This window comes from Hyla sarda, chromosome 4 (genome assembly GCF_029499605.1).
Source record: "Hyla sarda isolate aHylSar1 chromosome 4, aHylSar1.hap1, whole genome shotgun sequence".
NCBI classification, from domain to species: domain Eukaryota; kingdom Metazoa; phylum Chordata; class Amphibia; order Anura; family Hylidae; genus Hyla; species Hyla sarda.
In genome coordinates this window covers 409596470-409668303 of record NC_079192.1, presented here as the reverse complement: position 1 = coordinate 409668303, position 71834 = coordinate 409596470, and the positions used below count along the sequence as shown (strand labels likewise).

The 71834-nt window shown below is 47.6% G+C and overlaps 2 protein-coding genes across 4 annotated transcripts; both read left to right on the top strand.

Annotated features, from left to right (window-relative positions):
• The first annotated feature begins 12517 nt into the window (after nt 1-12517).
• Nucleotides 12518-20563, top strand: LOC130267629 (estradiol 17 beta-dehydrogenase 5-like). Of its 3 annotated transcripts, XM_056517671.1 has the most exons (9): nt 12518-13442; nt 15712-15879; nt 15993-16109; nt 16300-16377; nt 16481-16603; nt 16837-16946; nt 18371-18536; nt 20048-20130; nt 20307-20563. In XM_056517671.1, exons 1-9 carry the CDS (start codon nt 13356-13358, stop codon nt 20347-20349), a joined length of 975 nt encoding a protein of 324 aa, XP_056373646.1. In that variant the 5' UTR covers nt 12518-13355; the 3' UTR covers nt 20350-20563. The 3 variants fall into 3 exon arrangements, with proteins under 3 accessions (XP_056373646.1, XP_056373647.1, XP_056373648.1); XM_056517672.1 differs by lacking the exon at nt 15993-16109; XM_056517673.1 differs by lacking the exon at nt 16481-16603.
• An 8236-nt stretch (nt 20564-28799) lies between these two features.
• On the top strand, nt 28800-71466 carry LOC130267640 (aldo-keto reductase family 1 member C1-like). The gene is made up of 9 exons (XM_056517694.1): nt 28800-28889; nt 31944-32111; nt 32225-32341; nt 33579-33656; nt 33776-33898; nt 34136-34245; nt 36414-36579; nt 62225-62307; nt 71208-71466. Exons 1-9 carry the CDS (start codon nt 28803-28805, stop codon nt 71248-71250), a joined length of 975 nt encoding a protein of 324 aa, XP_056373669.1. The 5' UTR covers nt 28800-28802; the 3' UTR covers nt 71251-71466.
• The last annotated feature ends 368 nt before the right edge of the window (nt 71467-71834 follow it).

Sequence of the window (71834 nt, the reverse complement as noted above, 5' to 3'; positions counted from 1 at the left end):
CCGCTCCCGGACAGTGTGAAACAGATAGCTAACTGTAGTACAAGAAAAAGACGATCATAGGATAAACCAAAACATAGAATAGAATAATTAGAAAAAATCTATGAAAAGAGATAAGTTAGAAAAAATATCTGAAAAGCGATGATATGAATAAAACATAAGAAACAAGAAATGTGTAAACACATAAGATACAGTAGATTTACATAAAGATATCACATTTGAATCAACATAACATAAGGGATACTCATCTGAACTCTGCCATGAGCAGAAAGAAAGAGGAAGAGGATGTTCAAGCAGTCCCTTATATAGGAGCTAGCATGCTGGGATAGGAGGAGGAGTTCACAGGGGACTGCTGGGAATTGTAGTTTTATGACATTTTTCTATTACAGATGTTTTAATTATAAGATATTTCTGCTATGAGCATTAAAAAGAAAGATTAATGCATAAGATATGAGCCTCCTGTCTGATATATAACTCCGGATCAGTACAGGATAAGTAATGTAATGTATGTACACAGTGACCTCACCAGCAGAATAGTCAGTACAGCTCTGGAGTATAATACAGGATATAACTCAGGATCAGTACAGGATAAGTAATGTAATGTATGTACACAGTGACCTCACCAGCAGAATAGTCAGTACAGCTCTGGAGTATAATACAGGATATAACTCAGGATCAGAACAGGATAAGTAATGTAATGTATGTACACAGTGACCTTACCAGCAGAATAGTGAGTACAGCTCTGGAGGGTGTGGTCGCTAGGTGTGTCTGTTGCTGAGCTCCTGAGACTCCAGACTTCCAGAGGAGAGAGGCTGATTTTTCCACCTGCTTTCCCAGGAAGGTGGCAGATTCCTGGGGGAGCCATCAGCATGAATCCCCTGACCTCCACTCCTCAGTCCAGGCTGGCAAGGGGTGTAGAGGGAAAGCTACCAGCCAGTGCCCCGGCTGGAGGGGTTAGAAGATCTGGCAGGGTCCGCAGCGATGTGGATTCTGTCCCTCCAGCAATGGTTGGAAGCCGCAAGGCTCTCAGCCAGGAAGAAAAGCCTGCAAGCAAGACAGGTTTAAAGAAGGTCTCTGCAGCACAGAAGAGCTCCTCCAAGAGCCAGGTTGTGGAGCAGTGGGGCCAGAGAAGACCCAAGGAGTCTATGGCGACATACAGCTCCAGACTTGCTGCCAAGATTGGTGAGTACGAACTCCTTGGGAAGAAGCTGAGGGAGCTGAGAGAGGAGCTAAAGTTTGCCAAGTATCAGGTGAGCACAACTACCAAGCGCAGGAAACCAGAGTACTCTGCAAGGGTTAAGTCCTTGAGGCTGGAGCTGGAGGAGACTGAGCTGAGGAGAATGGCTGTCCTGGAGGGGAGCGATTTATTTAGGGAGAAACTTCTTAATGAGGATCGCTCCTCCAGGATGAAATCCCCAGTAAAAGAAGAGGAGATTGGGGGTGATTGTTCAGCAGATGAGAGCAGTAGTGAGGATGAGGTCCAAGAAATGGAGGCTGAAGAGGCTAAGGTGCTGGCAAGTGGGGAAGCTGTGGAAGCCAAGCCGCAGCCAATGCAGGGTGTGAACATGTCCCAAGCAAGTCTACCTGCAGGACAAGTGGCATTACCACCTTCATCGGGCGAGAGTGCTGGCGAGGAGGAGGAGGGTTGTGGTGGCGCCCTGCTGGCACAAATTGTAAAGATGGAGTCCCCCATGCATTTGGATAATTTTAGTTTTGGCGACGACCTTGGAGAGGAACAAATAATAAAAAAGAAGAAGAAAAGGCAGAAAAAAACATCTGAGCAAGTAAGCTTGATTTATGTTCCTTTTGTGCACCCTGGTCCGGCTGCAAAGTCAGTTCAGGGTGCAGACCCTGGTAATCTGCCTGTCCCCCCTTCTGCAAATGTGGAGCGGGGCCAGAACACCTGGGATAATAAAGTAAAGATGGGGGAAAGCGCTGACCTCGCTTGTCATAGTAGCGGGGCCAGCACCTGCAAAGATACGGCCAAGGGGCCGGACAGTGTTGCGGACAAGGTAGCATGTCCCCAGTTAGGGGATATTGGCGTTGCGGGGCACTCCTCTGCAGGTGAGGGGGGGAGTGTCCAGGTGGCAGAGGTTGGTATGGAGCTCGGGCGGCCGGGCAATTATAAAGACAAGGGAGAGGGCAGCTCCCAGAACAGGTCTGGCACTGCAGGGCACTCCTCTGCAGGCAAAGGGGGGAGTGTCCAGGTGTCTGGAACCGGAGCGCCATTCTCGGCGGCCCAGTCAGCGGTGTCTGGCTCTTTTGAGTTGTGGCGCTGTGGTGGGGCTGCTGTGGGTGGAGCTGGCGGTGGAGGACTGGTACCACAGGAACATGGACATGATACAACCCATGCAATGTTAGTAGCAGTTAAAGAAATTGAAGCCGAGGTATTGGCGGAGGCCGAGGGCAAAGTATGCGACAAAGCAGCTTCTTCCGATATTTCTAAAGGGAAGACTGCTGCAAGGTTGAGTGTGCCCAATGAAGCCAATGATGCAAGTGTAAAGCCCGGCATCATAAAGCCAGCAAGATTATATCCCGGCCAGTCCAGTGCAGCTAGGCAGGAGGGGACAGGCACAAGTGTTATGTATAATGTTACTGCCTCTACTGTTGTTTCTGGGGGGAGTGGTGTCGGTCCGGCTGCCCCCCCGGTAGCGACTGCTCCAATAAGGAGTTATGCTAATGTCGCTGCTGGGGGTCCCAGGGGATCCTCATCTCTTAATCCAGGGGAAGGTAACTTGCAACAGCGCCTCCTGGAGGCTTTAAGGAGAGGGGATAGAACGCTCCAGGTAGAGGACCGGGAGGTCGACTTGTCTTTTTGGATAGAAAGACATGGACTTGGGGCATTCCGAGAGCATAATGGGGAGGTGGTCTGGTCCCTTCCAACAAGCGGGCAGGAGCGTGGCCGGAGGAATGTGGCCCGTCTGGTATGGAGAGGCGGTGATGCATGCCCTTCTAGGGCAAAAGTTGTGGAGCTTCTTTTCCAGATGGGATTCAGGGCTAATGACATCTTTGCTCTGATCCACCCCTTCGGTACCTCTGAGTTCGACATCAGTTTTGTGAAGCCAGAGGGGCTTGAGCTCTTTTGGTCTAATCACGCACTGGTGAAGGACGAGCCTGTCTGGCAGGATTTCGCTGTGAAGGCGGTATCCCGCCAGAGTTTTGTCAAGAAAGTGACCGTTCTGACACGTAACGAGTCTCTTTCTTGCTATGACATAATGACCTGGCTGAGCAGGTATGGGGAGGTGACGGACGTCCCCAAGAAAAATCTGGATGAACATGGCATTTGGTCTGGAGCCTGGACGTTTTCCGTCCGCCTCCGCCGTTCAGGTAACACTGTCGCACACATTCCATCAGCCGCCTTTCTCGGCCGCGATAGGATCCAAGTCTTTTACCAGGGACAGCCAAAGCTGTGCCACAAGTGTGGTGATCCCACACACTTTAGCGCAAACTGCACTAAGCAGATGTGCGCATTGTGCGGTGCGGAGGGTCATCTGGCTGCCACCTGTGGCCGGATTCGCTGTAACCTGTGTGGTGACCTTGGTCACCCATTTAGCCGGTGTCCCCGCTCATTCTCCAATGCTGTGACCACCCGGGATGGGGAGAGCAGTGAGGTTGCCTCATCTGGGGTGGGGACCAGCAGAGGAGAAGGGGCACTAGAGCCAATGAAGAAAGTTAAGAACAAGAGCCCCTCTAAGCTTAGGAGGGAGGAGAGGCGCAGAAGGAGCAGGGATCTTGAAAGTTCCCTGGTAGAAGGTGTAGTCCGGGATCCTGCTCCCGACGCTGGCTCAGAGAAGACAGCTGAGGCTCTTGGGGACGCCGAGTTAGGTGAAGAGATAAGGAAACTTCGTAAAGAGGAGGCAAATAGGGCCATTTCCTCAAGTTCCTCTCAATATGAAAGTTTGGATGAGGAAGATGGGAAAGGGCAAAAGGAAAAACAAAAGTGCGGCAGAAGGAGGCAGGGCCAGAGGGTACTCAGGGCATCATCTTCCTCCTCCGGTGTTGCAGGCCAAGTGCCTGGGAAAAGCCTGACCAACCCCCCTCTGATCGTTCTATCCAATAGGTATCGGGCCCTTGGCAAGGACTCTTCCCTTTCTTTGGAGGGGGAGGCTGAGAGTCTTTGTTCAGAGGCGGAGGAACCTCCGGGAGGTGCTGAGCCTGTTCCTTCTGAGGTAACTTCCTTGGGAGGGCAGGTGGCCCCTGGGTCAGGAGATGAGGATCGTGGGATGGATATGTCAGCATCCCTAAAGAGGTCTAAAAAGAAGGAAAGGGGGTCTTCTTCTGATGGGGAAGGGGGGAAGAAGAAGGGTAAGAGGTAAAGGGGATAGGCCATCCAACTCGATCACTCAGGATGGCGGCACTCACCCCATTGACGCTGGCATCCATTAACTGTGCCAGCATTAAGTCTGATATGGCTAGATTTGCAGCCTTTGATTTTCTCGGCCGAGTTGAAGCCGACATTTTGTATCTGCAAGAGACCAGGTTGTCAGATCTAGCCTCCCTGGTAAAAGCCAGGAGAGAGTGGAGGCGCGGCCCCTCCCACTGGTCTCTTGCGGCTGAGCCATATAGTGGGGTGGCGGTCCTTTTTACCGCTCCTGTTGAATGCAGACGGGTTATCGAGTTGGAAATGGGGAGGTGCCTGATCTTAGATGTCCTCATGAAGGGGCAAGAGCTCCGGCTCATTAACATCTACGCCCCACAAACAAAGTGGGACCGTAAAAGCCTCTTTATGAGGATCAAGCCCTTCCTTTTTACAAGTCGGCAAGTGATCTTTGGAGGGGACTTCAATACTGTCACGAGGTCCCAAGATAGGAGAGGTTCCAATGGTCCGCTGGCTTATGACAGTACAGCCCTCAATAGCATAGTTAGGGAAGCTCGCCTAGAGGACGCCCACATCCGGAGCCCCTCAGGCCACGCGGGTTTCACCTATCATCGAGGTAGCTGCAGGTCTAGGATAGACAGGTTTTATTTAAAGGAGGAAGCCGTCTCTTCCGCAGTGTCCGTGATTGAGGTGGAGTTCTCCGATCACTGTATGATTTTGTTTTCCTTGAATGTTTCAGAGACCCCCCGGATGGGTAAAGGTTATTGGAAGCTGAATTCGTCCCTCCTGGAGGAAGCGGAGATAAGACAGTCCTTTGAGGATTTTCTTCAGAGTCAGGTACCTTTACTGGGCCTTTGTAGTAGTAAGTCAGAGTGGTGGGAGATATTCAAGAAGCGGGTTGCGGGGTTCTTCCGCCAGCTCTCGAGCCTCAGGTCCCTGAACAGGTATCGCCTGTATCAGGGTCTGAGGAGGAAACTCGAGCTTCTCGTCTCGACTGGAGGTAGCCGAGAGGATATCTCCAGAGTGAAATCCTTGCTGATGAGGTGTCAGTATGATAGGCACGCATCTTTGGTTTTTGAGAGGGATTTCGGGAAGTACCGCTCGCCCGACCCTTACAGAAACTGTAAGATGTCAGTGAGTAGTAAAGTCATTTCAGGACTGATCGATAGTACGGGATCTCTGAATCGGTCCAGATCAGGGATCCTGGAGGTTGTCAGATCCTTCTACTCACACCTCTTGGGGAGGAAGGATCTAGATCGGGACAAGATGTCGGCTTTCCTGGCTGAAACCATTCCTGAGCCAGGGGTAGACCCCTCTCTTGATGTTTTGGCAGAAGAAATCAGGGAAGAGGAAGTGAGACTGGCGATCGAGGGGCTTGCCCCTAAGAAGTCTCCAGGTCCGGATGGCTTAACATCCGAGTGGTACAGGACCTTTAAGGAGTCTTTAGCTCCCCTCTTGACTGAGGTATTTAATGAGTGTCTCTCCTCGGGCACTCTGCCAAAGTCAATGAGGAGGTCGGCCCTGATTCTTCTCTCAAAGGGTAAAGATCCTAGCCGGATTGAGAATTGGAGACCCATAGCTCTTCTCAATACGGACAGGAAGCTTCTGGCCAAGATACTGTTTAATCGGTTGGTGAAGTTTGCACCCCGGCTCCTTTCGGGGGCCCAGCACTGCTCTGTTCCGGGCCGAAGCACCTTAAGTGCTGTCCTCAGTGTCAGGGAGGCAGTGGAGCGGAGTAGTGCGGGTCTCTGGAAGGGGTACTTGTTGTCCCTGGATCAGGCCAAAGCATTTGATCGGGTGAACCACGAGTACCTCTGGTCCGTCCTCCTGAGATATGGCTTACCGAGTACTTTTGTGAATTGGCTTGTCACCATATATGCAGGGGCAGAGAGTTTCCCACTGGTGAACGGTTGGTCTGGCCGCTCTTTTGAGGTGGGGTCCGGAGTCCGTCAGGGTTGTCCTTTGAGCCCGCTGTTATACGTGTTCGCAATCGATCCCTTCGTCCGGAGGGTAGATTGTGGGCCGTTAGCGGGAGTCGGGATGAGTCTGGCGGAGCTGGATGTCGCCCAGAGAGTGGTGGCGTACGCTGATGATGTCACCATTTTCGTCTCCTCGAGGGTGGAGGTCGAGGTGGTGATGTCGGAGGTGGATCGTTACTCGGAGGCATCCGGGTCCAAGATCAATCGGGATAAGTGTGAAAGTCTCTGGCTGGGAGGGGGGGATCCCACGTTTGATCTCCCGGACACCCTTCCAGGGCTCCAAGAGTCAGCAAAAGTTTTGGGCATCACATTCGGCCAGGATGATTATCCCACCAAAAACTGGGATGGTAAGCTCCAGGATGCCGCTCAGAAGGTGGACCAGTGGAAGGGTTGGTCTATGACCCTCAGGGAAAGGGTACACCTGATCAAATCGTACCTGCTCCCCTTGTTTATCTATCTGGGCAGTGTATGTATCTTACCAGAGGCTTACTATACTAGGGTCTACAGCCTGTTTTTCCAACTGTTATGGGGGAACAGGTTGAACCTAGTCAAGAGGGAGGTTACGTACCGCACGAGGAGACTAGGGGGTTTATCTATGGTAAACCCTGTGGTGTTCTTAACGAACACCTTCTTGAAAGCCAACATCGCAAACCTCTGGAAAGAGAGGGCTCCTCCGTGGGTACTCTCCTGCAGGGAGTGGTTTCGGCCTTTCTTCCAGGAATGGGAGACAGGAGGGCAAGTGAAGGACCTCCGTACACCACATGGATATCTTCCGGCTTACGCTACCCCGACTCTGAAGGCGTTACGTCGGTGGGGTCTGGGAGTGTGGGAGATCAGGACCCAGTCAAGGCGTTCCCTTGACAAACGGGTTCTGTTGACCCACTTCCAGAAGCCTCTGGCGCTCAGGGACTGCCCAGGTCGGGATCTGAGGGTTGGTTTAAGTCTTTTGAACTCGAAACGGATCCCCCAGAAGTTTTGGGACTTGGCCTGGCGCTGCTTTCAGGGGAAGCTATGTGTAAGGGACAACCTGAAGTGTAGGAGCTCTGATGACCGGGACTGTCCCCGAGAAGAGTGCGGGAACACGCTGGAAAGCATGGACCACTTCCTGCTTCATTGTCACTTTAATATAGGGGTCTACAACCGGGTGGGCGCTTCCATCGGCTGGAGTCAACTTGCCGGCCTTGCCTATCCGGAGTGGGCTTATGGAGCATTCAAGATCCTGGGTGGCCGAGATCGGTGCACATTATTTTTAGTTAGCTTAGTGGTTAGGTACCACACGTGGAATGCACGGTGTTTAGTATCTACACAGCGAAGAGTCCTCTCCGAGGTGGAGGTCTGTAGGAATATCACTGGTGATCTCGGGAAGATCAGGTCTTTAGAGTATGGCAGATTGGGTACAAGTAGGGCTTCTCTCCTATGGAGAGGGTTTTCATTTGATGTGCCCTAGATGCTGAACCCTTTGGGGGAGGCACCTTAATTCTGGTTAGGGATAGAGTGGTAGGGTCAGTGTTAGGGTCAGTGTGTAGGGACAGCTTAAACTTTAGGGGCAGCGATAGTGTGAGTCTAGGTAAAGTAGGTGAGGGATAGGTTTAAAAATGATTTGGTATCTGGTCTGCCATACTCTGATCCCGGTGGAGGGCTGGCGCATGTCACCTTTAGCTTTTTGTTTTGTTTTAGAGAAATGAGTGTATGAAGGGCTTGCAGGTAACTGAACTTGGGCCTTACAATTGTTATGTTATGTATATAGTAATGTAGTTATATGTATAGTTATGTATATAGTTATGTTTATGTTAATAAGTGTATAGTATGTGTTTAAGTAATTATGTTGTGTGGCAAACCTTTTGGTGGCATGGCTGAATAGGCCTTGCTTTTACTTTCTTGTATATATGTATATAGGGGGCTATAGAATAGGTTGGGTGGGGGAATGGGGGGTAAGAGTTGAGCTGGGTGGAGCCATTGATGAACAATATTGGACTCCATGATGCCCGGCTCCTGGTGTGGATTATGGACTGGACTGGACATTTATACCATCTCATGGCCAGAGGGGCTGGAGGGGCTTTGGGATTAGATAGTGAAAGAGTTGTTATTGTTATTTATTTACCTGTATTTCTGTATTACCGTATATTTATGCTTATTAATGTTTAGTTACCTTTCGTTTTAGTTAAGGCAGCCGGATCTATTTGTTTTTAATTTTTTTTTAATTTTTTTTTTTTTTTTTTTTTTTTAATATATATTAGGAGAGGATGGGTATGAGTGTGATATCCGCTAATGATGGTGGTGAGGATGGGTGTGAGTGAGTGTGGGATCGGAGGGAGGGAGGGAGGGAGGGAGAGAGAGAGAGAGAGGAAAAGGAAAAAAAAAAAAGTCTATGTATGTTTATATGTATGTTTATATGTATGTTTATATGTATGTTTATATGTATGTTTATATGTATGTTTATATGTATGTTTATGTTTATATGTATGTTTATATGTATGTTTTGTCTGTAATGTATCTGCTGCCTGTTAGTCAATATTTTCATTATGTCCAGGTTTGGACGGCTTTTATTTCCTATTGCCGGGTATGGCAGAGTTTTTGTTTGTGTATTTGGTGTGAGTTTGGTGTGATGTATGGTGTTGGGGTACGCATAATATTTCATTAGATTATATATACGTGTACGTAATTAGTTTTAGTTGAAACTGGACTGGCTGGTAAAAGTTTAGTTTTTGTTATAATTAGTGTTGCTCGCGAATATTCGCAATTCGAATATTATTCGCGAATATCGCATATTCGCGAATTCGCGAATTTCGCGAATATAGCGCTATATATTCGTAATTACGAATATTCGTTTTTTTTTCTTTTTTTTTTTTTCACATTACACATCACAGTGATCACCCCTCTCTGCTTCCAGCTTGTGTGGTGTAAAGAAGGCTGTAATACTACTGTGTGAGACTGGCGTGCGACAATTCGCATATGCGAAAATTCGCATATGTAAATTTTCGCATATGCGAATGTTCGCATATGCTAATTTTGTATATGCTAATATTCACATATGTTAATTTTCGCATACGCGAATATTCGCATATGCGAAAATAAAACGAGAATATAACGAATATGCGAATATTCGCGAATATATGACGAATATTCGTCCATATATTCGCGAATATTCGCGAATTCGAATATGGCCTATGCCGCTCAACACTAGTTATAATGACAATTTGTCTTATTTTGTTTCATATTTACGGCGCATGTAAGCTGAGTTTATGTTATGTATTATTGATTATGTCTGTTATGTTTTAGATTTTTATAATAAAAAGATTTACAGGATATAACTCTGGATCAGTACAGGATAAGTAATGTAATGTATGTACACAGTGACCTCACCAGCAGACTAGTGAGTACAGCTCTGGAGTATAATACAGGATATAACTCAGGATCAGTACAGGATAAGTAATGTAATGTATGTACACAGTGACCTCACCAGCAGAATAGTGAGTACAGCTCTGGAGTATAATACAGGATATAACTCAGGATCAGTACAGGATGAGTAATGTAATGTATGTACACAGTGACTCCACCAGCAGAATAGTCAGTACAGCTCTGGAGTATAATACAGGATATAACTCAGGATCAGTACAGGATAAGTAATGTAATGTATGTACACAGTGACCTCACCAGCAGAATAGTGAGTACAGCTCTGGAGTATAATACAGGATATAACTCAGGATCAGTACAGGATAAGTAATGTAATGTATGTACACAGTGACCTCACCAGCAGAATAGTGAGTACAGCTCTGGAGTATAATACAGGATATAACTCAGGATCAGTACAGGATAAGTCATGCAATGTATGTACACAGTGACCTCACCAGCAGAATAGTGATTGCTACTAGATAAATACGTATCGTTGAAAGAAATCTCTCGGTACTAATACCAACTGGGCCAGTGGCTTACAAAGTGTCAGCACAGCACTTTGTTTAGTTAAAGTATTAAATTGAATTATAAAATGACATCCAGCATCCACCACTAGGGGAGCTCACTGCACACATATTTATTCAAATGAAGCAGGGGGTTCTGGTCTGGGGCCTGTATTTTGGGGGTCTGGTTTCTATATTTATTTAGGGTGTCTGATTTAGGTTCTGTGTTTATTTAAAGTCTGGTCTGGAGCCTGTATCTATTCAGGGGGTCTGGTCTGGAGTCTGTATCTTTTCAAGGGTTCTGATCTGGGACCTTAATCTATTTAGGTTGTCTGGTCTGCAGCTGTCTGCTCTGGTTTCTGCATTTATTTAGGGTGTCTGGTCTGGAGCCTGTATCTATTAAAGGGTTCTGGGTTGGGGTCTGTATCTATTTAGGAAGTCTGGGGTCTGTATCTATTCAGGGGTTCTGGTTTGGGCCCTAATCCATTTAGGGTGTATGGTCTGGAGCCTGTATCTATTCAGGGGGTCTGGTCTGAGGTCTGAATCTATTTAGGGGGTCTGTATCTATTCAAGGGTTCTGTTCTGGGGTATAAATCTATTTAGGGTGTCTGGCCTGGAGCCTGTATCTATTCAGGGGGTCTGGTCTGAGGTCTGTACCTATTCAGGGGGTCTGGTCTGAGGTCTGTACCTATTTAGGGGGTCTGGTCTAGGTCTGTTTTTATTCAGGGGGTCTGGAGCCTGTATTTAGCTGTTCTGGTTTCTTTATTTATTTAGACTGTCTGGTCTGGTTTCTGAATTTATTTAGGCTAGTCTGGTTTCTGTATATCTATTTAAGGGGTCTGGTCTGGGGCCAGTATCTATTAAGGGGTTCTGGTCTAGGATCATAATCTATTTAGGGGGTCTGGGGTCTGTATCTGTTCAGGGTGTCTGGTCTGGGGTCTGCATCTGTTCAGGATTTCTGGTCTGGGCCCTAACTATTTAGAGAGTCTGATCTGGGGTCTGTGTATTTTTAGGAGATCTGGTTTAGAGTTTGTATCTATTCAGAGGATTTGTTCTGGGACCCGAACCTGTTTAGGACGTCTTGTCTGGGACCTGTATCTATTGAGGAAGTCTGTTTAGGAGCCTGTATTTATTTAGGGAATCTGAGGTCTGTATCTATTCAGGGGGTCTGGTCTGGGGTCTGTATCCATTTAGAGAGTCTTGGGTTTGTATCTATTTAGGCAGATTGGTCTGGGGTCTGTATCCCCATAGAAGGTATGGTCTTGTATAAATTTAGGGGGTTTGTTCTGGGGCCTGTATCTATTAAGGGGTCTGGTCTGGGGGCTATATATATTTAGGGGTCTGGTCCAGGGCCTGTATCCACTTAAGGGTCTGGAGCCTGTATCTATTTTGTGTGATCTGGTCTCTAAACTAATTTAAGGGGTCTCATGTGTCTGTTTTTTTTGTTTTTTTCTTTGCTTTAGATTACGAATCCTCAATCTTTTCCTATAAAGAAGGAAAATTGTGGGTGACTTGCAACAGTTGATCAACAGGGGATCCTACTATAAAAAGACTAAGCCCCATTATACTCACGTTCACTGATATGTACGACCGTATAATGTCATCTCACGTCTAGAGACCTCACAGAATGTTCTGTACATATGTATACCCTCCAGGTGTAAGGATCTGCAGCTTTTATCACTTCCTTTGTGAAGTATACAGGGCCAGCTGGGAGTGGTAGTCCTTCGTTCTGTCACATGGCAGGGTGGGGTCACTAACTTGGTGTTTCCTATAAACTCCACTGACCCTTTTATTGATTTCTTGTTCCAGTAGAGCAAAGTGCAGGAATGAGACCTCTGGACTTGAGGATTCTTTAAAACAACTTTAACACTTTATATACATTTCTTGTGTTTCTATTTTTATTTAGAGGATCTGAGGTTTGTATTTATTTAGGGATTTGTATTTATTAAAATGATCTGTTCTGTATTAAATGATCTGGCTTAAAGGGGTTCTCCGGTGCTAAGACATCTTATTCCTTATCCAAAGGATAGGAGATAAGATGCCTGATTGTGGGGGTCCCGCCGCTGGGGACCCCAGTGATCTTGCACGCAGCACTCCGTTACAATCAGTCCCCGGTGCGTGCGTGCTCGCTCCGGGTCTGATGACTGGTGATCACGGGGCCGGAGCATTGTGACGTCACAGCCACGCCCCCGTGTGACATCACGCTACAACTCCCAGCATTCCCGGACAGCCTTCGGCTGTCCGGGCATGCTGGGAGTTGTAGCGTGATGTCACACGGGGGCGTGGCTGTGACGTCACAATGCTCCGGCCCCGTGATCACCAGTCATCAGACCTGGAGTGAACATGCTCCGGGGACTGATTTTAACGGGGTGCTGCGTGCAAGATCACGGGGGTCCCCATCTTAAGATGTCTTAGCGCCGTAGTACCCCTTTAAGGTCTCTATTTATGGGCCTGGTCTGGGGTCTGTATTTATTTCGGGTCTGGGTTCAGAATTTAAGGGTGTAGACTGGGGCCTGTGTTCATTTTGAGGGTCTGGATTTATTCAGGAGTTTGGTTTCTGCATATTTTCGGTAGTGTAGTCTGGGGTATAAATTTAAGGGCTTTAGTCTGGAGTCTGTATTTATTTATAAGGTCTGGTTTAGGGTCTGTATTTTTTTTTTTTGTTTTTGTTTAAGAGGTCTGACTTGGGGCCTGTGTTTTTAGGAGTCTTAGTTCTGTATTTATTTGAAAAGGTCCGTATTCATTTTGGGAAATGATGTGGGGGGATCGTATGTGACACTCATGATTTAAGTGCCATAGTGGGTCCTATATAAATGAAGATGTTCCCTGAATGTATTGCTCCTCTAAGATTTTGTCAGGTTATGCTGCATAAGAAACCCCATAAGTTTTTCGCAGGACAATTCCACTCTACAGATCATATTATCCTGCAACAAAATAGTCACAGTTAGTAAAAGTGCAAGAATACGACTAATTCTTGACTTGAAGGATTCTTGCAGCCGCCCCCAACCTGCCGTTCATCTGCTATACCTAGAATGATGCTGCAGAATCTGGGCAGGCGAGCCCTATTAATTGATGGGAGGGGCCCTACTAGAAAGACTGGATAAATAAAGGCAGCGCAGTGTGGATAGCAGCTATACATTGCAGAACACTGGGATACAATACACCATGGCACTCAAGCCTGACTCCTACGTTGTGCTGAACGATGGGCATAAGATGCCGGTGATCGGATTTGGCACCTATGCCCCGGAAACGGTGAGTGACCATAGTATATAGTAAAGACAGTGAACTGGAGCATTGTAACAGGTTACATGAAAATCCCGGCAATACTGAATGTCCTGCAGAGCCTCCATGTTTTCCTTTGAAGGACGAAAATCAGGGGGAAATGTTGTTGTCCCCCCCCCCCCCCTCAAGGTAACCGTGACTTCGAAAAGAAAGTTTCATAAAACTTTTTCATAAAGTTTGTGTTTTATAACAAGGATACATTTTTAAAATGGAGAAGAAAGGAAAGACAAAGTATATAAGAAGACATTGACTTACTGTAGTGCCATGTGTAGAGTTTCTTTACTAATTGCGGCATGGTATCTGGAGGGGAGTATGCGAGAAGACTTTCCATGACGTGGCAGTCGCCCGCACTAACTCCAACCGTAGGCCACTGAAGAGATTAGTGTATTGCAGGGAGGTCCTTGTTCAGCCTTCTTCTCTCTGACGAAGATGAAAAAAAAAACGCCTTCTCGGAGATGAAGAACTTGAGCACTTTATTCTTGCAGTGTGGACAGGGACAGTGACTTAATTCTAGAACAAGATTTTACCCAGGGATCCCACATGTGACCTAGATGTAGATATGCCCAGCAAGTGCAGGACTAGGATACATGTTGCTCTGGCAAAAGTTAGGTCTAGACTACTGACTAACAGGTTTTTGGACCACCCCTTCTCCTGAAAGAGGAAGGCCTGGTTCTGCAAGGGGTTAAGTTTTCTGTTTAGATAAGCATCATGCATACCTGTGGCAATGCCCAGTCCTATCAGGGAGCCTATCACATCTGCTCCCTGCTTACACACCCTTCTCAGGTGCATATACTTTTCCAGCCAGCCTGCCATTCTTTGCTCTTGTGTGTCTCTATCAGTACTTGCTCTTGTCTTGCTCCTGCTTTGCTATTCTCTGTATATTTGTCCCTTGTCTTCTGACTATTCTCCTGTGTTCCGTATCTGTACTGCGTTGCTCTCTCTGGTAAGGACTCGGCCAGTTGACTTTGACTTAAGTTTTTGCCCTACCTAGTTTCCCTGACTTTTGTATAGTTTTGCCTTGTGACACCCCTGTACTTTATTTAAACGCTGGGACGGTCTACCAATTGTGAATTTGCTACTTACGTGGGCACTGTCATATACAAAAACTTTTGATATGTTGTAAAGCATGAATAACCAATAGGTTTTGTAATTGCTTTCATTAGAAATTTTTCAGTATTTCATACTGAAAAATCCAGTCAAGCATACTAGTCCTGCTGTGTCCATGCATCATCACCTATGTCATGGACACACTTCCTTGATTGACAGCTGTGAGTGCAGGGCTCAGAACTGGAGGAAAAATTCTCCCACTGTCAGCTTGTGTCCCGATACTGTCAGTGAGGACAAGCTGGGAGTTGTAGTTTTGCTAATGCTAGGGGAGATGTGAGCAGACAGCATACTGAGGGAGGGGGCGGAGACCTGCACAGTGAGGCCACGCCCCCTCCCTTTGAGAGGAATTCAGACTAGTGTGATAAAAAATAATAAAAAAATAAATAAAGGTGCTAGACACATAATAATTAGATGTACATGGTCAGGATTAGGTACTGAGTGATATATATATAAAAAAAATTGTTAGATCTGATGGGTACCTTTAAGGTGGATATCCAAGTAGGCAGAGAAAAGGGTTCTGGGTGATCTCAGGGATTCCTTTTCCTGCCCTATATGATGTGTTTTTTTTTTCCTGATCTGTTTCTATTTTATAGTTTTTCATTTTTTTAAAGTACACTATAATGGGGGCAGTCATCCTACCTTCCGCTTTACAGCAAGCCTCACTGACACAGACACAATGAACATCTTGAGACTCTATTCTTTGTATGGGAGAGGTTTCTAAGCATGCTCTGTAACCCGTACTAGGTAGAGGGAGGCTTAGCTCCCATTGTCTTCTTTATTTACTAGTATCACCTTACAGATCACTTCCCAGCAGCTTCCTCCTTGTCATCACAAGCAGAACAGGAACTAACAGCTTTGTTTTAAACCTAGTGGCCAGAATGGAAACTGCAAGATTTCAGTATTAATTTATAGCAGTAAAATAGAAAATTGGACAACATATCATCAAAAATTATTTTAGAAAAAACAGTTTGGCATAAAAATTTGATTTAAACAATCTTACAACCAAAACAATTGCTGCCATAAAATCATATGTGAACAGATTCCAATGGGAAGAGACACAGTTGGTTATATCAGCATAGGGCATAATAGCAAAATGGAACGATTCATCACCGATACATCTTATTCCGCACAGTACACCAAAGAACAGGCGGGGGAGAGCACCAAGGTGGCCATTGAGGTCGGATTTCGTCACATCGACTGCGCCTTCATCTATGGGAATGAGGTCCAGGTTGGCCAAGCCATCAGATCAAAGATCTCCGATGGGACGGTGAAGAGAGAAGACATTTTTTACACCGGAAAGGTAACCCCAAAATTATAACTTCTCATCATTTAAAATATTCACCTATTTTCTCATTAACATGGCCACCAGGTGGCATTGCCGATCTGTAAATGGGTTCTTAATTTATTCTGCAGCTTTGGAGTACTAACCAGAGTCCGGAGAGGGTCCGGCCGGCCCTGGAACACTCCCTGAAGGATCTCCAGCTGGATTACATGGACCTCTTCATTATACATTCACCCGTGGAGTTTCAGGTTTGTTCAGACATTGGATCTACCATATCAGATGTTCCTTTGTATAGGCTAATTTAGAATGTAACACAGGAGGAATGGTAACCGATATCTGCAGATCTGGATGTGACTAGAGTAGAAGATGTGATGTAACCCGGTTGAGTAAGTTTACAAATACTTTATGAGTTATTGGTGAATTCTGCTTCTTCCCCAGCCCGGAGATAATCCCATGCCGAAGGATGAAAATGGGAAGCTGATCTTTCATAACACAGATATCCGGGATACATGGAAGGTAAATTATAAGGATGGGATCCTCTGAATGTTGATGGGTGACACCATGTGGCGAACAATTCCTAGTCTTGGTGATCTCTGATTTTGCCACCACAATTTTTTAGGCTATGGAAGCGTGCAAAGACGCCGGGCTGGTCCGATCCATTGGCGTCTCCAATTTTAACCGCCGTCAATTGGAACTGATCCTCAACATGCCAGGACTGAAATACAAACCAGTCTGCAACCAGGTGACTATTACATAGCATTGAGGATAAATCGGGCATAGTATTTTGGTCCAGGATTAGAAAAATGTGGTCATTTTCTTAAAAAAATGTTTAAAAAAAAATAAAGATCCTGAACGATCACTTCAACCTGAGAGAAAAATAATACTATGTGTTTTTAGGGGGTGAATGCACTTTAAACAATTGCACAATGTACACACTATTATACCCTCAATAATGACCCTTATATCTCTATACAGGTAGAATGTCACATATTCCTCAACCAAAGTAAATTACTGGCGTTCTGTAAGTCTAATGATATTGTGCTGGTGGGATACAGTGTACTGGGGTCCAGCAGAGTAGAGGGCTGGTAAGTACAAGTTTGAAAAAAGATCATCAAATTTAATCTATATCCCCATAGTGTCCCTAGTCCTCCCATTCTCTCCAGCTCCACTATATCTTCCTTGTACACTGGAGCCCAGTACTGTACACAGTATTCCATGCGTGGTCTGACTAGTGATTTGTACAGCGGTAGAATTATTTCCTTGTCATGGGCAGCTATGCCTGTTTTGATGTCCCCCATGATTTTATGAGCCTTGGCAGCAGCTGCCTGGCACTGGTTGTTATAGTTACATTCACTATTAACTAAAACTCCTAAGTCCTTTTCCATGTTAGTAGTCCCCAGTGTTTTCTTATTTAAAGGGGTACTCGGCCCTTAGACATCTTATCCCTTATCCAAATAATAGGGGATAAGATGTTTGATCGTGGGGGTCCCACCGCTGGGAACCCCCGCAATCTCTTCTGCAGCACCTCGTGTCATCTGCTGCATGGAGCAAACTTCGCTCCGTGCCTGATGACGGGCGATACAGGGGCCAGAGTATTGTGAGGTCACGGCCCCACCCCATCATGATGTCACGCCCAGCCCCCCTCAATATAAGTCTAGGGGGGCATGATGGCCACCATGCCACCTCCCATAGTCTTGCATTGAGGGGGTGGGGGTCTGATGTCATGAGGGGGTGGTGCCGTGACTTCACTATACTCTGGCACCTGTGTTGGCCATCTTCAGGCACGGAGTGAAGTTTTCTCCGTGCAGCAGATGACACGGGGTGCTGCAGGAGAAGTCGCGGGGTCCCCAGCGGCGGGATCCCTGCGATCAGACATCTTATAGGATAGGAGATAAAATGTCTAGGGGCGGAGTACCCCAGCCTGGATTTTTCCTCCCCATGTGCATAACCTTACATTTATCAGTGTTACCTCATCTGCCTCTTCTCAGCCCAAGTCTCTAACCTATCCAGATCTATTTATAACAGTGCACTGTCCTCTATTGTGTTAACTATTATACACAGTGCACTGTCCTCTATTGTGCTATCTACTATATACAATGTACTGTACTGTCCTCTATTGTGTTATCTACTATATACAGTGCACTGCCATCTATTGTGTTATCTACTATATACAGTGCCATGTTCTCTATTGTGTAATCTACTATACACAGTGCTCTGTCCTTGATTGTGTTATCTGCTATACACAGTGCACAGTCCTCTATGGTGTTATCTACTTGACATCACATAGGGACCATTATCCTGGGGATTTTTGGAGCACCCTAGGCAGCTGCCTCTCCTGCCTACACCTTGTCCTGTTCTAAAGAACAATACAAAATACTGTATGTTGTATATATTGATAAAAGATTATGATGGGTCAATGTAAGAAAAAAAAACAGAGACATCTAAAATAAAACATAAAAAATGCTATTTTTTTTTTCATTTTTATAATCTTTTTTATTATGTCTGACAGGATTGACCAGAATTTCCCTAAAGTGCTTGACGATCCCATCTTAAATACAATTGCTAAGAAGGTGAACCGCTCCCCGGCCCAGGTGGCCATGCGATATCTGCTACAGAAGGGAGTTGTTGTTCTAGCAAAAAGCTTCACCCCCGAGAGGATCAAACAGAACTTCCAGGTAAATGGGGGAATTCCAATAATCAATAATAGCGCTAGGTTCAGGAATTGTTATCATAGCACTACCCTGTTACACTTTATATCAGAAGCTATTAAAGGGATAGTACACGGGTAATACATTTTTGACACATGCCTCGGGAGTTGTGTAACAATGATAAAGAAATACTTACCTATTCTGATCCCCTGCACCTGCTGCGCTGACGATCCAGGTCCCCACTCGCCAACGCTACTTCCTGGTTCCTGTTGACAAATCTTCCCCAAAAAAGCCTTCCTATTCAGCCAATCACTGACTGAGGCGTGACACAGCTATGGCCAGTAATTGGCTGACTGGAAAAGTTTTTGGGGGGACGATGCATCGCCAGAAACTAGGAAGTAGTGGTGGCTAGTGGAGACCTGGAGTGTCAGCGCAGTAGCTGCAGTAAATCAGGATAAGTATTACTTTATAACTTTTTCTAAACCCAATACACTGGGTTATAGTTTGGGTGAACAGGAGTCTCTAAAGGGTTCACTTACTTTGTAAAGTTTTGTTGCCATTGAGTTAGCATCCTCTAAAGTGTTGCACTTCACCTCCTGTGTTGCGCAATGCAGTCAGGTCCCGAGCTGGCAGTCTTTCTTTGGGTTCCAGATGAAGGCTTCCGAAGGCTGCCCCCTTGTTGCGTATTCATTTACTGCTACTCCATGTCCTAGTGACATGGTGTTATATGCCCCCTGAGCGCAGCCCTCTGTGTTCAGAGTGCATGTGCTGAACTTTTTACCCAGCTCTCACGTCCTGATGACGTGAGAGCTGTGCGTCGGGAGGGCCGCTCGCGACACACGGAAGTCGGGAGTAGTGAGGTACTGGTGCATGCGCAGTTACGCAGCCCAGAGCGGCTCTCCTGATGCACAGCTCTCACATCATCAAGACGTGAGAGCTGGGTAAAAAAATTCAGCGCATGCGCTCTGAACAGTGCTGCGCTCAGGGGGCGTATAACCACGACACTAGGACATGGAATAGCAGTAAATGATAATGCAACAAGGGGGGCAGTTTTCGACGCCTTCCTCCGGAACCCAAAGAAAGACTGCCAGCGGGGGACCTGCCTGCAGAGCGCAACACAGGAGGTGAATTACGTCACTTTAGAGGACGCTAATTGGCGGCAACAAAACTTTAAAAACTATAACCCAGTGTATTGGGTTTAGTGTAGGTGAACTGGCTGGCAGTTTTCCTTTAATAATTTTTTTCCTTTTTTAAATTTTAAATATATTTTAAAAAACTGTTTTTATTACCCTTTTTATAATCAATCATTAGATTTGAAATACTGATCATTGTCAGTCAGTCAGATTGGCGCTTAACTAGTAGTGTCTGCCTAAGGTAGGTTGTATTAGCAGATTGGCCCATGGCCTGAATGGAGGCCTGCAGAAGGCAGGGTAGTCAATCGGGCAGCTGACAGGTGCAACTCCCCAGAAATCACCACCAATTATATCACATCAGCTTAAAAAAAAATGTTATCTACATTTTTTCCCCACTTCTTCCAGATTTTCGACTTTGTATTAAGTGATGAGGATATTAAAACTCTTGATGGAGTCAATAAAAACATGCGATATCTGAACACCGATAGGTAAGAGATTTTCATAACTTTTACAGTTTTAGAAAGAAAAATATATAAATAAATATTGTTTATTATAATTTTTTAAGTATTTACTTTTATTCAATTTTTTAAAATCTTTTATCTTGTATTTATTTATAATGTTCTGCTATTTTATTTGAAATAATTTTAATTTTTTTGTATTTCAGCTGGAAAGACCACCCTAAGTATCCCTTTCATGATGAGTATTAGGACCATTGGGCAGTCACCCTGAATTCCAAATCTGGACTTTAAGGATTATAGAGTCTATGATATGTAGTGTCTGTAGAGATCTCCCAGGGAATATGGATTGGATTTAGCATGACAGAGCACTCTTAGAGCAAATTCACAGTAAACCCCCGGTGGATTCCTCAGCAAAAACTGTGATTTCTATGCTAAAAGTATAATGTTCTTTTGTACATTGCAATAAAATATTACAAAGTAATAAATCTCCTCAAGTTTTTCAAGTCAATGCAGTTAGGGAGTGGGTGAAATCTGTTTGAAATGTTTGCATTGTCCCCTGCCCATATACCAAAAAATAAAAAAAAACATGAAAAGTCAGATAGTTAATCATTAAGTTCATTCAGTATCAGTTTAATTAAAGGAAATCTGTCATCAGAATCACCTGCACTAAACTTGTTACACAGGCTTGTAGTGCGGGTGATCCTGATTAAAACGCTTCTTACCTGGTTAAAAATGGTTCAGCGCTTCTTCAGATATCTATATTTTTAGTTTTCTCTTATTCCCTGGCTTGGGACTCAGTGGGAGGTGTTATCATCTCGGACTCGGCCACACGTCATTCTAGCTGGGCGGAGCTGCCGCCCGGCTCATGAATATTCATGACCTTATCCTCATGGTCTAACTCCTTTTTCTAGGTCTGGTGCATGAGGATAAGGTCATGAATATTCATGAGCCGGGCGGCAGCTCCGCCCAGCTAGAATGACGTGTGGCCGAGTCCCAAATGATAACACCTCCCACTGAGTCCCAAGCCAGGGAATAAGAGAAAACTAAAAATATAGATATCTGAAGAAGCGCTGAACCATTTTTAACCAGGTAAGAAGCGTTTTAATCAGGATCACCTGCACTACAAGCCTGTGTAACAGGTTTAGTGCGGGTGATTCTGATGACAGATTTCCTTTAACTTCAGTCTCCCACATGGCTACCAAAGGGTTCAGAACCCGTAGTGGGGTCTATTTTTGTACCCATAGCGGTCCCCTTGCTTTTTAAACATCCCATGGTTTATATGAATATACATTTTTATTTTATTGTTTTTCTTCTTTGTGAATGTCAGTTATGCTACTCGGAAATTCTATTCAGGGCCAAAGTAATACAGTAGGTATGAGAGTATATATAAAACAGGTTATCAGGAGATAAAGCGGCAGGATTACCAGGAATGAAAGTAAGTGAACAGGTAACAGGACAGGACACTATACAGATCAGGATACACTTGTACAGGATCACACAAGACTGAACACAGAACACTGCAGGCTGGAGAAAAAGCAAAAAGCAATGGATCAGGACCTATACCAAGGTGCAGTACAAAACACAAACAGGTCAGGATACTATACAGGTCAGCAGGGCCGGCCTTTGGGGTGTGCGAGGGCGCCATTGCAACAGGGGCGCCTGGTGGCCGACACAGCTCGCATGCCAATAACATACTTGTCTTGTCACATACTGCAGTAGATTGCCGACGCCGCCCCCCCCCCGAGATTGCTGCCGCCGCCCCCCCCCGAGATTCCTGCCGCCGCCCCCCCAAGATTGCCGCCGCCCCCCCCCCCCCTGAGATTGCCGCCCATCCCCCACCCGGAACTCTATCATGGTGGAGCGGGAGCTGTCAGCTCAGCCGCTCCACCATTCATTCACCTTTCTCACACGCTGCTCCTTGCTTGCAGCGTGTGAGCCGCGGGGACGCGATCTACCGCTGGCCGGAGCGATGATGTCACATCATCACCCCGGCGCCCGGAAACACGTCCCCGCGGCTGGGACACTGGGAGCAAGCAGTAGAGCTTAGGAACCAGTAAGTGAAACTTGGGGGGCACATAAACGGGGGAAATTTAATGTGAAGGGCACCTCAATTCTAAGTGAAGAGCACACCACAGGGGGAATTCTAAGTGAGGGGCACATGACAGGGGGGCATTATAAGTGTGGGGCACATGACAGGGGGCCCCCTGTCATGTGCCTCTTACATGTAATGCCCCTGTGCTGTGCCCTTCACATATAATGACCCCATCATGTGCCCCTAACATATAATACCCCCTTTCCTGTGCCCCACACTTATAATGCCCCCTGTCATGTGCCCCACACTTATAATGCCCCCTGTCCTGTGCCCCACACTTATAATGCTCCCTGTCATGTGCCCCACACTTATAATGCTCCCTGTCATGTGCCCCACACTTATAATGCCCCCTGTCCTGTGCCCCACACTTATAATGCCCCCTGTCAATTGCCCCACACTTATAATGCCCCCTGTCCTGTGCCCCACACTTATAATGCCCCCTGTCCTGTGCCCCACACTTATAATGCCCCCTGTCATGTGCCCCACACTTATAATGCCCCTTGTCATGTGCCCCTGACTTATAATGCCTCCGTCATGTGCCCCACACTTATAATGCCCCCCTGTCCTGTGCCCCACACTTATAATGCCCCCTGTCCTGTGCCCCACACTTATAATGCCCCCGTCATGTGCCCCTCACATATAATACCCCTGTCCTGTGCCCCTCACATAATGCCCCATGTCCTGTGCCCTTCACATATAATGCCCCCTGAGGTGGCAGGACAGATGGCATTATATGTGAGGATCACAGGACAAAGGACATTATTATGTGTGAGGAACAGGACAGACAATGTTACTATGTGGTGGGCACAGGACGGGTCATAATTATTATATGTGGGGCACAGAATGGGGCATTATTACTATATGTGAGGGGCACATAATGTTATGCATTTCATAGGTATAGAGTATATTATTATGGAATTTCTCGGGTGTTACGGTTTTTATAGGCCACAATATGTTATGGTATTGTATTAAGAGGGTGCACTGAACTGTAAGGTTATATTCAGAGAGCGCAGTATGTGGCAGTATTATATTCAGAGGATACAGTGTGTGGTAGTTTTATATTCAGAGGATACAGTGTGTGGTAGTTTTATATTACGGTGTTTGCCAGAATTATATTCAGGGGATACAGAGTTTGGCAGTATTATAATAATTATCATTTTCATATAGAGGATCAGAATCCGCTGACATAGTGAGGAGTCATCTGGGCGTCAAGTTCTGCAGAGAGAAGATTTAGCTGGATCCGGTGGTATGCACCATCTGAATTAGATAAGGAAAGACTATAGAGAAGACGTCACCTGTAATCACTGGGGGGGGGGGGGGGGGGGGGGGGCGCCACAAGGTTAGCTCGCACAGGGTGCCTGAACACCTAAGGCCGGCCCTGCAGGTCAGGATACTATACAGGTCAGGATACTATACAGGTCAGGATACTATACAGGTCAGGATACTATACAGGTCAGGCTACTATACAGGTCAGGATACTATACAGGTCAGGATACTATACAGGTCAGGATAAACTGTGTCTATATGTTCCTTTAACCATCAAGCATAAGTAAAGCCCACATTGAGTTCAGCACTAAAAATGGACTATGTGTGTGCTTCCTCTTCTGCCCATTGATATGATTGGGAAAGGCTTCTGGGCGTGCTCGGTGAGGCCCACTAAACCTGGAGCACAAATACAAAATAAACATACTACATATCTGTCTTCTTTCTGTGATCATGTGAACATCTGTGGTGAAATCTGCTTTTTCCTCTGTCTTTCTGTAAACTCTCCAGTCTACTAAAATCATACACTAGGCTTTACTGCTTTAACATACCAAGCACGAATAGGGGGAATTGGGGCTTGCAAGCCACGCCCCCTCCTCTCACAAGCCATTCCCTACACAAAGCCACGCCCCCTTCCAAAACACTTCTGGTTTCACCCAGCTCACTCCCTTCACACTTTGGAATTATTGACTATACTTTCAGCATATGTGCCACATAAGGGATCATATATGATTTAAAGGGGTACTCCGGTGAAAAACTTTTTTTTTAGTTATTTTTTTTTTTAATCAACTGGTGCCAGAAAGTTAAACAGATTTGTACATTACATCTATTAAAAAAAATTAATCCTTCCAGTACGTATTAGCTGCTTAGCTGCTGAATACTACAGAGGAAATTCTTTTCTTTTTGGAACACAGAGCTCTCTGCTGACATCACGACCACAGTGCTCTCTGCTGACATCTCTGTCCATTTTAGGAACTGTCCAAAGCAGCATATGTTTTCTATGGGGATTTTTTCCTACTCTGGACAGTTCTTAAAATGGACAGAGATGTCAGCAGAGAGCACTGTGGTCATGATGTCAGCAGAGAGCTCTTTGTTCCAAAAAGAATTTCCTCTGTAGTATTCAGCTGCTAATAAGTACTTGAAGGATTCAGATTTTTTAATAGAAGTAATCTGTTTAACTTTCTGGCACCAGTTGATTAAAAAAAAATAAAAAGTTTTCCACCGGAGTACCCCTTTAAGTGCCATTGTTGCTAGTGGATCCTATATAAATGAACACAAACAAACTACCCTAGGGCAGTAAGGGGCCAATTGACCAATTAGAACCCAACCCCTCGGCCTAAGCCCGGTGTATAAAACCCCTTATGAAACTACCCCTAAAACGTAACTACTTATTATTATAAAATGTTATCCCAACAAAAAATGGATAAAAATGATAACCAGATGATCCAATGTGAGTACAACTATTAACAGGAGAGCAATCTCCAAAAATAATAATAATTCACTTGGCCCTGAAGTGGCCACTAGAGAGAGGGATCATACTGGTATCGCTTTAAAATGCAAACTCTATTGCCGCCTCTACATGTTTCGCCGCATCTGTGGCTTTCTCAAGAGGCAATAGTGGCAATGCCACCGTCTCTAGTGGCCACTGCGGGGCCAAGTGAATTATTATTATTATTGGAGATTGCTCTCCTGTTAATAGTTGTACTCACATTGGATCATCTGGTTATCATTTTTATCCATTTTTTGTTGGGATAACATTTTATAATAATAAGTAAAAGTTACGTTTATGGGGTAGTTTCATAAGGGGTTTTATACCCCGGGCTTAGGCCCAGGGGTTGAGTTCTAATTCCTATATAAATTGTTACGCCTAGCGCTCCGGGCCCCCGCTCCTCCCCGGAGCGCTCACGGCGTCTTTCTCCCTGCAGCTCCCCGGTCAGTCCCGCTGACCGGGAGCGCTGCTCTGTCATGGCCGTTGGGGATGCGATTCGCACAGCGGGACGCGCCCGCTCGCGAATCGCATCCCAGGTCACTTACCCGTTCCCGTCCCCTGCTGTCATGTGCTGGTGCGCGCGGCTCCGCTCTCTAGGGCGCGCGCGCGCCAGCTCCCTGAGACTTAAAGGGCCAGTGCACCAATGATTGGTGCCTGGCCCAATTAGCTTAATTGGCTCCCACCTGGTCCCTGACTATATCTAACCTCCTCCCTTGCACTTCCTTGCCGGATCTTGTTGCCCTTGTGCCTAGTGAAAGCGTTTTGTGTGTTTAAAAACCTGTGTACCAGAACTTCTGCTATCTCCCCTGACTACGAACCTTGCCGCCTGCCCCCGACCTTCTGCTACGTCCGACTTTGCTTCTGCCTACTCCCTTGTACCTCGCCTATCTTCAGCAGCCAGAGAGGTGAGCCGTTGCTAGTGGATACGACCTGGTCACTACCGCCGCAGCAAGACCATCCCGCTTTGCGGCGGGCTCTGGTGAAAACCAGTAGTGTCTTAGAACCGGTCCACTAGCACGGTCCTCGCTATCCCTCTCTGGCACAGAGGATCCACCTCCTGCCAGCCGGCATCGTGACAGTAGATCCGGCCATGGATCCCGCTGAAGTTCCTCTGCCAGTTGTCGCTGACCTCCCTACGCTGGTCGCCCAGCAAGCTCGTCAGATCGCCCAGCAGTCGCAACAGATAGCGCAACAAGATCACCAGCTGTCGTACTTGACCACCATGACACAGCAACTCCAGTCACAACTACAGCAAGTACAGTCACAGCTACAGCAGCAACAACCATCTCCTCCGCCAGCTCCTGCACCCCTTCCGCAGCGAGTGGCCACTCCTAGCCTCCGCCTGTCCTTGCCGGACAAATTTAATGGGGACTCTAAGTTTTGCCGTGGCTTTCTTTCGCAATGTTCCCTGCACTTGGAGATGATGTCGGACCAGTTTCCTACTGAAAGGTCTAAGGTGGCTTTCGTAGTCAGCCTTCTGTCTGGAAAAGCCCTGTCATGGGCCACACCGCTCTGGGACCGCAATGACCCCGTCACTGCCTCTGTACACTCCTTCTTCTCGGAAATTCGAAGTGTCTTTGAGGAACCTGCCCGAGCCTCTTCTGCTGAGACTGCCCTGCTGAACCTGGTCCAGGGTAATTCCTCCGTTGGCGAGTACGCCATACAATTCCGTACTCTTGCTTCTGAACTATCCTGGAATAATGAGGCTCTCTGCGCGACCTTTAAAAAAGGCCTATCCAGCAACATTAAAGATGTTCTGGCCGCACGAGAGACTCCTGCTAACCTGCATGAACTCATTCATCTAGCCACTCGCATTGACATGCGTTTTTCTGAGAGGCATCAAGAGCTCCGCCAGGAAAAAGACTTAGATCTCTGGACACCTCTCCCACAGTCTCCACTGCAATCTGCGCCTAGGCCTCCCGCCGAGGAGGCCATGCAAGTGGATCGGTCTCGCCTGACCCTGGAAGAGAGGAATCGCCGTAAGGAAGAGAATCTTTGTCTGTACTGTGCCAGTACTGAACATTTTTTGGTGGATTGCCCTATCCGTCCTCCACGTCTGGGAAACGCACGCTCGCACCCAGCTCTCGTGGGTGTGGCGTCTCTTGATGCCAAGTCGGCTTCTCCACGTCTCACGGTGCCTGTTCGGATTTCTACTTCAGCCAGCTCTCCCCTCTCAGCCGTGGCCTGCCTGGACTCTGGAGCTTCTGGGAATTTTATTCGGGAGTCCTTTGTGAATAAATTCCGCATTCCGGTGACCCGTCTTGTCAAGCCACTCCACATTTCCGCGGTCAACGGAGCCAGGTTGGATTGCACCGTGCGTTACCGCACGGAGCCCCTCCTAATGTGCATCGGACCTCATCACGAGGAAATTGTATTTTTTGTCCTTCCTAATTGCACTTCTGAAGTTCTCCTTGGACTACCCTGGCTTCAACACCATTCCCCAACCCTGGATTGGTCCACTGGGGAGATCAAGAGTTGGGGTCCCTCTTGTTCCAAGGACTGCCTTCAACCGGTTCCCAGTACTCCCTGCCGTGACCCTGTGGTTCCTCCTGTATCCGGTCCCCCTAAGGTCATTAAGGACTCTGCCTGCCACAGGAAATGCCCCTCCCCCCCTCCCAGTCCCATCAGGCAAGCCTCTGTGTCCCCTCATGGCCCTCGTCCTGGTGTCACACTGCCCCGTGCCAGGTCTCGCCCTCTGCCCTCTCTCCCCATTCCTACTCCTGCGGTTCTGCCTGCCGTTGAGGAATCCCTCCATCCTTTCCCGGTGTCCTCATCCCAGGGGAGGCAGTTACCGGACAAAGAGAAGGGGAGACCTAAGGGGGGGGGGGGTACTGTTACGCCTAGCGCTCCGGGCCCCCGCTCCTCCCCGGAGCGCTCACGTCGTCTTTCTCCCTGCAGCTCCCCGGTCAGTCCCGCTGACCGGGAGCGCTGCTCTGTCATGGCCGTTGGGGATGCGATTCGCACAGCGGGACGCGCCCGCTCGCGAATCGCATCCCAGGTCACTTACCCGTTCCCGTCCCCTGCTGTCATGTGCTGGCGCGCGCGGCTCCGCTCTCTAGGGCGCGCGCGCGCCAGCTCCCTGAGACTTAAAGGGCCAGTGCACCAATGATTGGTGCCTGGCCCAATTAGCTTAATTGGCTCCCACCTGGTCCCTGACTATATCTAACCTCCTCCCTTGCACTTCCTTGCCGGATCTTGTTGCCCTTGTGCCTAGTGAAAGCGTTTTGTGTGTTTAAAAACCTGTGTACCAGAACTTCTGCTATCCACCCTGACTACGAACCTTGCCGCCTGCCCCCGACCTTCTGCTACGTCCGACTTTGGTTCTGCCTACTCCCTTGTACCTCGCCTATCTTCAGCAGCCAGAGAGGTGAGCCGTTGCTAGTGGATACGACCTGGTCACTACCGCCGCAGCAAGACCATCCCGCTTTGCGGCGGGCTCTGGTGAAAACCAGTAGTGTCTTAGAACCGGTCCACTAGCACGGTCCTCGCTATCCCTCTCTGGCACAGAGGATCCACCTCCTGCCAGCCGGCATCGTGACATAAATGGACAAGAAGTTCCCTAAATGTAATGCTCCCTTTTTGTGTAGGAGACCCCATAACTTTATCGCAGAACAATTCCACTCTACAGATCATATTATTCATTTTCATGGTATTTGACTGATTCTTGACTTTCAGGATTCTTGCAGCCGCCCCCAACCTGCCATGCAGGAGCCTTAACTACAATGACTCTGCAGAATTTGGACAGGTGTGCCCTATACATTGTTGTATGGGTTGGGCTATAGGATAAGGACTGGATAAATACAGGCAGCACAGAGTAGATAGCAGCTATACACCGCAAGACACCGAGACTCTTTAGACATGGCACTCAAGCCGGACTCCTACGTCGTGCTCAATGATGGGCATAAGATGCCGGTGATCGGATTTGGCACCTATGCCCCGGAAACGGTGAGTGACTATAGAATATAGTAAAGACAGAGAACTGGAGCATTGTAACAGGAAGAAAATTGTGGGTGACCTGCAGCAGTTACTAGATGTCCCCCTCCACTTCCCCCTGGGGAACCCATGACTTATAGCAGTGCTCTCAAACTGTAGAGTTTTGCAACATCTGGAGGTATTCTGGAGGTCCACCATTTGAGACCACTGACTTATAGCAAAAAGTTCTGTGACTTTTCCACATACTTTGTGTTTCACAACAAGGAGAGATTTTTTTTAAAATGAAGAGAAAAGGAAGCGTAAGTTATAGTAAAAGATTTCACTATATAAGGATTTAGCCCCCGATACTCACGTTCACTGATATGTACGACCGTATAATGTCATCTCACTTCTAGAAACCTCACAGAATGTTCTGTACATAGTCCCTGAAACAACATTAACACTTTACGTTCATTTCTTGTGCGATTCCAATATACAGTTGCGTTGGCACAATGTGGAATGTTACAGTTTTCAAGCCAGATACTATAAATGGATATTTAGTCACTGCCCCTTGAAATGATGCTTTTATAGCAGATCCATCGGGATTGGAGATCTCTCAATAGGCATTTTGGCGGAGATTTAACAAAACCTGTCCAGAGGAAAAGTTGTGTAGTTGCCCATAGCAACCAATCAGCTTACTCCTTTGCTTTTCAGAGGCCTTTTTAAAAATGAAAGATTTGATTGGTTGCTATGGGCAACTCAGCAACTTTTCCACTGGACAGGTTTTAATAAATCTCACCCATAATGTCTATTGAGAGATCCCCAAACCCAATGGATCTGCTACAAAAGCATCATGTCAAGGGACAGTGACCAAATATCCATTTATAGTATCTGGCTTGAAAACTGTAACATTCCACATTGTGCCAACACAACTGTATATTGGAATCGCACAAGAAATGAACGTAAAGTGTTAAAGTTGTTTCAGGGACTACGTACAAAACATTCTGTGAGGTTTCTAGAATTGAGATGACATTATACGGTCGTACATATCAGTGAACGTGAGTATAGGGGGCTAAATCCTTATATAGTGAAATCTTCTACTATACCTTACACTTCCTTTTCTCTTCATTTTAAAAAAATCTCTCCTTGTTGTGAAACACAAAGTATGTGGAAAAGTCACAGAACTTTTTGCTACAAGTCAGTGGTCTCAAATGGTGGACCTCCAGAATACCTCCAGATGTTGCAAAACTCCACAGTTTGAGAGCACTGCTATAAGTCATGGGTTTTCCCAGGGGGGGGGGGTGGAGGGGGACATCTAGTAACTGCTGCAGGTCACCCACAATTTTCTTAAATTAAAAAGAGTACAGGTGTGTTTTGATTGGTGGGGTGGCGGGTGTGTGGGAGGGAGAAAAGTGACCTCACACTTACAAATAAGGAATTATGGGACATGTAGTTCGAGGGAGGGAACTCCAACAGGAAATAGCCAGTTCACAAAAAGGTAGCCTCAGCGTTATGGTTGACTCAGAACATAGCAGTTTAGCTCCAAGACAAGCCCAGATCCTACCTAAGCATGTCTATTACTGTCTGGCAGGTAAGTACTCAAATTCCCTTATGCTCCAGTGTTCTGAACATTTTGTTCAGAACAATTGAGCCGGAGGCTGTGATGGCACAGCCACACCCCCTTGTGATGTCACACCACGCCCTCTCTATTCACGCCCCCTCCCATAGACATAAATGGAGGGGGCGTGACATGATGGCATGAGGGGGCGTGACTGTGACATCACGACCAATGCCACAGGAACCCAGCGTTTGTTTTGAATGCCGGGGGCTACGGGAGATCCCGGGGGGCCCCAGCAGCGGGACCCCTCAATCAGACATCTTATCCCCTATCGTCTAGCAGCAGAGTAACACAGTCCAATTAGCTTTATCTCTACTGATGAGGACCTTCACAGGTTGGTTTACTATGGGGCAATGTGTTGACTTTCTTCACTCATACAATTGGTTTGCGGCATTATACCTGGAAGGACGTATACAGGAAAGCATAACTAAAAGGTAGTTAGTTACCTCTTCGAATCCGCAGATCTGGTGAACCATAGACTGCCAATCCTTCACCATCAGAGGGGTTGTTTGCTTCCACTACAGTGGGATTAAAGGGGTATTCTGATGAAAAACTTTTTATTTTTAATTTTAAATCAACTGGTGCCAGAAAGTTAAACAGATTTGTAAATTATTTCTATTAAAAAATCTTAACCCTTCCAGTACTTATCAGCTGCTGTATGCTCCACAGGAAGTTATTTTCTTTTTAAATGTATTTTCTGTCTGACCACAGTGCTCTCTGCTGACACCTCTGTCTGTCTCAGGAACTGTCAAAAGCAGGAACAAATCCCCATAGCAAACCTCTTCTGCTCTGGACAGTTCCTGAGACAGACAGAGGTGTCAGCAGAGAGCACTGTGGTTAGACAGAAAAATAAATTTAAAAAGAGAAGAACTTCCTGTGGAGCATACAGCAGCTGATAAGTACTGGAAGGATTAAGATTTATTAATAGAAGTAATTTACATATCTGTTTAACTTTCTGGCACCAGCTGATTTAAAAAAAACTTTTTTTTTTCACCGGAGTACCCCTTTAACGTTTTGGCTCAGTGTTGCCACCTGGTGGCCATGTTAATGAGAAGGTGCGTTATGTGAAGACAGGATTATGGATGGTAAGTAGAGGCTGGGCAGGTAGGAACACAATGGTGTGAGAACTAGGAGAGTAGACGTGAGCTTGGTTATAACTATATCTCAATAGGACACCAGTATGGGGTCATGACTGGACGGGACCACCAGATGTGCAGATGTGAATGAGATCTTCTCAGATTAAATGAATGAATAAGAACTCAGGTGTCTTGTACCATCGATATATTATTTTCTAATGGGATTCCTGAGGGTGAGAACCCATGGTAATTTCTGAACATGGTTCTAACCTCATCATTAGAGAAGAAGATACCAAACAGGTCATTGCCTGATGTGAAAAACACGGTTATATCGGCATAAAAAATTATAACAAAATGGAACAATTTAACACCAGTATATCTTATTCCGCACAGTACACCAAAGAACAGGCGGGGGAGAGCACCAAGGTGGCCATCGAGGCTGGATATCGCCACATCGACTGCGCCTTCCTCTATGGGAATGAGGTCCAGGTCGGCCAAGCCATCAGATCAAAGATTGCCGATGGGACGGTGAAGAGAGAAGACATTTTTTACACTGGAAAGGTAACCTCAAAATTATAACTTCTCATCATTCAAAATATTCACCTATTTTCTCATTAATATGGCCACCAGGTGGCAACACTGAGCTGTAAATGTTTTTTTTATTTATTCTGCAGCTTTGGAGTACTTTCCACACTCCCGAGAGGGTCCGACCCGCCCTGGAACACTCCCTGAAGGATCTCCAGCTGGATTACATGGACCTCTTCATTATACACACACCCGTGGAGTTTCAGGTTTGTTCAGACATTGGTAGCATCGACCATAGGTCCCAATTGGTAAAGGCGGTCTTGGAGGCTCTGCTCAGGGTTGTACACAATGAAGCGGACGCAGGCCGGCACAGGACAATAAATATTTTATTGAGAAATACAGACAATGGCCTCATTTACTAAGAGTCTTGTGTAGGTTTCTTTGTGGGTTTTAATTCCCTACAATTTATTTTCCACGGTATTTACTAAGGTTTCCCTACAGTTTCCACTTTCCCTACACTTTGCCTTTTCCTACACATCTTCTGATCTGTCGGGTTTTCCTCAGTTGAAATCCACCACATTTTATGTGGGAACCTTAGTAAATATGTTGGGTTTTTGTGAAAATGGCAGGGACATGCCCCTTTTCATAGACCACACCCCCTTTCCCCGGCAGCCATGCCCCTTTTTCGGGTTTTCTTAGCAAAATGGAGAGTTTGTCGGGTTTTCTCAATTCTGGCACAATGTCTGGTGAACAATCTGGTGCAGATAGAATGTCTGGCACAATGCGACAGAATCTGGCGCACATCCCGACAAAACATGTCGGGTTTGCAATAGTAAATGAGGGCCAATGTGTTTTGGAACTCAAGGGTGCCTTCCTCAGGTCCAATTTGGCAGTACACTTTTTTGGAGTAGGTACCTTTGAAAGTGTGCTGGTGGGAATCCCGTCTGTGTGGCGGTGCCGGCGTGCTCCACGCCGGCACCGCCACACAGACAGGATCCCCACCAGCACACTTTCAAAGGTACCTACTCCAAAAAAAGTGTACTGCCAAATTGGACCTGAGGTAAAGGCCCCCTTGAGTGCTGAAACGCGTTGTCCGCATTTCTCAATAAAATATTTATTGTCCTGTGCCGGCCTGCGTCCGCTTCACTGTGTACAACCCTGAGCAGAGCCTCCAAGACCGCCTTTTCCAATTCACTCTCACATTTCCAAGCTGGTCCCACATCGGGAACCCAGAATCGGTCCGAGTGCAGCAGCTCCACTTTTAGTCAACCAAGTGAACCTCGATCGCCACGACCTACAACAGCCATATCACTTAGGTGCGGTGGAGGGATCACACAGAGTCAATATAGACGCTACATGGGACCGCCCCCTGTGTCTTTTTAATCTCCCCCCTACCTTTATTTGAGGGTTGGCAACCGATATCTGCAGATCTGGATGTGACTAGAGTAGAAGACGTGATGGAACCCAGTTGAATAACTCAGCAAATACTTTTTTCTCCCCCAGCCCGGAGATAATCTGATGCCCACAGATGAAAATGGGAAGCTGATGTTTCATAACACGGATGTCCGGGATACATGGAAGGTAAATTATAAGGATGGGACCATCTCAATGTTTATGGCAGATTTATTCATCGGCCACCCTGTGGACAAAAATTTCTAGTTTTGGCAAAGTGTCTCTAATTTTGCAACCACAATTTTTAGGCTATGGAAGCGTGCAAAGACGCCGGGCTGGTCCGATCCATTGGTGTCTCCAATTTTAACCGCCGGCAACTGGAACTGATTCTCAACATGCCAGGACTCAAGTACAAACCAGTCTGCAACCAGGTGACTATTACATAGCATTCAGGATAAATCAGATATTTTGGTCCAGGATAAGAAAAATGCACCGTATTTGTTCACAATTTGAGTGTCATAACCAAGCCCCGCCCCACTCACTTCAATAGAGCTGAGCTGTAATACCAGGCACAACCTGTAGACAGGGGTGGCGCTGTTTCTGAAAGTAGCAATCTATGTTTTCCAATCCTATACAGTCACATTAATGAGCCTTATATCTCTATACAGGTAGAATGTCACATATTCCTCAATCAGAGCAAATTACTGGAGTTCTGCAAGTCTAATGATATTGTGCTGGTGGGATACAGTGTACTGGGGTCCAGCAGAGTAGAGGGCTGGTAAGTACAAGAACTGTGCGTGTATATCTACTAATATACTGCCCCTATATACAAGAATATATCTACTATAATACTGCCTCCTATATACAAGAATATAACTACTATAATACTGCACCTATATACAAGAATATAACTACTATAATACTGCTCCTATATACAAGAATATAACTACTATAATCCTGCTCCTATATACAAGAATATAACTACTATAATACTGCTCCTATATACAAGAATATAACTACTATAATACTGCTCCTATATACAAGAATATATCTACTATAATACTGCTCCTATATACAAGAATATAACCACTATAATACTGCTCCTATATACAAGAATATAACTACTATAATACTGCCTCCTATATACAAGAATATAACTATTATAATACTGCTCCTATATACAAGAATATAACTACTATAATACTGCTCCCTATATATAAGAATATAACTACTATAATACTGCTCCTATATACAAGAATATAACTACTATAATACTGCTCCTATATACAAGAATATAACTACTATAATACTGCTCCTATATACAAGAATATAACTACTATAATACTGCTGCTATATACAAGAATATAACTACTATAATACTGCTCCTATATACGAGAATGTAACTACTATAATACTGCTCCTATATACAAGAATATAACTACTATAATACTGCTCCTATATACGAGAATATAACTACTATAATACTGCTCCTATATACAAGAATATAACTGCTATAATACTGCTCCTATATACAAGAATATAACTACTATAATACTGCTCCTATATACAATAATATAACTACTATAATACTGCTCCTATATACAAGAATATAACTACTATAATACTGCTCCTATATACAAGAATATAACTACTATAATACTGCTCCTATATACAAGAATATAACTACTATAATACTGCCTCCTATATACAAGAATATAACTACTATAATACTGCTCCTATATACGAGAATATAACTACTATAATACTGCTCATATGTACAAGAATATAACTATTATAATACTGCCTCCTATACACAAGAATATAACTACTATAATGCTTTCATCTATCGCTCACTATTAGTAGACATACAATAGTGATGATAAATATTACGTTAGCTATGTGACTGGTTATACTGGTTCTATACATTATGTAGTGTAAACATTTGCTTATGGTGGGTCTGTGATTTATAGCTGGTGAATCAATCATAGGATTGTGCTATATATTACATATATAGGCATCACATCCACCAAAAAAAAAAAAAAGTACAAATAAAATGTATGCCAATATACGGTACCTGGCCAGAGGCCCTCAATGTAGAATAATGGATCACTGCAGCACAACATTGTCCAAAACTGTAAAATGTGCCATTTATTCCATCACAAACAGTGTTAGAGGAGCTATGATTCATCAGCCTCATGCTGTCCTTCTCAATATATATATATATATATATATATACATATATACATATATATATATATATATATATTTATATATATATATATTATACATTGTCATCGAATAGGTTTTGGTCTGTATTATAGAAATAATGGGGGAGAGTTGTTAACAAAACCTGAGCAGAGTAGTAGTTGGCCAGTTGCCCATAGCAACCAATCAGATCGCTTCTTTCATGTTTAAATGAAAAATGAAAGAAGTGATCTGATTGGTTGCTCTGGGCCACTTTCACTCTACACAGGTTCTGATAAATCTCCTTGAATGTTTTTGTTGTTTTGTCTAAATGTTGAGCTGGTGGTATTTATTCCCCCGTACTCACCCCGACACCAGTCTACTCGTACCTACTGGTTGAATATCCATACAAAACATATTGGCAGCACTTACCCAGTACCTGCTATATCAGTGCTCGTATTTTACTCTATAATATACCACAGCCACAATTCTCCTGTGATAGTACCAGTAACAGTATTTCATCCAGCAACCATATGACAGCATTATTTATTGTGCTCATATCGTTGCATCAGTATCACGAGAAGACATCACATAATGACCATTATCCCCGGGATTCTTGAAACACCCTAAGCAGCTGCCTCTCCTGCCTACACCTCATCCTATTCTAAAGAACAACACAATATCCTGTGTGTTGTATATACTGATTAATAAATAGGAGGAGCAATGTAAGAAAAACAGCAAATATATATATTTTTTTTATAGGATTGACCAGAATTCCCCTAAAGTACTTGAAGATCCTGTCTTAAATACAATCGCTAAGAAGGTGAACCGCTCCCCGGCCCAGGTGGCCATGCGATATCTGTTACAGAGGGGAATTGTCATTCTAGCAAAAAGTTTCACCTCCGAGAGGATCAGACAGAATTTCCAGGTAAATAGGGGAAATTCAATATCAGTAAATTCTGGGATTCTTAGCAGTACCTTGCTATACTGTATATCAGAAGCTCTTAAAGGCATAGTACGGGATAATACATTTTTGACAACTGTCTGGGTTTAAAAAAAAAAAAAAAAAAGGGTAATACTTACCTATCCCCCTGCACTGATGTTCCCGATCTCCATTTGTCACCGCTACTTCCTTGTTCCTGTCGACGTGCCATCCCCACAGGAAGTGCCTGTTCAGCCAATCACTGACTGAGGTGGGAAACAGCTGTGGCCAGTGATTGACTGGATTGGAAAGTTTTTGCAAGGATGACACATCGCCAAGAATCAGAAAGTAACAATGACGAGTAGGGTCCAGGAGCGTCAGCACAGCGGCTGCAGGGGATTGGGAGAGGTTATCATTTTTACAGAACTCACCAGATATTATTTCTTTTTATTTATTTTTTTTATCACTTTTTATTTATTTTATTCAATACATTTTTTTGCTCGGATATATGATGTGATAAAAAAAAATGCAATTCTTGCTCTGTTTTCATTTTTCTTTAAAATTACCATTTGAAATCAGTAACATTATGTTTAGAGATGAGCACATTTTTGAAAAATTTGATTAGGCCGATTCGGATCGGTCCTCAATAGGGGTGTACAACACTTTGCCTTGCTGTAACACGCATAGGGTGTGTGCTGGGTTAGTGAAATAATACTGTCATTCAGTATGACATGCAGATCAGAGGTGTCGCTATTAGAATCACTGTCGCAGAGCAGCACAATGACAGAGCCTGTAGGTGGCATCAGTATGAGGAGAACATATAGTGGCTTAATAACACAGCCTGGAGGAGGCAGCAGCATCAGGAGACCATATAGTGGTTGAATGACACAGCATGGAGGTGGCAGCAGCATGAGGAGACCGTATAGTGGCTGAATGACACAGCCTGGAGGTGGCGGAAGCATGAGGAGACCATTTAGTTGCAGAATGAGGCAGCCTGGAGGTGGCATCAGAAGCATCAGGAGTCCTGAAAGTGACCCGGGGATATAGTGGGCGGTGGGTGGCAATACCAGTACCTGGTGACGAAGGTGGGTGAAAAAAGGAGAATTTGGCATCAGATGTGTGGCATCAGGCAGGTGGCAGGATCAGAATAGTAGCTGAGGCAGGTAGGCAGAAGAAAACGGTCTCTTTTGTAAAAGTGTTAGTGTGCACAAGTAAGTATTGAGGATATGCATTACGTGAAACTTAACTTTTAATAATATTCTTAGGATAAAATATTTGGACCCAAATTTTTTTTCATTCAAACAAAAGGAAAGAACACCATGCAAAAAACACTATGTGCCACCTACATCACCAAGTATTGATGTGATGCAAAGACCTCTAAAAGGTGGAAGGGAACAAAGTATGGTCCATTGTAACCGGTGGGGTAAACACTTCCCCTGTAAGGCCCTACTCTCGCATTATTTATTCCCTTCTTGGCAAGTGTTACTCGCCCTAAAGGTGGAAGGGAACAACGCATTGTCCATTGTAACTGGTGGGGGTAAAAAAAAATCCCCTGTAAGGCCCCACTCTCGCCCTATTAAAGGAGTAGTCCAGTGCTGAAAAACTAGGGATAAGTTTCAGATTGGTCCGACCTCTTGGGCCCCCCACGATCTCCTGTATCGGGCCCCGGAAGCCTGCGGGAAGGGGGCCTGTTGACCACCGCATGAAGCACCGGCTGACACGCCCCCTCAATACAACTCTATGGCAGAGCCAGAGCGCTGCCTTCGGCAATCTCCAGCTCTGCCATAACGCTGTATTGAGGGGGCGTGTCGGCCTCCGATTCGTGCGGTGGTCGACACCCGCTATCTGGTCAGCGAGCCGGGGCCCCATACAGGAGCGGTCGGATCCCCGCGAGCTGAAACTTATTCCCTATCCTTAGGATAGGGGATACGTTTTTCAGAACTGGACTACACCTTTAATTCCCTTCTTGGCAAGTGTTACTCACCCTAAAAAGGGCGGCCCCACACAGGAATTTTTGGTATTTCCACCTAAAAACCCTGGGAAATGGCAGTGTTTGTAGGGGAAAATACAGAAAGGTTCGTGTGTGGGGCCGTCCTTTTTAGGCGAGTAACACTTGCCAAGAAGGGAATTAATAGGGTGAGAGTAGGGCCTTAAAGGGGAAGTTTTTACCTCCACCGGTTACAATGAACCATACGTTGTTCCCTTCCACCTTTTAGAGGTCTTTGCATCACATCAATACTTGGGGTTGTAGGTGGCACATGGAGTTTTTTGCACACTTTTCCTTTTGTTTGATTTAAAAAAAATGTTGGGTCCATATATTTTATCCTAAGAATATTATTAAAGTTTTAGCTAATGCATATCCTCAATACTTACTTGTGATCTGATGCGGAGGAATGTCTGTAACTTGGGAGCAGCACCTTAAACATGTTTGGCACTATCCATATTTGTGAAGTGTTGGTGTGGCACCATGGTCAATCTACTCTGAGGCATCTGGCATTGGTGGGTGGAAATCCTGGCTGATCCATCCCTGACTCATCTTCACAAAGGTCAGTCTCTATACATTTTTCATGGACAGACGAGTTCGCCTTGGGGTGACTATGGCTGCTGCCGCACTGAACCCCCGCTCTGGTGGCACACTACTGGCCGGGCAGGACAGCTTTTCCAGGGCAAACTCTGCTAGTTGTGGCCACAAATCAAGTTTGGCTGCCCAGAAGTCCAGCAGATCTTCAAGGTGTTTTGGCATGGCCATGTTAAGGTATGCCACCACCTGCTGGTTCAGGTCCTGTTCCATGTCTACCTGCTGCTGATGAGTTGCTTCATTATGCGGGTGAAGAAAGCTACTCATCAGCGACTGTAGACTCAGGCTGCTCCTGATTGAAGGGGTACTGCTCCTCCCACCCCTCCCCTCCCAAGCAGCCATGGCAGTGGAAGGTGAGCGCAGAGGGCCCCCCGAGTAAAACCTGCGAGTGGATGGACGATGGCGCAGATAGGCATCGGCCAACTGACTATATAGGATGCCTCTGTAGTAGGTCAGTTTGTCCTCCCTCTCAGTGGGTGTAAAAAAGGCCCCCATTTTGTGGCGGTAACGAGGGTCCATTAAGGTGGAGAGCCAGAAGTCATCCACAATTCGGTGGTCACTACGCAAGTAAGTGAGCATGCATCGTGCAATTTGTGCAAGTGACTCGGAGGGACTCCCTGACTCCATCTCCACTGCATACTGCCACGGTGTGTCTGGCTCCTCTGTCTCGCCTTCCTCATAACCCTCCAGCTCCTCTGGCTGCTCCTGCTCCTCCTCTCCAGTCAGATGACTAGAAAAATCGCCCATCTCGGGAAACCTAATGTTACGCCGAGCGCTCCGGGTCCCCGCTCCTCCCCGGAGCGCTCGCTACACTCTCCCCACTGCAGCGCTCCGGTCAGATCCACTGACCCGGGGCGCTGCGATTCCGCTTCCAGCCGGGATGCGATTCGCGATGCGGGTAGCGCCCGCTCGCGATGCGCACCCCGGCTCCCGTACCTGACTCGCTCTCCCTCGGTCCTGTCCCGGCGCGCGCGGCCCCGCTCCCTAGGGCGCGCGCGCGCCGGGTCTTTGCGATTTAAAGGGCCACTGCGCCGCTGATTGGCGCAGTGATTCCAATTAGTGTGTTCACCTGTGCACTTCCCTATATCACCTCACTTCCCCTGCACTCCCTTGCCGGATCTTGTTGCCATCGTGCCAGTGAAAGCGTTTCCTTGTGTGTTCCTAGCCTGTGTTCCAGACCTCCTGCCGTTGCCCCTGACTACGATCCTTGCTGCCTGCCCCGACCTTCTGCTTCGTCAGACCTTGCTTCTGTCTACTCCCTTGTACCGCGCCTATCTTCAGCAGCCAGAGAGGTGAGCCGTTGCTAGTGGATACGACCTGGTCACTACCGCCGCAGCAAGACCATCCCGCTTTGCGGCGGGCTCTGGTGAAAACCAGTAGTGACTTAGAACCGATCCACTAGCACGGTCCACGCCAATCCCTCTCTGGCACAGAGGATCCACTACCTGCCAGCCGGCATCGTGACAGTAGATCCGGCCATGGATCCCGCTGAAGTTCCTCTGCCAGTTGTCGCTGACCTCACCACGGTGGTCGCCCAGCAGTCACAACAGATAGCGCAACAAGGCCAACAGCTGTCTCAACTGACCGTTATGCTACAGCAGTTACTACCACAGCTTCAGCAGTCATCTCCTCCGCCAGCTCCTGCACCTCCTCCGCAGCGAGTGGCCGCTCCTGGTCTACGCCTATCCTTGCCGGATAAATTTGATGGGGACTCTAAGTTTTGCCGTGGCTTTCTTTCCCAATGTTCCCTGCATCTGGAGATGATGTCGGACCAGTTTCCCACTGAAAGGTCTAAGGTGGCTTTCGTAGTCAGCCTTCTGTCTGGAAAAGCCCTGTCTTGGGCCACACCGCTCTGGGACCGCAATGACCCCGTCACTGCCTCTGTACACTCCTTCTTCTCTGAAATCCGAAGTGTCTTTGAGGAACCTGCCCGAGCCTCTTCTGCTGAGACTGCCCTGTTGAACCTGGTCCAGGGTAATTCTTCCGTTGGCGAGTATGCCGTTCAATTCCGTACTCTTGCTTCAGAATTATCCTGGAATAATGAGGCCCTCTGCGCGACCTTTAAAAAAGGCCTATCCAGCAACATTAAAGATGTTCTGGCCGCACGAGAAATTCCTGCTAATCTACATGAACTCATTCACCTAGCCACTCGCATTGACATGCGTTTTTCCGAAAGGCGTCAGGAGCTCCGCCAAGATATGGACTCTGTTCGCACGAGGCATTTCTTCTCCTCGGCTCCTCTCTCCTCTGGTCCCCTGCAATCCGTTCCTGTGCCTCCCGCCGTGGAGGCTATGCAGGTCGACCGGTCTCGCCTGACACCTCAAGAGAGGACACGACGCCGCATGGAGAACCTCTGCCTGTACTGTGCTAGTACCGAACACTTCCTGAGGGATTGTCCTATCCGTCCTCCCCGCCTGGAAAGACGTACGCTGACTCCGCACAAAGGTGAGACAGTCCTTGATGTCTACTCTGCTTCTCCACGTCTTACTGTGCCTGTGCGGATGTCTGCCTCTGCCTTCTCCTTCTCTACTGTGGCCTTCTTGGACTCTGGATCTGCAGGAAATTTTATTTTGGCCTCTCTCGTCAACAGGTTCAACATCCCAGTGACCAGTCTCGCCAGACCCCTTTACATCAATTGTGTAAACAATGAAAGATTGGACTGTACCATACGTTTCCGCACGGAGCCCCTTCTAATGAGCATCGGATCTCATCACGAGAGGATTGAACTTTTGGTCCTCCCCAATTGCACTTCGGAAATTCTCCTTGGACTTCCCTGGCTTCAACTTCATTCCCCAACCCTGGATTGGTCCACTGGGGAGATCAAGAGTTGGGGGCCCTCTTGTTCCAAGGACTGTCTAAAACCGGTAACCCTTGCCATGACTCTGTGGTTCCTCCAGTAACCGGTCTCCCTAAGGCCTATATGGACTTCGCGGATGTTTTCTGCAAAAAACAAGCTGAGACTCTACCTCCTCACAGGCCTTATGATTGTCCTATCGACCTCCTCCCGGGCACTACTCCACCCCGGGGCAGAATTTATCCTCTCTCTGCCCCAGAGACTCTTGCCATGTCTGAATACGTCCAGGAAAATTTAAAAAAGGGCTTTATCCGTAAATCCTCCTCTCCTGCCGGAGCCGGATTTTTCTTTGTGTCCAAAAAAGATGGCTCCCTACGTCCTTGCATTGACTACCGCGGTCTTAATAAAATCACGGTTAAGAACCGCTACCCCCTACCCCTCATCTCTGAACTCTTTGATCGCCTCCAAGGTGCCCACATCTTTACTAAATTGGACTTAAGAGGTGCTTATAACCTCATCCGCATCAGAGAGGGGGATGAGTGGAAAACGGCATTTAACACCAGAGATGGACACTTTGAGTACCTGGTCATGCCCTTTGGCCTGTGCAACGCCCCTGCTGTCTTCCAAGACTTTGTTAATGAAATTTTTCGTGATCTGTTATACTCCTGTGTTGTTGTATATCTGGACGATATCCTAATTTTTTCTGCCAATCTAGAAGAACACCGCCAGCATGTCCGTATGGTTCTTCAGAGACTTCGTGACAATCAACTCTATGCCAAAATCGAGAAATGTCTGTTTGAATGCCAATCTCTTCCTTTTCTAGGATACTTGGTCTCTGGCCAGGGACTACAAATGGATCCAGACAAACTCTCTGCCGTCTTAGATTGGCCACGCCCCTCCGGACTCCGTGCTATCCAACGCTTTTTGGGGTTCGCCAATTATTACAGGCAATTTATTCCACATTTTTCTACCGTTGTGGCTCCTATCGTGGCTTTAACCAAAAAAAATGCCGATCCCAAGTCTTGGCCTCCTCAAGCGGAAGACGCCTTTAAACGACTCAAGTCTGCCTTTTCTTCGGCTCCCGTGCTCTCCAGACCTGACCCTTCCAAACCCTTCCTATTGGAGGTTGATGCCTCCTCAGTGGGAGCTGGAGCTGTTCTTCTACAAAAAAATTCTTCCGGGCATGCTGTCACTTGTGATTTTTTTTCTAGGACCTTCTCTCCGGCGGAGAGGAACTACTCCATCGGGGATCGAGAGCTTCTAGCCATCAAATTAGCACTTGAGGAATGGAGGCATCTGCTGGAGGGATCAAGATTTCCAGTTATTATTTACACCGACCACAAGAACCTCTCCTACCTCCAGTCTGCCCAACGGCTGAATCCTCGCCAGGCCCGGTGGTCTCTGTTCTTTGCCCGATTTAATTTTGAAATTCACTTTCGGCCTGCCGATAAGAACATTAGGGCCGATGCTCTCTCTCGTTCCTCGGATGCCTCAGAAATTGAACTCTCTCCGCAACACATCATTCCACCTGACTGCCTGATCTCCACTTCTCCAGCCTCCATCAGGCAAACTCCTCCAGGAAAGACCTTTGTTTCTCCACGCCAACGCCTCGGAATCCTCAAATGGGGTCACTCCTCCCATCTCGCAGGTCATGTGGGCATCAAGAAATCTGTGCAACTCATCTCCCGCTTCTATTGGTGGCCGACTCTGGAGACGGATGTTGTGGACTTTGTGCGAGCCTGCACTATCTGTGCCCGGGATAAGACTCCTCGCCAGAAGCCCGCTGGTTTTCTTCATCCCCTGCCTGTCCCCGAACAGCCTTGGTCTCTGATTGGTATGGATTTTATTACTGATTTACCCCCTTCCCGTGGCAACACTGTTATTTGGGTGGTCGTTGATCGATTCTCCAAAATGGCACATTTCATCCCTCTTCCTGGTCTTCCTTCAGCGCCTCAGTTGGCTAAACAATTTTTTGTACACATTTTTCGTCTTCACGGGTTGCCTACGCAGATCGTCTCGGATAGAGGCGTCCAATTCGTGTCTAAATTCTGGAGGGCTCTCTGTAAACAACTCAAGATTAAATTAAATTTTTCTTCTGCATATCATCCCCAATCCAATGGACAAGTAGAAAGAATTAACCAGGTCTTGGGTGATTATTTACGACATTTTGTTTCCTCCCGCCAGGATGACTGGGCAGATCTCCTTCCATGGGCCGAATTCTCGTATAACTTCAGAGTCTCTGAATCTTCCTCCAAATCCCCATTTTTCGTGGTGTACGGCCGTCACCCTCTTCCCCCCCTCCCTACCCCCTTGCCCTCTGGTCTGCCCGCTGTGGATGAAATTTCTCGTGACCTTTCCATCATATGGAGAGAGACCCAAAATTCTCTCTTACAGGCTTCATCACGCATGAAGAAGTTCGCGGATAAGAAAAGAAGAGCTCCTCCCATTTTTTCCCCTGGAGACAAGGTATGGCTCTCCGCTAAATATGTCCGCTTCCGTGTCCCTAGCTACAAGTTGGGACCACGCTATCTTGGTCCTTTCAAAATTTTGTGTCAGATTAATCCTGTCTCTTACAAACTTCTTCTTCCTCCTTCTCTTCGTATCCCTAATGCCTTTCACGTTTCTCTTCTTAAACCACTCATCCTCAACCGTTTCTCTCCCAAATCTGTTCCTCCCACTCCTGTTTCCGGCTCCTCGGACATCTTCTCCGTCAAAGAGATCCTAGCTTCTAAAAAGGTCAGAGGGAAAACCTTTTTTTTAGTGGATTGGGAGGGTTGTGGTCCAGAAGAGAGATCCTGGGAACCTGAGGACAACATCCTAGACAAAAGTCTGCTCCTCAGGTTCTCAGGCTCTAAGAAGAGGGGGAGACCCAAGGGGGGGGGTACTGTTACGCCGAGCGCTCCGGGTCCCCGCTCCTCCCCGGAGCGCTCGCTACACTCTCCCCACTGCAGCGCTCCGGTCAGATCCACAAACCCGGGGCGCTGCGATTCCGCTTCCAGCCGGGATGCGATTCGCGATGCGGGTAGCGCCCGCTCGCGATGCGCACCCCGGCTCCCGTACCTGACTCGCTCTCCCTCGGTCCTGTCCCGGCGCGCGCGGCCCCGCTCCCTAGGGCGCGCGCGCGCCGGGTCTTTGCGATTTAAAGGGCCACTGCGCCGCTGATTGGCGCAGTGATTCCAATTAGTGTGTTCACCTGTGCACTTCCCTATATCACCTCACTTCCCCTGCACTCCCTTGCCGGATCTTGTTGCCATCGTGCCAGTGAAAGCGTTTCCTTGTGTGTTCCTAGCCTGTGTTCCAGACCTCCTGCCGTTGCCCCTGACTACGATCCTTGCTGCCTGCCCCGACCTTCTGCTTCGTCCGACCTTGCTTCTGTCTACTCCCTTGTACCGCGCCTATCTTCAGCAGCCAGAGAGGTGAGCCGTTGCTAGTGGATACGACCTGGTCACTACCGCCGCAGCAAGACCATCCCGCTTTGCGGCGGGCTCTGGTGAAAACCAGTAGTGACTTAGAACCGATCCACTAGCACGGTCCACGCCAATCCCTCTCTGGCACAGAGGATCCACTACCTGCCAGCCGGCATCGTGACACCTAAACTGTGCTCCACTGTGCCCTTCCTCCCCCTCCTCCTCCAGTTCAGCCCCTACAAGGCTCATGTGGCCACGTCTCCAGTGCCCTGACCAGCCATCATTTCCAGTATGTCTTGTAGTAGATGAAGCAGTGGAATGACGTCGTTCATCCCATAATCCAGGCGACTGTCTAATATGTGGCTTCCTCAAACGGCCTGAGCAAACGGCAGGTGTCACGTATGAGCTGCCACTGGTTGACATTGAAGTTACACAGGGGAGCACTCCTATCCGCTTGGATCATCAAGAAATCGTTGATGACTTTTCTCTGTTTGTATAGTCGTCCAACATATGGAGGGAGGAATTCCAAAGTATGGAAACGTTGCAAATCAGACTATGTTGGGGGATACCGTTCTGACGCTGCAGCTCAAGGAGGGAGTGCTTTGCGGTATAAGAGTGGCTGAAGTGCATGTAAAGTTTCCTTCCCATTATTAGGATGTCTTGCAGATGGGGAGAAACACTTCGGGAACCGCTTGACAACCAGATTGAACAGTGTGCCGTGCAGGGTGCATGGCTAAGGTTTCCTTGTTGTTAGGATTCGGCAGGCTGGATGTGGATCCTCTGTGTCAGCGAGGGATTGGCGTGGACCGTGTCGGTGGACCGGTTCTAGGGTTGCTACTGGTTTTCACCAGAGCCCGCCACGAAGCGGGATGGTCTTGCTGCGGCGGTAGCAACCAGGTCGTATTCACTGGCAACGGCTCAACCTCGCTGACTGCTGAGAAGGCGTGGGACAGAAGGACTAGGCAGAGGCAAGGTCAGACGTAGCAGAAGGTCGGGGCAGGCGGCAAGGTTCGTAGTCAATGAGGATAGCAGGAGATCTGGAACACAGGCTTTGGACAACACTAAACGCTTTCACTGGCACAAGGCAACAAGATCCGGCCAGGAAGTGCAGGGGAAGTGAGGTAATATAGACAGGGAGCAGGTGGAAGCTAATTAGGCTGATTGGGCCAGGCACCAATCATTGGTGCACTGGCCCTTTAAATCTTAGAGAGCTGGCGCGTGCGCGCCCTAGAGAGCGGAGCCGCGCGCGCCAGAACATGACAGCCGGGGACGGGTAAGTGACTTGGGATGCGATTCGCGAGCGGGCGCGTCCCGCTATGCGAATCGCATCCCCGCCGGCAATGTCAGTGCAGCGCTCCCGGTCAGTGGGTTTGACCGGGGTGCTGCAGAGAGAGAAACGCCGCGAGTGCTCCGAGGAGGAGCAGGGACCCGGAGCGCTCTGCGTAACAGTACCCCCCCCGCTTAGGTCTCCCCCTCTTTTTGTCTACTTGTCCCCTCAAAAGAGACAAGAACATAGGGGACGCCTCTTGAGTCTCCTTCTGAAAAAAGAAGAGGTGCAGTTGGGAAGGACGAAAAATTCAATCTTTTCGTGATGGGGTCCAATGCACATTAAGAGAGGTTCTGTGCGGTAACGCACAGTACAGTCCAACTTCGCTCCGTTGACCGAAGAAATGTAGAGCCGCTTGACGAGACGGGTCAGCGGGATGCAGAACTTATTCACCAAAGAGTCCAGAATAAAATTTCCAGAAGCACCAGAGTCCAAGCAGGCCACGGCTGAGAGGGAGGAGTTGGCAGAAGGAGAAATCCGCATGGGCACAGTGAGACGTGGAGAAGCAGACTTCGTACCAAGGGACGCCACACCCACATGAGCTGGGTGCGTGCGTGCGTTTCCTAGACGTGAAGGACGAATAGGGCAATCCACCAAGAAATGTTCGGTACTAGCGCAGTACAGACATAGATTTTTTCCCTACGGCGAGTCCTCTCTTCATGGGTCAGGCGAGACCGATCCACTAGCCACTTGCAGGGACCCGGAGCGCTCGGCGTAACACTTGTTGCAGCACAGACAAGATGTTCTTCGCGTTGTCGGTCACCATGGTTCCAATTTCCAGTTTTTGTGGAGTAAGCCATGATCCGATTTCTTGATGAATGACTTTTAGCAGTTCCTGTCGCGTGACTCCGTTCGCCAAGGCAAACCATGTGAAGAACAGTGTGACACCTCCGTGCCCTGCACACATGGTATTCTGGAGGGGCACTGAGACTTGTCTGTGCAGTGGAGGCTGAGGAGACGGTGGAGGATGAGGAGGTGGAGTTGCACATTGTCACAGGACCAACGGCCTGAGAGCGTGGAGGCGGAAGCAGTCCAAGTTGCTGTTGTGGCTGTGCAGGAACCACATTCACCCAGTGGGCCCTAAAGGACATGTATTGTCCCTGACCGTAGTTTGGTACACACCGACCGGCTCAAGGACTGGCCCACCTTCTGTTCCACAAAATTGTGCAGGGCTGGTACGGCTTGGGACTCTCTACCTCGGCTTGGCACAAGCCATCAGTTCTCTAAAAGGGAGGGACTGCAGCACCAGCAACTTAGACGGGAGCACATTCAGGTTCTGCGCCGTTGGATGAGTGGGCGCATACTGTTGTCTTTTGGACATGGCTTCGCCGATGGATTGCTGGTGGAACGACTGACTTGAAGGAGGAGCAGGAGCATCTGGGGTGATAGAAGGAGGGTATGACACACAGCTCCCTTCGGCTGAGGTGGTGGAGACTTGGCTGGATGAAGGAGGGAGCGGCGTGCCACTGGGTGATGCAGCAGGCTGGACCACCACATCAGAGCCACGGTTCTCCCAGGTCGCTTTATAGTGACGCTGCATGTGTTGAAGCAGGGCCGTGGTGCCAACATTAAGGCCCTGGCCACGCTTCACCTTCTGCCGACACATCTTGCATGTGGCTATGTTAACCTCCTTTGGATGCTTAATGAAATCTGCCACACCGCCGAGTAGCTGATTTTACCACCAACAGTCCACACTGATTGACTGCTACTGCCGCCGACTCCAGGAACCCCTGTTCCACTACCACCTGGGAAGGTAGGCTGCCGCGAAGCAGGTGGTCTTTGGCTCCAGACTGTCCACTTCTGCCACCATGCTGACTGCCAACCGTGCTACCACCTTGCTGGCTCAGCTGCTGCCTCACGGACAACCTGCAACTCTCTTCTCCTGATGGTGATGAAGCCCCTTCTGCACCCGGCTCCCAAGTGCGATCGGCTTCATCATCATCGAGTTGTGTCTGCTCGTCACTGATGTCCTCCTCAGGTTCCTCAACAGTGTCTGCTTCAAGAGTTGAACGCTCGCAACACCGCCTCCCACATCACTCTCCGCATCCGCCTAGCGGAAGAAGTGACGGATGTCTCCTCCCCTTCTTGGCTGTCCAGTAGCTGCTGACCGTGCTCTATTAGATCGTCCTCAGTGAATAGTGGGAGCTGAACCCACAGCAAGATACTTCTCTAGGAGAGGGAACAGCATAGGACAGAGGCAATGGGAGGACAGGGACTGCTCCCGGGCCATGCCACATGAGGTTTGTGTCTGAGGAACCCACCGACTGTTGACTGGGGGTGTCAGATGTCACTTGTGATGAAGTGGATGAACGTGTTAACCAATCGATGACGGCAGATGGGTTGCTGGTCAAGACACGACCGCTAGCTGACACCGGGAGCTGATGCCCCTAGTCTGCTGCGACCTCTGCCTGATGAATTTAGGCCTCTGCCACTCCTCTGTGCACGTCCTGGCACTTCTCTACATGACATACTTAGTGCATATATAAGGGGAGTACAATACGCACCACTATGCTTAAAACAATATTTGTCTACAACACCAGCAGGTGTGTACTTTTGCCTGGCCTTTCACAGTATCTGTCACGATGCCGGCTGGCAGGTAGTGGACCCTCTGTGCCAGAGAGGGATTGGCGTGGACCGTGCTAGTGGACCGGTTCTAAGCCACTACTGGTTTTCACCAGAGCCCGCCGCAAAGCGGGATGGTCTTGCTGCGGCGGTAGTGACCAGGTCGTATCCACTAGCAACGGCTCACCTCTCTGGCTGCTGAAGATAGGCGCGGTACAAGGGAGTAGGCAGAAGCAAGGTCGGACGTAGCAGAAGGTCGGGGCAGGCAGCAAGGATCGTAGTCAGGGGCAACGGCAGAAGGTCTGGAAACACTGGCAAGGGACACACAAGGAACGCTTTCACTGGCACTAAGGCAACAAGATCCGGCAAGGGAGTGCAAGGGAAGTGAGGTAATATAGGGAGTGCACAGGTGATAACTCTAATTGGAACCACTGCGCCAATCAGCGGCGCAGTGGCCCTTTAAATCGCAGAGACCCGGCGCGCGCGCGCCCTAGGGAGCGGGGCCGCGCGCGCCGGGACAGAACAGACGGGGAGCGAGTCAGGTAGGAGAGCCGGGGTGCGCATCGCGAGCGGGCGCTACCCGCATCGCGAATCGCATCCCGGCTAGCAGCAGGATCGCAGCGCCCCGGGTCAGAGGACGTGACCGGGGCGCTGCAGCGGAGGAGGTGAAGCGAGCGCTCCGGGGAGGAGCGGGGACCCGGAGCGCTCGGCGTAACAGTACCCCCCCCCTTGGGTCTCCCCCTCTTCTTGGAGCCTGAGAACCTGAGGAGCAGACTTTTGTCAAGGATGTTGTCCTCAGGTTCCCAGGATCTCTCTTCAGGACCACAACCCTCCCAGTCTACTAAAAAAAAATTTTTTTCCTCTGACCTTTTTGGCAGCCAAAATCTCCTTGACCGAGAAGACGTCCGAGGAGCCGGAAACAGGAGTGGGAGGAACAGATTTGGGAGAAAAACGGTTGAGGATGAGTGGTTTGAGAAGAGAGACGTGAAAGGCATTAGGGATACGAAGAGAAGGAGGAAGAAGAAGTTTATAAGAGACAGGATTAATTTGACACAGAATTTTGAAAGGACCAAGATAGCGTGGTCCCAACTTGTAGCTAGGGACACGGAAGCGGACATATTTAGCGGAGAGCCATACCTTGTCTCCAGGGGAAAAAACGGGGGGAGCTCTTCTTTTCTTATCCGCGAACCTCTTCATGCGTGAAGAAGCCTGTAAGAGAGAATTTTGGGTCTCTCTCCATATAATGGAAAGGTCACGAGAAATTTCATCCACAGCGGGCAGACCAGAGGGCAAGGGGGTAGGGAGGGGGGGAAGAGGGTGACGGCCGTACACCACGAAAAATGGGGATTTGGAGGAAGATTCAGAGACCCTGAAGTTATACGAGAATTCGGCCCATGGAAGGAGATCTGCCCAGTCATCCTGGCGGGAGGAAACAAAATGTCGCAAATAATCACCCAGGATCTGGTTAATTCTTTCTACTTGTCCATTGGACTGGGGATGATATGCAGAGGAAAAATTTAATTTAATCTTGAGTTGTTTACAGAGAGCTCTCCAGAATTTAGACACGAATTGGACCCCTCTATCCGAGACAATCTGCGTAGGCAACCCGTGAAGACGAAAAATGTGTACAAAAAATTGTTTAGCCAACTGAGGCGCAGAAGGAAGACCAGGAAGAGGAATGAAATGTGCCATTTTGGAGAATCGATCAACGACCACCCAAATAACGGTGTTGCCACGGGAAGGGGGTAAATCAGTAATAAAATCCATACCAATCAGAGACCAAGGCTGTTCGGGGACAGGCAGAGGATGAAGAAAACCAGCGGGCTTCTGGCGAGGAGTCTTATCCCGGGCACAGATAGTGCAGGCTCGCACAAAGTCCCCAACATCCGTCTCCAGAGTTGGCCACCAATAGAAGCGGGAGATGAGTTGCACAGATTTCTTGATGCCCGCATGACCTGCGAGATGGGAGGAGTGACCCCATTTGAGGATTCCGAGGCGTTGGCGTGGAGAAACAAAGGTCTTTCCTGGAGGAGTCTGTCTGATGGAGGCAGGAGAAGTGGAGATCAGGCAGTCAGGTGGAATGATGTGTTGCGGAGGGAGATCAACTTCTGAGGCATCCGAGGAACGAGAGAGAGCATCGGCTCTAATGTTCTTATCGGCAGGACGAAAGTGAATCTCAAAATTAAATCGGGCAAAGAACAGAGACCACCGGGCCTGGCGAGGATTCAGCCGTTGGGCCGACTGGAGGTAGGAGAGGTTCTTGTGGTCGGTGTAGATAATAACAGGAAATCTTGATCCCTCCAGCAGATGCCTCCATTCCTCAAGTGCTAATTTAATGGCTAGAAGTTCTCGATCCCCGATGGAGTAGTTCCTCTCCGCTGGAGAGAAGGTCCTAGAGAAAAAACCACAAGTGACAGCATGCCCGGAAGGATTTTTTTGTAGAAGAACAGCTCCAGCTCCTACTGAGGAGGCATCAACCTCCAATAGGAAGGGTTTGGAAGGGTCAGGTCTGGAGAGCACGGGAGCCGAAGAAAAGGCAGACTTGAGTTGTTTAAAGGAGTCTTCTGCTTGAGGAGGCCAGGACTTGGGATCAGCATTTTTCTTGGTTAAAGCCACGATAGGAGCCACAATGGTAGAAAAATGTGGAATAAATTGCCTGTAATAATTGGCGAACCCCAAAAAGCGTTGGATAGCACGGAGTCCGGAGGGGCGTGGCCAATTTAAGACGGCAGAGAGTTTGTCTGGATCCATCTGTAGTCCCTGGCCAGAGACCAAATATCCTAGAAAAGGAAGAGATTGGCATTCAAACAGACATTTCTCAATTTTGGCATAGAGTTGGTTGTCACGAAGTCTCTGAAGAACCATACGGACATGCCGGCGGTGTTCCTCTAGATTGGCAGAAAAAATTAGGATATCGTCCAGATATACCACAACACAGGAGTATAATAGATCACGAAAAATTTCATTGACAAAGTCTTGGAAGACGGCAGGGGCATTGCACAGTCCAAAGGGCATGACCAGATACTCAAAGTGTCCATCTCTGGTGTTAAATGCCGTTTTCCACTCGTCCCCCTCTCTGATGCGGATGAGGTTATAGGCGCCTCTTAAGTCCAATTTAGTGAAGATGTGGGCACCTTGGAGGCGATCAAAGAGTTCAGAGATGAGGGGTAAGGGGTAGCGGTTCTTAACCGTGATTTTATTAAGACCGCGGTAGTCAATGCAAGGACGTAGGGAGCCATCTTTTTTGGAGACAAAGAAAAATCCGGCTCCGGCAGGAGAGGAGGATTTACGGATAAAGCCCCTTTTTAGATTCTCCTGGACGTATTCGGACATGGCAAGAGTCTCTGGGGCAGAGAGAGGATAAATTCTGCCCCGGGGTGGAGTAGTACCCGGGAGGAGGTCGATAGGGCAATCATAAGGCCTGTGAGGAGGTAGAGTCTCAGCTTGTTTTTTGCAGAAAACATCCGCGAAGTCCATATAGGCCTTGGGGAGACCGGTTACTGGAGGAACCACAGAGTTACGGCAAGGGTTACTGGGAACCGGTTTTAGACAGTTCTTGGAACAAGAGGACCCCCAACTCTTGATCTCCCCAGTGGACCAATCCAGGGTTGGGGAATGAAGTTGAAGCCAGGGAAGTCCAAGGAGAATCTCCGAGGTGCAATTGGGGAGGACCAAAAGTTCAATCCTCTCATGATGAGATCCGATGCTCATAAGAAGGGGCTCCGTGCGGAAACGTATGGTACAGTCCAATCTTTCATTATTTACACAATTGATGTAGAGGGGTCTGGCGAGACTGGTCACTGGGATGTTGAACCTGTTGACGAGAGAGGCCAAAATAAAATTTCCTGCAGAACCAGAGTCCAAGAAGGCCACTGTAGAGAAGGAGAAGGCAGAAGCAGACATCCGCACAGGCACAGTAAGACGTGGAGAAGCGGAGTAGACATCAAGGACTGTCTCACCTTTGTGCGGAGTCAGCGTACGTCTTTCCAGGCGGGGAGGACGGATAGGACAATCCCTCAGGAAGTGTTCGGTACTAGCACAGTACAGGCAGAGGTTCTCCATACGGCGTCGTGTCCTCTCTTGAGGTGTCAGGCGAGACCGGTCGACCTGCATAGCCTCCACGGCGGGAGGCACAGGAACAGATTGCAGGGGACCAGAGGAGAGAGGAGCCGAGGAGACGAAACGCCTCGTGCGAACAGAGTCCATATCTTGGCGGAGTTCCTGACGCCTTTCAGAAAAACGCATGTCAATGCGAGTGGCTAGGTGAATAAGTTCATGTAGATTAGCAGGAATTTCTCGTGCGGCCAGAACATCTTTAATGTTGCTGGATAGGCCTTTTTTGAAGGTCGCGCAGAGGGCCTCATTATTCCAGGACAATTCTGAAGCAAGTGTACGGAATTGTACGGCATACTCGCCAACGGAAGAATTACCCTGGACCAGGTTCAACAGGGCAGTCTCAGCAGAAGAGGCTCGGGCAGGTTCCTCAAAGACACTTCGGATTTCCGAGAAGAAGGAGTGTACTGAGGCAGTGACGGGGTCATTGCGGTCCCAGAGCGGTGTGGCCCATGACAGGGCTTTTCCGGACAGAAGACTGACTACGAAAGCCACCTTAGACCTTTCAGTGGGAAACAGGTCCGACATCATCTCCAGATGCAGGGAACATTGGGAAAGGAAGCCACGGCAAAACTTAGAGTCCCCATCAAACTTATCCGGCAAGGATAAGCGTATCCCAGGAGCGGCCACTCGCTGCGGAGGAGGTGCAGGAGCTGGCGGAGGAGATGACTGCTGAAGCTGTGGTAGCAACTGTTGTAGCATAACGGTCAGTTGAGACAGCCGTTGGCCTTGTTGCGCAATCTGTTGTGACTGCTGGGCGACCACCGTGGTGAGGTCAGCGACAACTGGCAGAGGAACTTCAGCGGGATCCATGGCCGGATCTACTGTCACGATGCCGGCTGGCAGGTAGTGGACCCTCTGTGCCAGAGAGGGATTGGCGTGGACCGTGCTAGTGGACCGGTTCTAAGCCACTACTGGTTTTCACCAGAGCCCGCCGCAAAGCGGGATGGTCTTGCTGCGGCGGTAGTGACCAGGTCGTATCCACTAGCAACGGCTCACCTCTCTGGCTGCTGAAGATAGGCGCGGTACAAGGGAGTAGGCAGAAGCAAGGTCGGACGTAGCAGAAGGTCGGGGCAGGCAGCAAGGATCGTAGTCAGGGGCAACGGCAGAAGGTCTGGAAACACTGGCAAGGGACACACAAGGAACGCTTTCACTGGCACTAAGGCAACAAGATCCGGCAAGGGAGTGCAAGGGAAGTGAGGTAATATAGGGAGTGCACAGGTGATAACTCTAATTGGAACCACTGCGCCAATCAGCGGCGCAGTGGCCCTTTAAATCGCAGAGACCCGGCGCGCGCGCGCCCTAGGGAGCGGGGCCGCGCGCGCCGGGACAGAACAGACGGGGAGCGAGTCAGGTAGGAGAGCCGGGGTGCGCATCGCGAGCGGGCGCTACCCGCATCGCGAATCGCATCCCGGCTAGCAGCAGGATCGCAGCGCCCCGGGTCAGAGGACGTGACCGGGGCGCTGCAGCGGAGGAGGTGAAGCGAGCGCTCCGGGGAGGAGCGGGGACCCGGAGCGCTCGGCGTAACAGTATCTAGGCCCTTAAGACTTTATCAGGAACAAAATGGTACACCACTTAGATGTACCACAGGTTACACTTAATAGAGGACAATACGCTTTTAGTGCTCTGCTCACCCTAACTGCCTGGCTACTATTAGCTTTTCAGTTGTTGTACACACCAGTGCTGCAGCACACAGTCTCTGTGTACTACACCCAAAATTGCACTTCCTCTCTCAATCTCAGTCCCTTCCGTATCAGTGCTTCTAGGCTGAATTTGGGCTTTAGGTGAATCGCTGCTGTAAAAATGCTTTTTTGTGCAACACACGCAAGATGGCTGCCGATTATATAGGGCTGTGACATCACAGGGGTGGCTGGCTGCTAATAGGCTGCATGCTGCATGTGATTCAGGGTCATCCCGCCAACCCTTTCCCTCACATGTGGATCCGCCATTTTAGATGCCTGGCCCGTGGAGCCTGGACCGCACTAAATGGAGTTTAATGAAGCGATTAGCGCGATATTCGCATTCGTTACGAATCAAATTTTTCCAGAAATTCGAAATGAATTCGGAATCGTCAGATTTGATTCGCTCATCTCTAATTGTTGACTTCCAGCTGTTGCAAAACTACAACTCCCAGCATGTCCAGACAGCCGTTTGAAGTCTGGGCATGCTGGGAGTTGTAGTTTTGCAAAATCTGTAGAGCCACAGTTTGCAGATCACTGAGCCTAGCTCCCTAAACAGTGGCCATCCACATCTTGCAAAACTACAACTCCCAGCATGCCCAGACAGCTGTGTCAACAATTTAGAGACCACTGCCCCAAGGGTATAGCCACACATCGCAGAGATGCTAAAAGACGCCGAAAAGAAATGTTCCCCTGACAGCAGCCAGAGCGAGTATAGAGATCGGGGACATGAGAAAGGACATATCTAGAGCGAGTATAGAGATCGGGGACATGAGAAAGGACATATCCAGAGCGAGTATAGAGATCGGGGACATGATAAAGGACATATCCAGAGCGAGTATAGAGATCGGGGACATGATAAAGGACATATCCAGAGCGAGTATAGAGATCGGGGACATGAGAAAGGACATATCCAGAGCGAGTATAGAGATCGGGGACATGATAAAGGACATATCCAGAGCGAGTATAGAGATCGGGGACATGATAAAGGACATATCCAGAGCGAGTATAGAAATCGGGGACATGATAAAGGACATATCCAGAGCGACTATAGAGATCGGGGACATGATAAAGGACATATCCAGAGCGAGTATAGAGATCGGGGACATGATAAAGGACATATCCAGAGCGAGTATGGAGATCGGGGACATGATAAAGGACATATCCAGAGCGAGTATAGAGATCGGGGACATGATAAAGGACATATCCAGAGCGAGTATAGAGATTGGGGACATGATAAAGGACATATCCAGAGCGAGTATAGAGATCGGGGACATGATAAAGGACATATCCAGAGCGAGTATAGAGATCGGGGACATGAGAAAGGACATATCCAGAGCGAGTATAGAGATCGGGGACATGATAAAGGACATATCCAGAGCCAGTATAGAGATCAGGGACATGATAAAGGACATATCCAGAGCGAGTATAGAGATCGGGGACTTGATAAAGGACATATCCAGAGCGAGTATAGAGATCGGGGACATGATAAAGGACATATCCAGAGCGAGTATAGAGATCGGGGACATGAGAAAGGACATATCCAGAGCGAGTATAGAGATCGGGGACATGATAAAGGACACATCCAGAGCGAGTATATAGATCAGGGACATGATAAAGGACATATCCAGAGCGAGTATAGAGATCAGGGACATGATAAAGGACATATCCAGAGCGAGTATAGAGATCGGGGACATGATAAAGGACATATCCAGAGCGAGTATAGAGATCGGGGACATGATAAAGGACATATCCAGAGCGAGTATAGAGATCGGGGACATGATAAAGGACATATCCAGAGCGAGTATAGAGATCGGGGACATGATAAAGGACATATCCAGAGCGAGTATAGAGATCGGGGACATGATAAAGGACATATCCAGAGCGAGTATAGAGATCGGGGACATGATAAAGGACATATCCAGAGCGAGTATAGAGATCGGGGACATGATAAAGGACATATCCAGAGCGACTATAGAGATCGGGGACATGATAAAGGACATATCCAGAGCGACTATAGAGATCGGGGACATGATAAAGGACATATCCAGAGCGAGTATAGAGATCGGGGACATGATAAAGGACATATCCAGAGCGAGTATACAGATCGGGGAGATGATAAAGGACATATCCAGAGCGAGTATAGAGATCGGGGACATGATAAAGGACATATCCAGAGCGAGTATAGAGATCGGGGACATGATAAAGGACATATCCAGAGCGAGTATAGAGATCGGGGACATGATAAAGGACATATCCAGAGGGAGTATAGAGATCGGGGACATGATAAAGGACATATCCAGAGCGAGTATAGAGATCGGGGACATGATAAAGGACATATCCAGAGCGAGTATAGAGATCGGGGACATGATAAAGGACATATCCAGAGCGAGTATAGAGATCGGGGACATGATAAAGGACATATCCAGAGTGAGTATAGAGATCGGGGACATGATAAAGGACATATCCAGAGCGAGTATAGAGATCGGGGACATGATAAAGGACATATCCAGAGGGAGTATAGAGATCGGGGACATGATAAAGGACATATCCAGAGGGAGTATAGAGATCAGGGACATGATAAAGGACATATCCAGAGCGAGTATAGAGATCGGGGACATGATAAAGGACATATCCAGAGCGAGTATAGAGATCGGGGACATGATAAAGGACATATCCAGAGCGAGTATAGAGATCGGGGACATGATAAAGGACATATCCAGAGCGAGTATAGAGATCGGGGACATGAGAAAGGACATATCCAGAGCGAGTATAGAGATCGGGGACATGATAAAGGACATATCCAGAGCGACTATAGAGATCGGGGACATGATAAAGGACATATCCAGAGCGAGTATAGAGATCGGGGACATGATAAAGGACATATCCAGAGCGAGTATGGAGATCGGGGACATGATAAAGGACATATCCAGAGCGAGTATAGAGATCAGGGACATGAGAAAGGACATATCCAGAGCGAGTATAGAGATCGGGGACATGAGAAAGGACATATCCAGAGCGAGTATAGAGATCGGGGACATGATAAAGGACATATCCAGATCGAGTATAGAGATCGGGGACATGATAAAAGACATATCCAGAGCGAGTATATAGATCGGGGACATGATAAAGGACATATCCAGAGCAAGTATAGAGATCGGGGACATGATAAAGGACATATCCAGAGCGAGTATAGAGATCGGGGACATGATAAAGGACATATCCAGAGCGAGTATAGAGATCGGGGAGATGATAAAGGACATATCCAGAGGGAGTATAGAGATCGGGGACATGATAAAGGACATATCCAGAGCGACTATAGAGATCGGGGACATGATAAAGGACATATCCAGAGCCAGTATAGAGATCGGGGACATGATAAAGGACATATCCAGAGCGAGTATAGAGATCGGGGACATGATAAAGGACATATCCAGAGGGAGTATAGAGATCGGGGACATGATAAAGGACATATCCAGGGCGAGTATAGAGATCGGGGACATGATAAAGGACATATCCAGAGCGAGTATAGAGATCGGGGACATGATAAAGGACATATCCAGAGCCAGTATAGAGATCGGGGACATGATAAAGGACATATCCAGAGCGAGTATAGAGATCGGGGACATGATAAAGGACATATCCAGAGCGAGTATAGAGATCGGGGACATGATAAAGGACATATCCAGAGCGAGTATAGAGATCGGGGACATGATAAAGGACATATCCAGAGCGAGTATAGAGATCGGGGACATGATAAAGGACATATCCAGAGCGAGTATAGAGATCGGGGACATGATAAAGGACATATCCAGAGCGAGTATAGAGATCGGGGACATGATAAAGGACATATCCAGAGCGAGTATAGAGATCAGGGACATGATAAAGGACATATCCAGAGCGAGTATAGAGATCGGGGACATGATAAAGGACATATCCAGAGCGAGTATATAGATCAGGGACATGATAAAGGACATATCCAGAGCGAGTATAGAGATCGGGGACATGATAAAGGACATATCCAGAGCGAGTATATAGATCAGGGACATGATAAAGGACATATCCAGAGCGAGTATAGAGATCGGGGACATGATAAAGGACATATCCAGAGCGAGTATAGAGATCGGGGACATGATAAAGGACATATCCAGAGCGAGTATAGAGATCGGGGACATGATAAAGGACATATCCAGAGCGAGTATAGAGATCGGGGACATGATAAAGGACATATCCAGAGCGAGTATATAGATCAGGGACATGATAAAGGACATATCCAGAGCGAGTATAGAGATCGGGGACATGATAAAGGACATATCCAGAGCGAGTATAGAGATCGGGGACATGATAAAGGACATATCCAGAGCGAGTATAGAGATCGGGAACATGATAAAGGACATATCCAGAGCCAGTATATAGATCGGGGACATGATAAAGGACATATCCAGAGCGACTATAGAGATCGGGGACATGATAAAGGACATATCCAGAGGGAGTATAGAGATCGGGGACATGATAAAGGACATATCCAGAGCGAGTATAGAGATCGGGGACATGAGAAAGGACATATCCAGAGCGAGTATAGAGATCGGGGATATGATAAAGGACATATCCAGAGCGAGTATAGAGATCGGGGACATGATAAAGGACATATCCAGAGCGAGTATAGAGATCAGGGACATGATAAAGGACATATCCAGAGCGAGTATACAGATCGGGGACATGATAAAGGACATATCCAGAGCCAGTATATAGATCGGGGACATGATAAAGGACATATCCAGAGCGAGTATAGAGATCGGGGACATGATAAAGGACATATCCAGAGCGAGTATAGAGATCGGGGACATGATAAAGGACATATCCAGAGCGAGTATAGAGATCGGGGACGTGATAAAGGACATATCCAGAGCGAGTATAGAGATCGGGGACGTGATAAAGGACATATCCAGAGCGAGTATAGAGATCGGGGACATGATAAAGGACATATCCAGAGCGAGCATAGAGATCGGGGACATGATAAAGGACATATACTGCTGCTGTCTGTCTGAAGGGGAAGCAGAGACGGAGGCTGTAGAGAATTGTTCCCCTGATCTGTCCGGTCTGACAGCTGCCAGAGCGAGCACTGAGATCGGGAAAAGCTGAGTACATGAGAGTGTAGGGTTTGCAGAGAACTGTGTCCAGGCAGAGCAACGCTGCAAAATAGTGAGCAGAGCGAGACTGCACCCCCCCCCCCCCCCCCCCACCAACCAATAGTATGGGGCGGGTGTGCGCGTCTCAGCCAATCACAGGTACTTTGCTGACTCAGCATTTATCATTAGCTGTTTGGGAACATTTCTCTACAGGGAACAGTTTTCTTCACTACACGTTACTGTTACTGCTCTTACTGTTAACGATTAACATATTACAAGCCGCCATCGCAAGAGCGGTGCCTACCGGCTGTCTAATCGGCTACCCCGCAATAAAAAAAAAATGATTTTTTCTTTTTTTAAACTACTTGTTTTAAATTTTTTCAGCTATTAAAACATAATGTTACTGATTTCAAATGGTAAAGGACAGAAACAATTTTTTTTTTTACTAAAATGGAAACAAATCAAGAATTGCATTTTTTTTATCCCATCATATACCCGAGCAAAAAATAAATAAATAACTAAAATTAATTAAAAAAGTGATAAAAAAAAAATGTCTGGTGAGTTCTGTAAAAATGATAAAGTAATACTCACCTATCCCAATCCCCTGCAGTCGCTGCGCCAACGCTCTAGGACCCCACTCGTCACGGCTACTTTATGATTCTTGGCGACGTGTCGTCCCTGCAAAAACTTTCGAATTCAGTCAATCAACGGCCACAGCTGTTTCCCGCCTCAGTCAGTGATTGGATGAACAGGCACTTCCTGTTCTCGGAGTTAAAGGGGTATTCCAGGAAAAAACTTTTTATATATATATATATATATATATATATATATATATATATCAACTGGCTCCAGAAAGTTAAACAGATTTGTAAATTACTTCTATTAAAAAATCTTAATCCTTTCAGTACTTATGAGCTTCTGAAGTTTAGGTTGTTCTTTACTGTCTAAGTAATCTCTGATGACACCTGTCTCGGGAACCGTCCAGTTTAGAAGAGGTTTGCTATGGGGATTTGCTTCTAAACTGGGCGTTTCCCGAGACACGACGTGTCATCAGAGAGGATTTAGACAGAAAGGAACAACCTTAACTTCAGAAGCTCATAAGTACTGAAAGGATTAAGATTTTTTAATAGAAGTAATTTGCAAATCTGTTTAACTTTCTGGAACCAGTTGATATATATATATATATATATATATATATATATATATAAAAAAGTTTTTTTCCTGGATAACCCCTTTAAAGTTTTGCAACACCTGGAGGGCCACAGTTTAAGACCACTGATCTAATAGGACAATCTGGGCCCGGTCTGACTCCCTAAAGGTCCCCACCAAAGGCTGTCCGGGCATGCTGGGAGTTGAAGTTTTGCAGCATCTGGAGGGCCACAGTTTGGGACCTCTGCTCTACACCCTATATAGCCATGTCCCTGGATTTGATTTTGGAAGCTACTGTATATTGTCCATTATTTAAATACATTTTAGTGTTTCCTTTTTTTTTTTTTTTCTGTGAGTTTTCCATTTATTACATTAAAGGGTACCTCTCATCAAAAAAACTTTTGATATATTATAGATTAATGTATGCAGAATAACTACACAATTGCATGTTATTAAAAAATATGCTTCTTTCTATTTAATTTTCCACTTTGAAGAAATGACCACTAGGGGTCTCCCTACCAGTCCTGGCAGCAAGCATTTCAGACTCATGCTGGAGTCCTAAACACTACGAGCTGCCAGTCTGCTTTGTTCACAAAGGAGAACACTCAGAGCTGCCAGCCTGCTTTGTTCACAGCCTGTTTGGCTGTGAACAAAGCAGGCTGGCAGCTCTGAGTGTTTAGGACTCCAGCACGAGTCAGAAATGCTTACTGACAGGACTGATCGGAAAAAATACAATAGAATGAAGCATATTTTTCATTAACATAATATTGGAAAGTTATTCAACATTCATTCATCTAAAATATATCAAAAGTTTATTTGATGAGATGTAACCCTTTAAGGTAAGGACACTATTATAGAAAATTTCCCATCTGCAAAAAAAATGTCTCTCATCATTTTTTCCCACTTCTGGCAGATTTTTGACTTTGAATTAAGTGATGAAGATATGAAATCTCTTGATGGCGTCAATAGGAACTTGCGCTATCTGGACATCGAGGTGTAAGTGATTTTTTACAACTTTCACTACTTATTTATAAATAAATACAAATTTTAAATAAATGAATTTAAAAAAAAATATATATATATACAGTGATCCCTCAACTTACAATGGCCTCAACATACAATAGTTTCATCATACAATGGTCTTTTCTGGACCATCGTAACTTGAAACCAGACTCAACATACAATGTTACAGACAGTCCAGATCTGTGATACCTGTCACAACTGGAGGAACTGACCAATCAGAATGGGCATTTTACTGGTAAATCACCTCTATTACTGAATTACATGCACTGACTGGTGTCTGGTAGTGCCCACTACAGTACAGGGAGGTATTACATGTTCTGTACTCTTTACCTGTATTACTGTAGTGTATGCACTGACTGGTGTCTGGTAGCGCCCCCTACAGTACAGGGAGGTATTACATGTTCTGTACTCTTTACCTGTATTACTGAAGTGTATGCACTGACTGGTGTCTGGTAGCACCTCCTACAGTACAGGGAGGTATTACATGTTCTGTACTCTTTACCTGTATTACTGAAGTGCATGCACTGACTGGTGCCTGGTAGCGCCCCCTACAGTACAGGGAGGTATTACATGTTCTGTACTCTTTACCTGTATTACTGAAGTGTATGCACTGACTGGTGTCTGGTAGCACCTCCTACAGTACAGGGAGGTATTACAAGTTCTGTACTCTTTACCTGTATTACTGAAGTGCATGCACTGACTGGTGTCTGGTAGCGCCCCTTACAGTACAGGGAGGTATTACATGTTCTGTACTCTTTACCTGTATTACTGAAGTGTATGCACTGACTGGTGTCTGGTAGCACCTCCTACAGTACAGGGAGGTATTACATGTTCTGTACTCTTTACCTGTATTACTGAAGTGTATGCACTGACTGGTGTCTGGTAGCACCTCCTACAGTACAGGGAGGTATTACAAGTTCTGTACTCTTTACCTGTATTACTGAAGTGCATGCACTGACTGGTGTCTGGTAGCGCCCCTTACAGTACAGGGAGGTATTACATGTTCTGTACTCTTTACCTGTATTACTGAAGTGTATGCACTGACTGGTGTCTGGTAGCGCCCCCTACAGTACAGGGAGGTATTACATGTTCTGTACTCTTTACCTGTATTACTGAATTACATGCACTGACTGGTGTCTGGTAGCGCCACCTACAGTACAGGGAGGTATTACATGTTCTGTACTCTTTACCTGTATTACTGAAGTGTATGCACTGACTGGTGTCTGGTAGCGCCCCCTACAGTACAGGGAGGTATTACATGTTCTATATTCTTTACCTGTATTACTGAAGTGTATGCACTGACTGGTGTCTGGTAGCGCCCCCTACAGTACAGGGAGGCATTACATGTTCTATACTCTTTACCTGTATTACTGAAGTGTATGCACTGACTGGTGCCTGGTAGCGCCCCCTACAGTACAGGGAGGTATTACATGTTCTGTATTCTTTACCTGTATTACTGAAGTGCATGCACTGACTGGTGTCTGGTAGCGCCCCTTACAGTACAGGGAGGTATTACATGTTCTGTACTCTTTACCTGTATTACTGAAGTGTATGCACTGACTGGTGTCTGGTAGCACCTCCTACAGTACAGGGAGGTATTACATGTTCTGTACTCTTTACCTGTATTACTGAAGTGTATGCACTGACTGGTGTCTGGTAGCACCTCCTACAGTACAGAGAGGTATTACAAGTTCTGTACTCTTTACCTGTATTACTGAAGTGCATGCACTGACTGGTGTCTGGTAGCGCCCCTTACAGTACAGGGAGGTATTACATGTTCTGTACTCTTTACCTGTTGTCACGATGCCGGCTGGCAGGTAGTGGATCCTCTGTGCCAGAGAGGGATTGGCGTGGACCGTGCTAGTGGACCGGTTCTAAGCCACTACTGGTTTTCACCAGAGCCCGCCGCAAAGCGGGATGGTCTTGCTGCGGCGGTAGTGACCAGGTCGTATCCACTAGCAACGGCTCACCTCTCTGGCTGCTGAAGATAGGCGCGGTACAAGGGAGTAGGCAGAAGCAAGGTCGGACGTAGCAGAAGGTCGGGGCAGGCAGCAAGGATCGTAGTCAGGGGCAACGGCAGAAGGTCTGGAAACACAGGCAAGGAACACACAAGGAACGCTTTCACTGGCACTAAGGCAACAAGATCCGGCAAGGGAGTGCAGGGGAAGTGAGGTGATATAGGGAAGTGCACAGGTGAACACACTAATTGGAACCACTGCGCCAATCAGCGGCGCAGTGGCCCTTTAAATCGCAGAGACCCGGCGCGCGCGCGCCCTAGGGAGCGGGGCCGCGCGCGCCGGGACAGAACAGACGGAGAGCGAGTCAGGTAGGGGAGCCGGGGTGCGCATCGCGAGCGGGCGCTACCCGCATCGCGAATCGCATCCCGGCTGGCAGCGGAATCGCAGCGCCCCGGGTCAGAGGACGTGACCGGAGCGCTGCAGCGGGGAGAGTGAAGCGAGCGCTCCGGGGAGGAGCGGGGACCCGGAGAGCTCGGCGTAACAGTACCCCCCCCCTTGGGTCTCCCCCTCTTCTTAGAGCCTGAGAACCTGAGGAGCAGACTTTTGTCTAGGATGTTGTCCTCAGGTTCCCAGGATCTCTCTTCAGGACCACAACCCTCCCAGTCCACTAAAAAAAAATTTTTCCCTCTGACCTTTTTGGCAGCTAAGATTTCTTTGACCGAGAAGATGTCCGAGGAGCCGGAAACAGGAGTGGGAGGAACAGATTTGGGAGAAAAACGGTTGAGGATGAGTGGTTTGAGAAGAGAGACGTGAAAGGCATTAGGGATACGAAGAGAAGGAGGAAGAAGAAGTTTATAAGAGACAGGATTAATTTGACACAAAATTTTGAAAGGACCAAGATAGCGTGGTCCCAACTTGTAGCTAGGGACACGGAAGCGGACATATTTGGCGGAGAGCCATACCTTGTCTCCAGGGGAAAAAACGGGAGGAGCTCTTCTTTTCTTATCCGCGAACTTCTTCATGCGTGATGAAGCCTGTAAGAGAGAATTTTGGGTCTCTCTCCATATGATGGAAAGGTCACGAGAAATTTCATCCACAGCGGGCAGACCAGAGGGCAAGGGAGTAGGGAGGGGGGGAAGAGGGTGACGGCCGTACACCACGAAAAATGGGGATTTGGAGGAAGACTCAGAGACCCTGAAGTTATACGAGAATTCGGCCCATGGGAGGAGATCTGCCCAGTCATCCTGGCGGGAGGAAACAAAATGTCGCAAATAATCACCCAGGATCTGGTTAATTCTTTCTACTTGTCCATTGGACTGGGGATGATATGCAGAAGAAAAATTTAATTTAATCTTGAGTTGTTTACAGAGAGCCCTCCAGAATTTAGACACGAATTGGACGCCTCTATCCGAGACAATCTGCGTAGGCAACCCGTGAAGACGAAAAATGTGTACAAAAAATTGTTTAGCCAACTGAGGCGCAGAAGGAAGACCAGGAAGAGGGATGAAATGTGCCATTTTGGAGAATCGATCAACGACCACCCAAATAACAGTGTTGCCACGGGAAGGGGGTAAATCAGTAATAAAATCCATACCAATCAGAGACCAAGGCTGTTCGGGGACAGGCAGGGGATGAAGAAAACCAGCGGGCTTCTGGCGAGGAGTCTTATCCCGGGCACAGATAGTGCAGGCTCGCACAAAGTCCACAACATCCGTCTCCAGAGTCGGCCACCAATAGAAGCGGGAGATGAGTTGCACAGATTTCTTGATACCCGCATGACCTGCGAGATGGGAGGAGTGACCCCATTTGAGGATTCCGAGGCGTTGGCGAGGAGAAACAAAGGTCTTTCCTGGAGGAGTCTGCCTGATGGAGGCAGGAGAAGTGGAGATCAGGCAGTCAGGTGGAATGATGTGTTGCGGAGAGAGTTCAACTTCTGAGGCATCCGAGGAACGAGAGAGAGCATCGGCCCTAATGTTCTTATCGGCAGGACGAAAGTGAATCTCAAAATTAAATCGGGCAAAAAACAGAGACCACCGGGCCTGGCGAGGATTCAGCCGTTGGGCAGACTGGAGGTAGGAGAGGTTCTTGTGGTCGGTGTAGATAATAACAGGAGAACTTGATCCCTCCAGCAGATGCCTCCATTCCTCAAGTGCTAATTTAATGGCTAGAAGCTCTCGATCCCCGATGGAGTAGTTCCTCTCCGCTGGAGAGAAGGTCCTAGAGAAAAAACCACAAGTGACAGCATGCCCGGAAGAATTTTTTTGTAGAAGAACAGCTCCAGCTCCCACTGAGGAGGCATCAACCTCCAATAGGAAGGGTTTGGAAGGATCAGGTCTGGAGAGGACGGGAGCCGAAGAAAAGGCAGACTTGAGTCGTTTAAAGGCGTCTTCTGCTTGAGGAGGCCAGGACTTGGGATCAGCATTTTTTTTGGTTAAAGCCACGATAGGAGCCACAATGGTAGAAAAATGTGGAATAAATTGCCTGTAATAATTGGCGAACCCCAAAAAGCGTTGGATAGCAGGGAGTCCGGAGGGGCGTGGCCAATCTAAGACGGCAGAGAGTTTGTCTGGATCCATCTGTAGTCCCTGGCCAGAGACCAAATATCCTAGAAAAGGAAGAGATTGGCATTCAAACAGACATTTCTCAATTTTGGCATAGAGTTGGTTGTCACGAAGTCTCTGAAGAACCATACGGACATGCTGGCGGTGTTCTTCTAGATTGGCAGAAAAAATTAGGATATCGTCCAGATATACAACAACACAGGAGTATAACAGATCACGAAAAATTTCATTGACAAAGTCTTGGAAGACGGCAGGGGCGTTGCACAGGCCAAAGGGCATGACCAGATACTCAAAGTGTCCATCTCTGGTGTTAAATGCCGTTTTCCACTCGTCCCCCTCTCTGATGCGGATGAGGTTATAGGCGCCTCTTAAGTCCAATTTAGTAAAGATGTGGGCACCTTGGAGGCGATCAAAGAGTTCAGAGATGAGGGGTAAGGGGTAGCGGTTCTTAACCGTGATTTTATTAAGACCGCGGTAGTCAATGCAAGGACGTAGGGAGCCATCTTTTTTGGACACAAAGAAAAATCCGGCTCCGGCAGGAGAGGAGGATTTACGGATAAAGCCCTTTTTTAGATTCTCCTGGACGTATTCGGACATGGCAAGAGTCTCTGGGGCAGAGAGAGGATAAATTCTGCCCCGGGGTGGAGTAGTGCCCGGGAGGAGGTCGATAGGGCAATCATAAGGCCTGTGAGGAGGTAGAGTCTCAGCTTGATTTTTGCAGAAAACATCTGCGAAGTCCATATAGGCCTTAGGGAGACCGGTTACTGGAGGAACCACAGAGTTACGGCAAGGGTTACTGGGAACCGGTTTTAGACAGTTCTTGGAACAAGAGGACCCCCAACTCTTGATCTCCCCAGTGGACCAATCCAGGGTTGGGGAATGAAGTTGAAGCCAGGGAAGTCCAAGGAGAATTTCCGAGGTGCAATTGGGGAGGACCAAAAGTTCAATCCTCTCATGATGAGATCCGATGCTCATAAGAAGGGGCTCCGTGCGGAAACGTATGGTACAGTCCAATCTTTCATTATTTACACAATTGATGTAGAGGGGTCTGGCGAGACTGGTCACCGGGATGTTGAACCTGTTGACGAGAGAGGCCAAAATAAAATTTCCTGCAGATCCAGAGTCCAAGAAGGCCACTGTAGAGAAGGAGAAGGCAGAGGCAGACATCCGCACAGGCACAGTAAGACGTGGAGAAGCAGAGTAGACATCAAGGACTGTCTCACCTTTGTGCGGAGTCAGCGTATGTCTTTCCAGGCGGGGAGGACGGATAGGACAATCTCTCAGGAAGTGTTCGGTACTAGCACAGTACAGGCAGAGGTTCTCCATACGGCGTCGTGTCCTCTCTTGAGGTGTCAGGCGAGACCGGTCGACCTGCATAGCCTCCACGGCGGGAGGCACAGGAACAGATTGCAGGGGACCAGAGGAGAGAGGAGCCGAGGAGAAGAAACGCCTCGTGCGAACAGAGTCCATATCTTGGCGGAGTTCCTGACGCCTTTCGGAAAAACGCATGTCAATGCGAGTGGCTAGGTGAATAAGTTCATGTAGATTAGCAGGAATTTCTCGTGCGGCCAGAACATCTTTAATGTTGCTGGATAGGCCTTTTTTGAAGGTCGCGCAGAGGGCCTCATTATTCCAGGACAATTCTGAAGCAAGAGTACGGAATTGTACGGCATACTCGCCAACGGAAGAATTACCCTGGACCAGGTTCAACAGGGCAGTCTCAGCAGAAGAGGCTCGGGCAGGTTCCTCAAAGACACTTCGGATTTCCGAGAAGAAGGAGTGTACAGAGGCAGTGACGGGGTCATTGCGGTCCCAGAGCGGTGTGGCCCATGACAGGGCTTTTCCGGACAGAAGGCTGACTACGAAAGCCACCTTAGACCTTTCAGTGGGAAACAGGTCCGACATCATCTCCAGATGCAGGGAACATTGGGAAAGAAAGCCACGGCAAAACTTAGAGTCCCCATCAAATTTATCCGGCAAGGATAAGCGTATCCCAGGAGCGGCCACTCGCTGCGGAGGAGGTGCAGGAGCTGGCGGAGGAGATGACTGCTGAAGCTGTGGTAGTAACTGTTGTAGCATAACGGTCAGTTGAGACAGCTGTTGGCCTTGTTGCGCTATCTGTTGTGACTGCTGGGCGACCACCGTGGTGAGGTCAGCGACAACTGGCAGAGGAACTTCAGCGGGATCCATGGCCGGATCTACTGTCACGATGCCGGCTGGCAGGTAGTGGATCCTCTGTGCCAGAGAGGGATTGGCGTGGACCGTGCTAGTGGACCGGTTCTAAGCCACTACTGGTTTTCACCAGAGCCCGCCGCAAAGCGGGATGGTCTTGCTGCGGCGGTAGTGACCAGGTCGTATCCACTAGCAACGGCTCACCTCTCTGGCTGCTGAAGATAGGCGCGGTACAAGGGAGTAGGCAGAAGCAAGGTCGGACGTAGCAGAAGGTCGGGGCAGGCAGCAAGGATCGTAGTCAGGGGCAACGGCAGAAGGTCTGGAAACACAGGCAAGGAACACACAAGGAACGCTTTCACTGGCACTAAGGCAACAAGATCCGGCAAGGGAGTGCAGGGGAAGTGAGGTGATATAGGGAAGTGCACAGGTGAACACACTAATTGGAACCACTGCGCCAATCAGCGGCGCAGTGGCCCTTTAAATCGCAGAGACCCGGCGCGCGCGCGCCCTAGGGAGCGGGGCCGCGCGCGCCGGGACAGAACAGACGGAGAGCGAGTCAGGTAGGGGAGCCGGGGTGCGCATCGCGAGCGGGCGCTACCCGCATCGCGAATCGCATCCCGGCTGGCAGCGGAATCGCAGCGCCCCGGGTCAGAGGACGTGACCGGAGCGCTGCAGCGGGGAGAGTGAAGCGAGCGCTCCGGGGAGGAGCGGGGACCCGGAGCGCTCGGCGTAACACCTGTATTACTGAAGTGTATGCACTGACTGGTGTCTGGTAGCGCCCCCTACAGTACAGGGAGGTATTACATGTTCTGTACTCTTTACCTGTATTACTGAATTACATGCACTGACTGGTGTCTGGTAGCGCCACCTACAGTACAGGGAGGTATTACATGTTCTGTACTCTTTACCTGTATTACTGAAGTGTATGCACTGACTGGTGTCTGGTAGCGCCCCCTACAGTACAGGGAGGTATTACATGTTCTATATTCTTTACCTGTATTACTGAAGTGTATGCACTGACTGGTGTCTGGTAGCGCCCCCTACAGTACAGGGAGGCATTACATGTTCTATACTCTTTACCTGTATTACTGAAGTGTATGCACTGACTGGTGCCTGGTAGCGCCCCCTACAGTACAGGGAGGTATTACATGTTCTGTATTCTTTACCTGTATTACTGAAGTGTATGCACTGACTGGTGTCTGGTAGCGCCACCTACAGTACAGGGAGGTATTACATGTTCTGTACTCTTTACCTGTATTACTGAAGTGTATGCACTGACTGGTGTCTGGTAGCGCCCCCTACAGTACAGGGAGGTATTACATGTTCTGTATTCTTTACCTGTATTACTGAAGTGTATGCACTGACTGGTGTCTGGTAGCACCCCTTACAGTACAGGGAGGTATTACATGTTCTGTACTCTTTACCTGTATTACTGAAGTGTATGCACTCACTGGTGTCTGGTAGCGTCCCCTACAGTACAGGGAGGTATTACATGTTCTGTGCTCTGTACCTGTATTACTGAATTACATGCACTGACTGATGTCTGGTAGCGCCCCCTACAGTACAGGGAGGTATTACATGTTCTGTACTCTTTTCCTGTGCCACAGTTAGCTGCTCCTTTGGACACCAGGTGAGGGCGGCTCCATTTGGGACACTGTGTGTACTGTATAGGACCCTGAAGAAGCTCCTGTCCTCTACATAAACCATTGTTTCCCAACCAGGGTGCCTCCAGCTGTTGCAAAACTACAACTCTCAGCATGCTGGGAGTTGTAGTTTTGCAACAGTTGGAGGCATCCTGGTTGGGAAACACTGACATAGACAGTGATTACAGCTCCCAGCAGATCTTTCTTACTTTTATATGTAAGGATTTGCTTTATCTATATTAGTTATCTACTTATTTTTCTTTAATCCTCACTTTTTCCTATTTTTGGATGACATTTTGGTGGCTTCAGAACCAATTACCAGGTTTCCATAGAGTTAAGGTCTCAACATACAATGGCTTCAACATACAATGGTCGTCCTGGAACCAATTAATATTGTAACTTGAGGGACCACTGTGTATATATATATATATATATATATATATATATATATTATTTTATCAGCAAATACTTTTTGTTTACTTTATAATTTATTGTATTCATTTATAATGTTCTGTTATATATTTTTTTATGTATTTCAGCTGGAAAGACCACCCTAAATATCCTTTTCATGATGAGTATTAGGACCATTGGGCAGTCCCTCTTGATTAGGATTTCAGCCTTCAGGGATTAAATCATCTATGTAGTGTCCGCAGTGATGTCACAGGGAATATAGATCAGATTTAGCATGAACAAGCGCCTAGTTAAATTCATGCATACAGTGGGAAATTTCAAGTCTTCAGATGCAGCAGAATTTTTGTTGTGGTAAATCTTGGAGCAAATTCACAGAAAACCCATGGTGGTTACCAGCAAACCCTGTGATTTGATAATGTTCTTCTGTAAATTGCAATAAAAGATTACAAAATCAAACATTTCCTCAAGTTTTGCAAGTCATTGCAGTTAGGGGATGGGTGAAATCTGTTTATAATGTTTGCATTATCCCCCCTGGAAACCTGGAAAGTGATTTAGATAATCCTTAAATTAATTCGGTATCAGTTTCAATTATTTCAGTCTCCCACATGGTTACCAAAGGGTTAAGAACCTGTAGTGGGGTCTATTGTTGTACCAATAGCGGTCTGAATCTGCGTTTTTATTTAATTGCTTTTCTTTTATTCACTCTTTTCTGTGTCAGCTCTTCTGCTGCTTTGGAATTATATTCAGGGCCAAAG

Excerpts from the sequence above, each read along its gene's own strand:
- LOC130267629 (XM_056517671.1), top strand. The coding sequence starts at position 13,356 with ATGGCACTCAAGCCTGACTCCTACGTTGTGCTGAACGATGGGCATAAG. Across the intron at positions 15,880-15,992 it reads ACATTTTTTACACCGGAAAG|CTTTGGAGTACTAACCAGAG; the intron begins GTAACCCCAAAA and ends TTTATTCTGCAG. Across the intron at positions 16,947-18,370 it reads TCCAGCAGAGTAGAGGGCTG|GATTGACCAGAATTTCCCTA; the intron begins GTAAGTACAAGT and ends TATGTCTGACAG.
- LOC130267640 (XM_056517694.1), top strand. The coding sequence starts at position 28,803 with ATGGCACTCAAGCCGGACTCCTACGTCGTGCTCAATGATGGGCATAAG. Across the intron at positions 28,890-31,943 it reads GCACCTATGCCCCGGAAACG|TACACCAAAGAACAGGCGGG; the intron begins GTGAGTGACTAT and ends TATTCCGCACAG. Across the intron at positions 33,899-34,135 it reads ACAAACCAGTCTGCAACCAG|GTAGAATGTCACATATTCCT; the intron begins GTGACTATTACA and ends ATCTCTATACAG.